Source organism: Impatiens glandulifera, chromosome 6, assembly GCF_907164915.1.
Source record: "Impatiens glandulifera chromosome 6, dImpGla2.1, whole genome shotgun sequence".
In the NCBI taxonomy this organism is placed as follows: Eukaryota; Viridiplantae; Streptophyta; class Magnoliopsida; order Ericales; family Balsaminaceae; genus Impatiens; species Impatiens glandulifera.
Window position 1 is genome coordinate 1,772,640 of NC_061867.1, and position 71,708 is coordinate 1,844,347.

Consider the following 71,708-nt stretch of genomic DNA (forward strand, 5'->3'; position numbering starts at 1 on the left):
TCTTTTCACCACAATTCGAAAGGCATATTGGGCCATACACACAATAAACCCAATTATCACATATCCTCCAAAAAAATTATTTCTTTTCAGAAAAAAAAAAACTTCCCCAAGCAGGCTCAACTGATGATGATTCTGATTTGATATTGTGGTTATGACAGCTTTTCCTTGGTATTATCATCTGCATGATGTCACTACATATGTACTTTGCTCCTCCAAACATGCTCTTGGATTTACCTTCTACAGAGAAACCAACTTCTGAGAGTGCTCTAAAAGAAATTCATGTTGAAAGAAGGACCAATCCTTGAGCCATTACTCTTTCCAAATGTAAATTACCACCTCTCAGCCGATTGTTCTATCGATGTTGAGGTATATACTATAATCATTGTTTGTTACTACCAAATCATTTAATTTTTCCAATTTCTCATTCATAGAAGTTTAAATGTTTGGCTAGACACATTCTATCTTGCATCGGTTACACGTGATCATAAGGTCCCTTATTTTGCCCCCTATTGCAGCCTAATGATGTAGTTTAAGGTTGAATATTTTTGTTACCAGATCAGGGTTTATTCCCTGGAGGTGGTGGGTATAGGATCCCACCACCACCACCATCCTCTAGTTTAATCAAGGGAATCGAACATAAGACTTGATGAAACTCTCTTTCGTCAAGATTCTTACCTTTTTTTTAAAATCAGAGTTTATTTTTTTGAAGAAAGCTAGCATGAACATCCACTTTAATCACTATGTTCTTAGTGGGAATCGAACTTCAAACCTGAAAATGTGTTAGATTGGTTACGGGTAGTTGGGCGTTAGAAGGTGTGGTGTCTGGAAGGATACGACGTAACGTGTATAAGTTAGGAACAGTTAAGAAATGGGCAATTGAGAGCCATGAACTTGGTCTTGGTATATTAAATGTGGTAATGAATAATTGAGATAGAGCCATAATAATGGTGACTCACTTGGGAGGGTAACACTACAGTACGTTTTTGTGACTTGTTGCATTTCGAAATGTCAATTAAATTGTTTAGAAAGCAACTTTGGATAATAATTAATGAGATGGCTGCTAATTTAACGTTAGAATAATAATCTCATTTGTAATAATGGTTCTTGGGCCATGCTTAGAAATACATATTTATCTCTTGCCCTTTCATGTACATCAATCCACTGCTTAGTTCAAGTCGGGTATAAAAGATAGAAGATTTTAGATTCAATTTTTACTAAAAACGCCTTGAAAGGGGATTTAATTGTGTGGGTCGTAACTTTCTAAAATTCAAACAAAATATCTCAATTTAGACTGAGATTGCTCTGGGGTAAACCCAGATAGAGGTGAGAAATACTAACCGAAAATATCGTACTGCAAAATATCAAAAATATCAATTTTTTGGTATACCGAAAAAGTGGTACCGATAATTATCGATACGATATTTATAAATTAAAATATATATATATATATATATATATATATATATATATATATATATATATATATATATATATACTTATAAATAATTAAGTTTTAATTTCTATTTTAAAATTAGATTAACCTAGTACTAAAATCAAATTGTAATAAATGAATAAACATCTATCTTAGTAAATTTATTTTCTTTTCTGAATAAATCAGTGGCAACCCTACAAATATTTACTTTTTTTTATTATTTAAAATATAATTAAATTTTAATATTATTCGATAGGAACAATATAAGTATAATATATTGTCAACAATATATATTATATATATATATATATTTACCGGACAAAAATAAAATTTTAAAAAAAAATATATTTTTTTTTATAAAATATTAGCAGTGAATTATTATTTATAATGTTATGAATTTAAGTAATGATAGTCGGCTATATGGAAAACTTATAAAAAACAAACATTATATTCTAGAAAGAGAATGAGACAGCCCAAAGGTGGCATTTTATGTCAAGATCTTACAGAATTTGTGGTTAAAAATATAAGTGCACGTTACATCTTAAAATATTTACAAAATTTATCTTGGTGTAAAGAATTGTTTAACCATTTTTTATTATTATTATTGTTATAATATAAGGTTAGTAGTTAATGAAGTTACTATATATAGTCTATAGATTATGAAAGAATATTTTCATATATTATTAATAAGATTTCTTATATTTTAATGTTTATGCCTATTACTATAATCTCTATTAGGTTAAGTTTTGTTAATGTTTAAATAAAATTAGAATTGAAAATTGAAAATTTTAATATTGTTGTTTGTTTGTACTAATAAATTATAATTGTAATTAATTAAATTGTATAGATTGTTTTCTATTCCCATTATTTTCCCTTAAATATTCAGTTTTATTTAACTATTCTCATGCATTCCATTTTAACTATAAATGTTGAATAATTCATATTTGTCACATATATATAAACATCAATAACTTATATTAAAATATGCTATAAAATTTATTACAAATAATGAATTATGAAAGCATTTGTTTCTATTTTTAAATGAAACTATTTGAGAAATTAGTTAGTTATTAATAACTATTTTAATCAAAGTAATAAATTAAAAGCAACCTAAATTTGTTAATTAATTTTAAAACCTTAGTTGAAATAGCAATAAATAATTCTTTCAATATTTTCCATGAATTCTTGTTTATTCTAAGAAATATGTGTGACGTGTTTATACTTAGCTTTATTCTTTATTTTAGATTTTTTCTGTTAAATTTTTTCTCTTTATAAGAAAAATATTAAAGTTTGAAATTAAGATTACATGTTTTATATTTTTGTATAAGGAGTTAATTTTTATTAATTTAAATAAAATTATGTATAAATATTATTTTATAAATAATATAAAATTAAATTTAAAAAATTAAAATAACTAAACGAGAATCTAAATATTAAATAATTTAACAAATTTATAAAAATTAAAATTACAAAAAAAAATATTTGAATAATCTGGAAAAAAAATTATAGTGTGACACTAAATACGAAGAAACCTATAATGTGCTATCGAAATAATCTTTAAAAAAAATTTGAGCGACAATAAAATTTATCATTTTCCATGGGTTAGTAAGCATCGCCGAAAAATGAAAATATTATGTCATTTGATAACTAACGATCTACGTATATACACAGTTAAAATAATGAAAACTTCGTACAAATTAATGAAGAATACACGTAAAATGTCTCCAAATAAAATATTAGCCTTTAAAACCTCTTTATTAAACAAAAGAGAAAAAACTCCAAATCTGATACTAAACAAAGGATGTACATATACTCAACAAACATCACTCAAACAATTTAGTATATAAATAAAAAATGACCCACCAAAAATTGAGAGTATTATTCGAATTATAAAAATTTAGAACGAAAAATCTCATCAAACTAAACAAAATGTCAGACCGTACAAAATTTAACACCAACTAAAATCTAAGTTGTGAAAAAAAAAAACGAGACACTTTCCTATCGATGTTAAACAAGATGTCCGACCGTACAAAATTTAACACCAACTAAAATCTAAGTTGTGAAAAAAAAACGAAACGCCCTCCGATCGATGTTAAACAAGATGTCAGATCCTACAATATTTAACACCAACTAAAATCTAAGTTGTGAAAAGAAAAACGAGACACCCTCCGATCGATGTTAAACAAGATATCAAAAAAACGAGACGCCCTTCGATCGATGTTCAACAAGTCCTAGACGGGCCAAAACAAAATGACTTTTAACCCTTTTTTTTTAGACAATTTTTATAGAGTGAAATAAGAAATAAACTTAATTAATTCATTAACCTTGCCTTGTAAAACAAATTAAACCCTAAACCTAAATAACCACCAACTTTATATTCCCTCTTTAAATTCATATTCCCTCCCCCGCCTTCAAGTATAAATTGGCATCATCAATTCGATCCTCTCTTCATATTCCAAACCCCAATAGAAAGAGAGAGAAAGAAAGAATGGGATCTCTAGCGCAGAGCAATACGATTCAAATCAATGGAATATCAAACAATCGAGAAGTTCAATCGAAGAAGGAGAAGTGCGCTTGCTTTCAAATGCCTCTCCACTATCCAAGATACACCAAAGCAAATTACGAAACGATGCCGGAATGGAAGTTAGATTGCCTTCTAACCGAGTACGGATTGCCGGTTACCGGAAATCTCGATCAGAAAAGGAAATTCGCCATGGGAGCTTTCCTCTGGCATTACTGATGAATCAATCATCGATCATAGATCCGTAAGATTTCTAATCATTATTATTACTATGATATGATATTAATTAGAGATCTGATTAGTATCGATCTATCGTTAGTTCATTCTCTATATATAGATCCGTAAGATTATAATAAAGATCTGATAGATTATGCTTGATTGATGCAATGATGCTACGTACGATTGAATCTGTCTGTTGTTCATCGATCGATCGATAGATCTGTTTCGATATAATATTAAGAAAATTTTAAGTTTATTGTATTGTATCAATGCCAATATCATCAATGAAGATTTCAATTCCAATTCCTGCATTTAGTGAACAAGATGCGTGATCATGTTCATAAGAATATCGTGAACTCATAATTCAGTTGCATGAATAACTTTCTCTTCCTCGGTTTTCGATCCAAATTGTTCGTTTTTTTATTTAATTGAAGAATGAATACGAATTTTTAATATATTATAAAAAATATGAAAAAAATATAATTTAATCCATGCCTCTCGAGAATTCTCTTAACTCAACGGGACGAGAATAGTAGTAAAAAATAATCTCTCAAATAGAACAAGTCGGGACGGCGAGTTATCCCGATCATACTCATTGTCACCCCGAAATATTTTTAAATGAAAAAAATCACTTTGAATCACAATCACACTCAAATTGAATATAAAGCCTCTATCTATTATGTTCAAATTTATATTTGCTTCAATTAAAGGTTTTTGGGTTTATCTTGTAAAGATTTATGTTTGAAATAAGTAAAAAAAAATATTTTAGTACAACCACAAAAAATGACATTAAATAAAAAAATAAAATTGAATAATAAGAAAAATATGTACTAATAAATTTTCGAGCTCTTAATTTTTTTAGAAAACGATCAACTTTCTTAATTTTCTGAACGAATATCAGAAATCGTAATAATAATATTATTATGAATTATACAATTCAGACGACTATATTGAAATAAATAATATTGAAAATGATTTTTTTTTTTTTTTTTTTTTTTTTTTTGCTAAGATTGAAAATAAATTATTCAAATAATAAAAAAAAGCTCTAATATTATTCATATTCATTTCATTATATAATTCTTCAACAACCCTAAATCCTAATATAGATTAAAATAAATATATTTACTTTTACTTTTTTTCTTACCTTTTTTTTCATTTCCAAATTTATTCTACAATTAGTATTTATAAGAAAAAATTTATATATAAGTTATGTTTGAAATATTTTAAAGTCTTATTAAATAAATAATCATAATTTTATTGACAAATCCATAAAACTATTAAGAATGTCTTATGTCTCCTTATCAAGAGAAATGGCATTTTTAGAAGCATATTATTTATTTTTTCTTATAATGGTAAAAGCTAAAGGTGAGAAAAAATTAATAGAAAGGAAACTATAGAAATGGAATAAGGTAGAAACGTGAAAGTAAGAGATATTTTTAAATTTTCAACTTTTATTAAAAATAAGGTAAGATGCGTAAAATATAGCCTAGGTTATATATTACTTACCAAGTTTATATATGTTTTAATTTTTTTTAAATAAAATAGTTATATTAATTGATTATGGTAATGTGAAAAAGAATTTGTGTAAGTAAAATTATATATAATTAGTAACAAGAATTCAAGAAAGGAACAAAATTGAAGACAAATGGAGTAACCCATAACTGAACCTGTCATGCATGCATCTTTGTGACATTAATTATAAGAATAAGACATTTGTCGTGTTAACAAAGGCAATAACAAAATGCTCCAATTCAATAACATTTATTGTACTAGATTTGAAATAATGGAAAAACGGTTAAACTGCATTGTCTCGTTGTGACTTTTATAATATTCGTTTTAAAATATCCGTATAATCGATTTAAAAGTTATCAGATTTTATATTAAAAATGACTTGTTTTTTATAATATATGAACTATTTGAAAGAAAAATAAAAATTTTTCTAGAACATGAAAACATGATGCAACAATTTCACAATCAATGTGAGATCCAATAGAATGAAAAGAAGAAAAAAAACAGGACAAGAATTGACATTAATTTATAATTCCAACTATGATGAAATTCCTGTGCAATTCTTTATCATTCATGGTAGGCCAGACAACATTTTTCAAATCAAGGAGAAGAACATTAGATGTCTAATGGGGTTACACAATCGATGCTACAAAAGCGAAGAAACCAAAACACTATTTATTTGTAGCCGTAGATGAATCTTTTTCTAGTCCTTGATGATGTTTTTCGTCGTCTATAGTGAATCTCTTCACTTTCTGCAAACACAACCAACAATAAACAAAACATCAAAACCATAATAAACTTCCAATCAAATCCGCATATTGACAGACATACAATAGCGGTTCTACCCATAAGGCTATCTGAGTTGTAGTCCGGGTGACCCAAAATATTTTGTATATATATATAACTAAGTGATCTAGGTAGATTTTATCTGGTTCATTATATTATTATCATTGTAGCCCAGAAAGATTTTGTGAAAAAAAATTAACCCGATTAGATTTCCAATCCTAGTTCCACTCTTGTATACATACAATGACAACAGTTTAAGGGTTATTCCCCAAATTAAGGAATCAAATAACCTAAATTCCCCAAATGAACTAGGTTTCCATGGGGGTTTCTCAATCAATCTATTTGAGTAGAATGTAGCCTCAACTCCTTCTTTCCTTGTACATATAATAGTAGCCATTTTTAAGCATGAACAATATAAAGGAACGCGATTTCAATAACTACTATAACATTAATGATTCAGCATGCTAAATCTATCAAAACAGGCCTTAAGAGTAAAAGATATTGTCATTGTTCTTCTCATTTTCAAATGATAACTTTAGTGATAAAGTTTCACATAACCCTATCAATAAAACACAAGATTAACTAACACTTTGGTTCTACTATTGTTCTTTAATAAAAACAGAAGAACTGAATCGAATTCAACTATAACCAATAACAATCAATTAACAACAACAAATAGAGCAAAGATCAAGCTTTTCATGAGGAAAACAAATCAAATACAAACAAGTTCAATCCTAATACATCATCATATGAACATCAAAATGAAATCAAAAACAACAAAGACATCCAAAAACATCATGGAAAGAGCACTAATTCATAATGCAGGTGCAATGCCTGAACCCGGGTACCATTACCCGAACAAACAAACCATTGAGCTACAACCCAAGATCAAAGGTACCCATGAAGTGGTTTTAAATCTAATTAGTTTACCTAATTCCAACAATCAACATAGTCCAATTTCAAAACCCAGAATGTAAAATCTCGGATAAGAACAGAACAGAACAAAACAGAATAAGGTAAAATCTGAGAATCTAATAAAGAAACAATGCAGCAATGTTTATAAAAATAAAAAAGTAAGAAGTAGAAGTATAATGAAGACCTTGGCTTGAACACAATGGCGCAAAGCGTGAAGCAGAGAGATGCATTTAGATTCATCAAAGGGTGATTGAGTAACACAATTGAGCAGGTCCAGCGATTCTTGAGCGCAAACAGGTTTGGAATTGGAATTATCCATGGCGATCGGCGATCGGCGATTGGAGATTGGCGATTATTATGATTAGGGTTTTTGAATCTTTCTAGAGACGACGGGGAGTTTCTAAATCCCGCTTTTCAAACCTAACGTGGATTTGTTAAAACCATTGGCTTTAGGACTTGTTTGATTCCAATAATATTTCTTTTTATTCTCACTCTCTTTCAGAACGCCGAGTTCTACTTCTCCTATATGGTTCCACTAACTCATGCGGGTTGCACATAACACGTAAATACACCATTAGTCTAATGTTCGGGATAAAAATATCCGAATCATTTTTATTAATTTATTATTATTATTATTTTAGACATATATTTTTTTATTTTTCTCTTATTCACATGTGGCCGATCACATTGAATTTGTAGTTTTGTTTTCGATATATTTTCGGTATCAACTCTTTTTAGAAGTGAATCGAAACTGGTTCAGTTTTGTGAGATAAATGGGTTTAAGAAAGCTGGTCCATTTTGTTGGATTTGGGCTTTATTACTAATGGGCCTTTTAAGGTTACGATTTTATGAGGACATGGAGTTACAGCGGGTTGGATTTGAGGTTTTGAATAAATTTTTGTTTTAATTTATTTATTTATGGAACATTGTATCTTTTTGGATAAAAATTTATAAAAATACATTACCAAACAAATTCTTAGAGCTGGTTCGGTTTATATTATTTAAATAGTAACTCAATTAAACATATTTTTTCTCGTCTATAAATTAACCACTTATCTTACATTTATTAATTAATTAACCAAAATACTTAAATATTATAACTCTCAAAATCAATGTTAATATTTTATTTAAATAACTCAGATTTTTCAACTCCAAATCTTATAGACAAAAAGTTGTATTACTTCTATCTATTCTAACTTCTTTTGGGCAATTTATAAGGAGGATTTTGAATTATTGTAAAATCCTTAAAATTATTTGTGAGTATATATAATTAAACTATTTTTTAAATGATTAATATAAAAGAATATAAATGAGAATAATTTAAACTTAACAATAAAAGCGTTACAAAAAATGAAAATGAATCTTTACAAATAAAAAAAAAAACACAGCCAAAAAATGTTCACCAATGGACAAAGCCTTTAAATTTTTTTGAGATGACTTGAAATTTTTTTTGAAAAATTATGAATGAAACTGGTGTTAGCGTATGTTTGGCTTATTTTTAAGAATTGGAAAAATAAATAGTTAATTAAACTAAAAAAAAATTTAAAATTGATAAGAATATGTCACATCTTTAGCATAAAATAAATGTTTTTTTAGAGTGGGATTAAGTTCATTATGAGGTATTAATGAGTTCTCCCACCACCTTGAATGGTTACCCAATGAAATCTCTCTAATTGTTATAATAATATAATTATGTTTTAAACGAATTGAACTTAAACGTTTAATGAACGATTCTATGATATTTTTCAAGTTATATGGTCCCTAAAAAATAAACGAAATAAAAGTTCACGACTCAAACTAGCTGGGTTCAACGTCTCTATCCTTATTTTCTAATGACTAAGTATATATTCCAACATAATCAACTGAAAATAATCATTTTTATAATAAAGTCCAAATCAAAACCAAATTATAAGAAATGTAAGACATGACTCGGACACTTAAAAGAATATTTTAAGACATTATCTTATTTAAATATTAATAAGATCTTTGATTTACATTTTTTTTCTTTTATTCAAACTCATAATCAAATCCAAATATGTGTGATTCGGAAATATATTATTTGAATAAAATTTTAAAAAAGGCACCAATATCCCCTGGTACAAAAGCAGCAGATATAGTGTGATAATAATACATTATTAAAAATAATAATAATAATATCATTGAATTCATGTAACGTACATAAATAAGTCACGAAATAAAGAAAGAAAGACGTTACCTTGCGGCGGCATTGTCGGTTGTACATTGCGGCTCTCTTATAACTGCCCTTGTCGGCCAAACTCTTGTTTGATTTCATTTAGGATTTTTGAGTTTTTTTTCTTTTCTAAAGTTTTACTTAATTTTTTAAATTATTAAATAAAAAGTAAAAAAACTAGAGAAATAAAGAGTATTTTGATAAAAATAAATAAAACTCAGTTTTTTCCAACTAAAAAACCCAAACAAAACTTAAAAACCATTTTCTCAATCAAGTTTTAAGTGTATTTCATTAAGTTTATTTAAGGTTATAATCCCCGTATGAACGTCTGCGTAATAATCGGTTACATTAACTTTATGTAATAATCTCACGCAAAAAATTATAATTAAACACACTTATGCGTTTAAACTCATTTTTTTTCTCTCTACCTCCTTCCTCTCCTCTCCTTAATCTCATCGTTTTTCTCTCGTATCATTTTTAAATATATTTTATTCATTCTCTCTCACCTATTTCATTCTTTTCTAATTATTTTATTTATTCTCTATTATCTTTTTAATCACTTTCTAATCATTTTATTCATTCTCCTATATATATATATATATATATATATATATATATATATATATATATATATATATATATATATATATAATCTATTCTATATATGTATAATATTTTTATATATTTATATAAATTTATTATAATAAAAAACATATATTTAAATATTTATTTATTATTTATAACATATTTATCTTAATATATAAAATAATTAAACAAAATATGAAATATAAATAAATTATAATTTTTTTTATAATTATAGTTTCAGAAATCAAACTAACCTTATTTAATTATCTAAAATTATATACTACTTGAGAACCGAAATAATATAATAAGGGTACTGAAGGAGAAAAATATATATAATTACTTTTATTATTCATATCATTTATTTTAAAATATATTATTTTTTAATTTAAGTAATTTATTAGTATTTAAAATTATATATTAACAAAATTTTATAAAAATTAAAATATGAATATAATTTATTTTTAAATATATACTATTTTTTATTGTTTTATTAATATTTAAAATTAAATTAATAAATATATATATAATATTAATTATTAAATAATATTATAAATATAAAAAATAAATAAGCTGGAAATAAACTGAATGAAACTAGTCCTAAACCTTTTAATGTTTTTATTGTTATACAATTATATGATTTGTTAAAAGAGAGTTTTTATTGTTATACAATTATATGATTTGTTAAAAGAATATCTCTTTGATATGTTTAAAGAAAATTGATTTAAAAAAATATACTTTGAATGAAAATAAATTACAAACTTAGACTTTGCTTAGGTTTGATTATTTATTTAAATAACATAAATTAATTAAAAATCATTTTAATATTTTATCAAAATCAATTAATTTATTAACAAAATACTAAATATTTTTTATTTTAAATTATTATTTATAATTTTATTATTATATATTAATATATTTTTAAAAAATTACCAAAAAAATATTTTTATCCTCAAATCATCATAAATATTATTGATTTTTCTCAGTCTAATCTTTGTAAAAAAACTCAAATCAGAAGAGGCCTTAAATAAAATCTCTCCTTAAAATAGATGGAAATTTTGTTTAAGATATAGTTATAATATTAAGCCGTGTTTATTTTGTCTAATTTTTAATGATAATTTGTTTTACAAACATAGATTATTATATTAATTTTATTTTTAATTCATTAATATAGTTTTGTTTTTAGACTTCTAATTTTGAAACATATATTTATTATCTTAATATAATTCATATTCTACTATATTTATTTTGACAATTTATTATAATTTTATTTATATATGGTTTATTAATTATTTTATTATATTATATATTTATTATTTTTTTAATTTAATTTATTATATTATATATATTTATTGTTAATTTTTGAACGATTAAACTGATCAAACTAATCTTATAGCTCGATGAACATTTAATTGCCAACCAACCTATACAAATTTTGAATTGTGATTAATTTTACAGTAAAAAAATTAATCTTATAGCTCGATGAACATTTAATCGCCAACCAACCTGTACAAATTTTGAATTGTGATTAATTTTATAGTAAAAAAACTAACGGAGACGCGTATTTATAATTATATTATTAACTCAGATTGATAAAAAAAATAATTAAATAATTAATCCAGGTGGTATTAGTGACCCTTTACGTGTCAGTTTGGGGGCTTTTAAATATGGGTTATATTTCAAAATAAAGTGGACCGAATAAAACTTTAATTTAAAGGTATAATACTCAAACAGTTTTGCCTTTGTAAAGTAATAGATTTTGGTGCATGTTTGAAAAAACAATTAATTAAATAAATTGTAATGTTGGAGTGCCATGACCGTGGGGACCTCAATCTGTCGAGCCTCCTTTTATCTTTTTCTCAGACCAGCGAGATTTGGGCTGCACACCCTGGCCACCTCTGAACATAGCGGCTGCAGCCTGCTCAACTGTTGTTCGTGCTATGGGACCACCGTCGCATATTATTCGGCTTATAAATTTGACGTTTACGTAAAATAATTTTAACTCGAAATTATAATTAAAAATATTATACGTTTAAACACAATTTTCTTTACATTTCATTCATAAACCGCTTAAAATAAAAATAAAAATATAAATTTTTTTTTTCTCCTCTTTTTTTATTTTTTATAATTTACTTTTTAAACTTTTATATAATTTTATTTAATTATTAAATAATTAAATATATTTATTAAATTTAATTATTCATATAAAACTATAATAATAAAATATATATATTAAGGATGTAAACAAAAAAATTATGAAAAGAAGAAGTAATTTCACCTTATTTTATTAAACAAAATAAAGAATGCAGGTATATTTGAGTTAATTGGGTAAGATATTTAATATTTGTTCTGAATCGAATATTTTATTAATTTTAATTTAAATATAATTTTTATTTGATTTTCGAGTTGGGATTTTAACTCGAAAATAAATCAAAACTCGATTTTTTTATTATATATTATATAATTTATTATATGATATATTAAAAAATTGAATTCTTTTTAATTTTGAACCGAAAATCAAATTTGAATTTGGTGTATAAATTATTTCTAAATTATTTGTTTTATAAATTTAAAAACAAGTAATATATATATTTATATATATTAATAAATAAATTAAATAATATAAGGAATGAAATAGTAAAATCATATTTAATTAGATTCAGATAATTAAAAAAAAATCCTTTATAGGAGGGGACACATTGGAAAGTGTGTCTCTCATGACAGCATTTATTTATAGGGGACCTAAAAAGATTTGAATATTTTATATTTATGGGCTAGAAATGAAATATTTTGTCAAAAAAAGAGAGAAAAAGACCCTCAAATTTGTCTGTACCTGTCAAATTGAACACATACAATATTCTTACTAACTTTTTGGCCCCACCCAACTTGCAAGACCTTTATTTTTCTCTATTCTTCACTTTCCTCAAATCTTTGTCCTCCCTGTCCAGTATCCACTAGAGATTTACGTTTCAAATATGCCTAGTTGCATTGATATAGACATTTCTATAATTCTATTCAATTTTAAGATAGACGAAATCGGTACAAAAACACGAGTATTTTCTCTATTATCAACCGTACAAAATATAACGAGATTAATCATTTGTGAGAAATAATGAAAATATAATACAAAATTTAGCGTTAACGAAGTTATAAATTCTCAAAAGATGAATGAGTTAACTGACCGTTTCTATCGATTTTTCAGAAGAGCTAGATCTTTCTTATCGTCATAATAATATCATTGTGAAGTAAACGCATCGATCGACCGCGATCACTGATTGTGTTACGATTACTTTCAAACAAAATAGTCAAAAAAATAATCGGGGATATGACTTATCGACTCAATACAACCGAGTTCGCAGTTTCTATCCAAACAAGCGACGATCGACTCACGCACACGTGCGTCAATGTCAATCATGGAACTTCCAAAGTATGTTCTAAATCGCAATCATTCATTTGAAATACAAAATCAAGTTAAGTGTCAGTCTCCATCTCTTCGAAACAAATTCTGCAATACATTTATGCACTCACCATTCATCAAGATCACTTCATCCAAAAAATGAAAATTTTGAAATAATTTAGAATCTTAGAAATAATATGGAAAAATCTTCGCAAATAAGAGAAAAATCATCTTAATTGAATCCACATTTTATCAACCTAACCTAAGATATCACATAAAAAAACATTTTGCGCTCTACAAATTAAGAGAAAATCATATAAGGTAAAGTTTCGTTAAATACTTCCTTGTATCTAATTATATACTTGCGAAAACTTAAAACATATTAATTTAAGATAATGAAATTAACCTATTAAAACGACAAAAACTATATTTCTTTCAAGAACAAAAATTAAAATTTATACTTTGGTTGGCTTGTTACATGACCAATTAATTGACAAGTCATTAGATGACAAATTAAAATGCATTTATTGTTTCATGTTTTATTGGCTCTTTTGAAATAATAATATGTTTTAAAATACTACATTATTGTCCACTGTCTGGCTTTTCTATGGCAACATGAGCCACTATATTCATGCATTTACAAGCTAAACTAATAAATAAGTCCTTCAACTATTGTGTTTTTTCTTTCCCCCCCCTAAACTTTACTAATTAGAAGATATTATTGTTTGCTTTTTTTGTTAGTTATTGAAGCCAACAGCAGGGCAGTAATTTGTCCGAATCTATCCGACTATATATATGTCAAAATCAGGACCACTATCATCATATATAGTAAGATTTCATATTCTTATAAATTGTCCTAAAATTTTTATGTTTTGTTGATATGGGTTAATTTATAAATAACCTAACAAAAGAAATAGAGGGTATTTCGTTTTTCGATTACTTGAATTGAGAAAAAAATGTAAGATTGAATTATAGGTTATTTGAGATTTATCTCAACCAAACAAGTCTTAAATAGATGAAAACCAAACAATCCTGTCTGTCTTTAGTTTTTTGATGTTTGGTAGAACCAAGAAACCAAAATATGGACCAAAGCACATCTGCAAATGAGCCTTTTTTTCAGTCACCTTTCCCTTTAATTCAGCCAACTTGCTTGGTTATTTCAAAATTATAATTTAACTCAATTTGTGGTTTTCAAATTCTTTTCGAAATATGATAACAAAAATGATAGGCGACGAAAATAATACGATAAGAAAGTTGGCGTGAGTTAGTGAATTAACGATATAAAAACTCTTTATTTATTAAAATTTTATATTATTAATGTCTCCTATAATTTATTTTTTTAATTAGTATAATTTAACATTATATAGTAAATAATTGAAAAACAAATAAATAAATAAATGAAGAGTTGAATAGTGTTATTAATAACACATTAATTAGTTTTTAGTGGCCTTGGCGTGATTTAAACATCATACTCATTCAATTTTATTCCTTCACCTAATTAAAAGAAAAAAAAATGCATAACAATTAAATGAACAATTACACGTGCCTTTTAACACATGTGATTATGCATATTTTTATTGCATTACTCAACCTTTCTAATTCCACATTAAGAAAATAATAATAATAAATTTATTTTTTATTATTCTAAAAAATATGAACATTATTTCACAAAAGTAATATTGAGAAAAATGTAACCAAACAATATTGATGTCAAGGCCTTTTTTGATCTTTTAGAATTTTGAGTTTTTTTTTTTAATAAAAACTCAATAATTACTTCATTTATATCGAGAAAATTTAGTTTAAAAAAATAAATGTCACGAGTTTGATTTTAGAAGAATTAAATCGGGGCAATAATTTTGTGTAATGTTATTTCTTCTTAATTAAAAAATATATATTTACTGAAAAAAAATATTATTTTTTTCTAATAAACACCCAAAAATTGTTTTTTTTTCAAATAAAAATAACTAAACAAGATTTTTTTATAGAAAAACCATGAAATAATTTTTATTTATTTAATTATAACTATGTAACTTCAACTTAATAAGTTTTAATTTCACTAGAATGAAAATAATTTTTTATTAATTATTTAACAATTCTATTTTAATCAATTGAAATAAAAAGGAATAAATAAGTTTCACCATTGAATAAACAAGAGATAATTAATATTAATTCATAAACCAGATTCCTGCTCATAACGACATCGTATCATTACAAATAGTTTCTTTTATATATATATATATATTATCCTAATTAATTTCTCACATAATTCATCCCAAAAGAAAATACTAAATTTCTCACATAGCTAAAACAGGATCCGACCCGAATATATCATCAATATCTTGAAGCTGCCTGTAATCATCCACCAAATCCAAACCCAAACCCGACTCCATCTCCCCACCCGAATAAACAAGAAACGGTTCTTGAATATCTTCAAATAACCCAGATCCAAGACATAAATAATCCGTTTCAACATACGGGTCGGGTACAACCGGGTATGGTAATTCAAATATATTTTCCGATAAAGTATCCAAGGGCGGGAAATATCCATTCATTTCATCGTTCTCCCGGTTCGCCGGCGACATAGCTCCGGGAAGAAGGTACAAATCATTCTTCTCTTTCGCCGGAGATACAACTCCGGGAAGAGTTATAAGAACAGATCTCGGCGACGAAACGTGGTTAATTAATGATTCATCGCCGGAAATGTACCCGTCGGCGGTGACCGGAAGCGGTTTTGATAAGAAATTAGTAAGCGCGTGAGGTCCACGAAGACGAACGGCGGCATTATCGTAAACCATAGCTGCTTCTTCAGCTGTATTATATGTACCTAACCAAACCCTAACTCGACGAAATGGATCTCTAATCTCAGCCGCCCATTTTCCCCATGGCCGTTGTCTCACGCCGCGAAACTTCCTTCCTTGACTCGCCGTTGTTCGATTCACCGGAATTTTAACCGTCGTCGCCTTGTTACGGCGAGTAACCGCCGCCGTCGTCGTCTGAGTAATAACAACCTGATTTGTAAATCTCTTGATTCTGTTTCTAGAGAAACCGTTATCTTCGTCGCCAGATGAATCTGTAGCGTCGGCGTCGGTTACTGATATACGTATAACCTTCTTCTGTTGAGTGAAATCGGCTGGTTTGGACTTCATAATCGGTTGATTTTGGTTTCAGAATGTCATTATTCAGATGGATAGATAGATCGAGAAATGGAATGGAATGGAATTTCTTGGAGAAGAAGAAAGAGTTCGTATAGATTGAAGAGATTGGCCGGACGAACGATTTACCTTTTTTCCGGTAGACAGGGGATTAAGGAAAGTTTGTGATTCTTGCTTGTTTTAGGTTAATTCTCTGTGTAGTTTATCCCTGGAATGACAAATGGAGGATTTCAGAGCTTGAACGAGGAGAGAGAGTAGAGAGAGAAAAGTCTGTAATGGAGTGTACAGAGTAGTACAGAAGCGGTTGGGAGTGGAGGGCCAAGGAAGAAGGAAAGGGGGGACAGCGGTTATATATATTTAACAAACTCTAGAGAGAGAAGAGAAAGAAAGAGAGTATCTTTTTTCTAATTATGGTTTCTAAAATTTTATGGATATACATTACAAATCAATTAATAATTAACCTAATAAATGGAAACAACTTAATTTAGTCAGAAATGTCACATGTAAGAAAATTTAATATAGTGTTTTTTTTAGCAGAATTAAATATAGAAAGAGGTTAAATATTAAGTAAATTTTGTCCCATAATAAAGTTTTGCATTTTATAAGATGTAAGTCGTCTGAATAAAACGTTATGCGTTGACAAAATATGGATAGTTTTCATATGGGACATTGCTATAAGTTGTTCGTCATATTGATTTCATATAATTTTTGTTAGAGAATTTTTTTTTGTGAGTTAAAGATTTGTTCTTCATTTGAATGAAGTGTTATTCATAATGGAATTTAACACATGATATATGCATTAAAAAAATGTTATATTATAGTTATTTAATGTGCTACGAAAATGTTGAATTGATAACTTATTTTTGTACTGTCGAGAGATGACTAGTATATAGTCTTTTGTGAAATATTACTAGATTAATTAGATGATGCCTGATCTTTGGGTAGCGGTTGGAAAATTTGGATTGATACGACTGATAACAATTCTATATATTTAGGTTATCATTCTAATTATTTTTTGGTGAACTATTTGAACGAAGAAAAATTGTCAAATTTGCAATAATTAAGGTCGTTTTCATGCGTATCAATCATAATACTATTATTATGACGATTTTTTAAATTCATGATAGTCAATGAAGTCTTTTGAAAAAAAATCGTTTTTATCGAGAATTTAAGAACTCGATAACCTATTAAGTATTGTTTTTTTTGTTTTTTTTTCACGTCATGATTTATGGTTATGTTTAATTTATTATTTTTTTCATTTTTAATAAAATAGACCTCTTAAAAAAATTAAAATTAAAAATAATAATGTTAAATAATAATATTTCAATAAAATAAAATAAAATTATAGTAAACAAAATCATCCATAATCACATGTTTTCATTTTTAATTATTTAAAGCTGGTTATATATGATTTATTTAAATTTAGTTTATTTCAAAAATTGTTAATGGACGGTAATTATTTTTAATAAATGTTTTTAAAAGTATTAATATAATTATAAAATAATTTATTTATTTTTAATAAATAAAGAGTATTTTAGTTAATAAATGATTTTTTTTGTTAATATAAAAGTTAATGAAATGATATTTGATGGTAGTTAAAATATCAAAAATACTTTATAGTTTGTTTCGGGTTGAGGTTATATTTGAAAAACTTACATAAAGGAAAAAAAAAATTGTTGATAATTTTGATGAGATAATAATTAATTTATTAAAAATATTAATTATATATATAAAGAAAATAAAAAATAATAATTTAAAATAGAAAGTATTTAAATATTTTGGTTAATGAATTAAATGATGTGATTAATAAAAATGGAGTAAATTGATATTTGATTTTGTTTTGAGTTATTAAAATAACTAGCATGTACCCCGTGCATTTGCACGAGTAATACTATAAAAAACCGTTAAAAAAATATTACGGTAAAAATTTTATGGGCGGGTCAACCTACAATCCGACCCAAATATCCATTTACTCTCACATATATCCAAATTAACCACAACTCTCGACCCGGCAATCCGGACACTTTAAAAATTAAGCATCATTATATATATATATATATATATATATATATATATATATATATATATATATATATATATATATATATATATATATATATATATATAGATTAGTTAATTAAAAAATTGAACTTATATTGTTAAAATGTCACGCGTTTATCAAATTTTGGGTTGAATTTAAAATATAAAGTGTTATTAGTCTAGTTAGTTAAAAGGTTGTATTGCAAGTTCGAACCATACCTATAGCATTTTTAATTTTATTTTTAACCGTTTTAAGTTTATGGGCGGGTCAACCCATAATCCGACCCAAATATCCATTTACTCTCACATATATATCCAAATTAACCACAGCTCTCGACCCAACAATCCGGACACTTTAAAAATTAAAAATCATTATATATATAGATTAAAACAGAATCTTAAACTACTCTAATTTACTATTTTTACCTTCAAACCAAATTTATGGTATGATTTAAGATTTACATTCATCATTTTAATAGTTTATATTCTTCATTTAAAATATGTTAACATTGATTTTATTGAGAGAATCTAAATTCATTAACCATCTTTTTATTTTTATTTTTATTTTTTAGCTTTTTATTAACATTTATTCTGGTTGTAATTTTTTTTAATAATTATATCTATCGTTTTTTTTAGATGTGTTCAAAGTCACTTTGGACTTTGTTTTGTAATGTATTTATAATTAAGTTTATATATTTATACTAGATAATGAATGTATAAGATGATTTAAACATTTTGATGGTTTATGAGTTGTTTTATTTTAAAATGAGATACAATGTTGTATAATTTTAAACACTCATAATTTTTAGTACATAATTTCTTATTGGGTTCTTAATTAATAAACTAATTAATTACAAATCTACCAACTAACCTGAGGATAAATAGAATATTAATTACAAATATTAATTATATTTTAATAGGGCCTATTAGAATTTAGAATCCCCTTTAAAGTGCAAAATTGTCTCATACAAATTTGCGTGTCCAAACTCAAGTTGTTGGTATTTCATAATCATAATTATGAGCCTAACCCACCTTCAAAATAATTAATCAAATCAATTTATATTTTTTACAAATTCATTTTTATAAAATCAAAATTTCTTAATCTTTTTAAAAAAAAAATGTTTTACTCTTTTTTACACGTCCATAAACAAAATACAAAATAAAATAAATATTGAAATAAAATATTATTATTTTGTTTGAAATGAAGTACAAAATATTAAAAAAAAAACTTGTATTTATCAATTTTATAAATAATTGAAAAAAGAAGTAGTACAAAATCACCCATGGAGATGAGATAAAACAATTGAATAAGCAACCTCATCATAATACAATAACATATATCTGTTGATCTCAAACTTTCGCGTCGGACTGAAAAAAAATCATAGAATTTATTTGTTCAATAAATGAACAATTCAATTTTCATTAAAAAAATATTGACATAAACGCAAGGGAATGAATATATAAATTATACTTTGATTCACTTGAAAAAAGTTTGTGACGTACTTATAAAAAAAAATAAAAAAAAAAATAAAAGTTATAGATAAAACAAATAAACAAACGTAATTTCTTATATTAAAATAAATTAAAAAATGATTAAAAATTTATGTGATCGAGTCACATTTTTACCATTATTTTTTTTACGGGTTGGGCTGAAGTCTATTTGAACCCTAACATAGATCCGCCCTTAAACTAAGGGCAATAGAAAATTTATTTGGGTAACTCAAATAACAACGATAAGTACCAAAAGTCACGTGTTTAATTTTTATTTAAAACGTCTTAAGATGAAGTGATGATCATTATAAAAAAAAAAAGTCATGTTAAATTCCAACGTAAAAAAATGTAACTAATAAATACCTTATTTACGGAGACAAAGTTCCAACTCCAACACAAAGGACGGAGAAAAGGTTGTCGAAGAGACGTTGAGAAATCTCAAAATGTGGGATAATATTAAATTAACAACCTCTCTTCAAGAAAAAAGAATTATAATTATATTGAAATTATTTGAAATATAAGGGTGGTGTACAAATTTCAAAGTTGGCTCATACCTCCATATAGAAAATGGTTGGAGCAATTACACTACAAGTGAGATAATGCATGGGAGAAAGCATAGCCATTATTTTATTAATAATATTTTTGTTTTTTTCTAGAAAATATTAATGTTGGACTATTTTAATTAGATCAACCAAACAAAATACATAATGTTTCTTAAGTAACATTTTCAATATTAAATTTGTTCATCTAATATTATGTTATAAAGTGGGGGGAGATTCTTATTAGTCCATCCATCTTTGACCACAACTAGACCAAAACATATATGTTATCAAAATACAAAAACAAGACAAAAAAAAAACAACATATGACCCATTGTTTGGTTAACTAACACACACTTGTTAATATACTTCCAAGTTTCTAATGTCATCTCAATACTCAAACTTTATTAAACTTTTTTTCTTATATTTTGTTTATCACTCGATTTCTTCGATTTGACTAATCTCAATAAGATCGAACATTAGATATCATATTGGTAAAACTCTTAATTCAATTCGAAACTTCTTCGTATCTAAGTTAACAAATTGTGGGTATATATTATTTAATCTATGTTTATTAATATAAAACAAGCCTAAAAGTGTATCTATCATGAAATTAATCTATAGTGAAACAAGAACCCTTAAGTTGAGGGTCTTCGTTGACAGAGAAAATAAATAAATAAAAACTTGGAAAAATAGCAACAAAAAAGAATGGGGGTTAGGTTGTCTTTGTCCACAAATCTACAACACATCTCTCTTTATACACAAATACAGGTACAAGTACAGTACTTAGCATTTAATTTTATGGTTTTCTTTCACTTAAATACATTATCTTTTTTTATATATATAATAAATAATACAAATTTCTAAATATTAAAATTTTAATGGAAATAGTTACAGCACAACTCTTTTTCAGGTAAATTTAAAGACGACTCATTTTAAATTCAATATCAACGAATGATGAAGGAAGGAGAGTAAATCGAACCAACTAATTAAACGGTGTTGACAAATTTTCTACTCAAAATTCTGAGTGACAGTAAAATTTATCTTTTTTCGAGGGTTGATATAACGCCGAAAAATACTGTGTCATATAATAATTGATTTATATGGTCATAGAATAGAAGATACATGTAAAAAGGTTTCAAGAAAGATAAATTCAAAAAACTCTTAACTGAAAAAAAATTCAACACAAGTATAAGGAGATGAGATCCTCTGTTACTAAAGTGTATTTGTGTTTTCTCACAAGAAGGGTAATGAGAGGGCACATGTGAATCTCATGTGGGATATGAGTTAGGGATAACAGGAAATGCATTACCATTTTTGTTGTGCCGTTCAATTTTGGAATTATTTACTATTATTCCCACTCCGTTAGGTCCGCAAAACATATTTTTTAAAATAATAAATAAAAACATTTGATAAAATTATATAAAAAGATTTATTAATATTATATATTATAATATATTGAAAATTTATATTATTATAAAAATAATATTAAAACTTTTATAAAATATAAAAAATAAATAGATATATTGATAATGTTATATATTTAATTGTGTTTATTAATGTTTGTGACAAAATTGTGGTGAGATCGCGGCGGGACGGAGAAATACCATCCCTGCCCCATCCCTAGTCTAACCGCGAAATAACCGCTCCTAACGGGTAAATTTTCGGATCGAAAACCGCGGGACGGATTATAATTATTATCCATAATATAAGTACTAAACGACCCACCAAAGATTTAGAATATTATTCGAATTAAAAAAAAAAATCAAAATGTTAGTTAAATTCAATTGTACTAAATAAAATATCGCATCAAACCAAACACAACTCAAATTTCACTCTCGAAAGATAAACAAAAACAACCTGAAGTCTCAGACTAGAAAATTGATATGAGTGTAATAAAAGAAATAAAAGAGATGACTTTTCAATTTTATTTTTTAGAGAAGAAATGATTTTATAATATAATATCAATTAATGAAATATTTCAAATTTGAGAATATCTTTTTACATAGATAATTATTAATTCATTAGAATATTTTAAGTTAAACTTATTTCATATCATTTTAGAAATATTTTAAAAAATAATAAAAATTAAAATTTCCAAAAGATATATGAAATTATTGACCCATGATTTTAAGATGGAAAATATATTTATGTAATTAAATATTAAGTGTGTATTAATTTTCAAACTTAATAAATTAAGACACTAATTAACGAGTCATGTGGCGAGTCGACAAGGGGACAAACCGCCACAACTATATACAGTTTAGTGGGGAAATAATGTTCATAAATCATAATAGACTTGTCCTAATTATCTTAAACTCAACTTATAATATTGATTAAAATAAAGTTAATCTATTAAAGTAGAGATTAGTTCAAAACTATACTTGATGATCTAATCGATTTAGTACTAAGTTTGCGATTTACACCAAACTTAACATTAGTTTATGTTCAGAAAATATCAATAATATTTTTTTCATTTTTGTTTTATCTAATGAAAATATTAATTTGCTCAATAAAACAAAAAAAAATATATGAAAAAATTTATTAAATGAAAAATATAAACATATATCAATGAGTAAGTCAAAATATATATTGAATTATAGTTTCTCTTTTTTTTCTAGTAAATATTTGTTAGCCTCTTAGACTTTTTTTAGTATAGGAAGGTATTTTTTCTTTCTTTCAAATTACTCAGATTTGAGTTGATTTTAGGTTTTGTTCAATCCGACATTCTATTTAATCAGATCGATTTTTTCGTCTTGAATTTTATAGTCGAAATAATATTTTTAATCGTTGATGAGTCGTTTGCTGCTTATATTTTCCGATTGTTGGTGATCTTTTTTGAAACAATGTACGTTATATTTTTAGGAGTAAAAGAGATTAAATAATCGAATTTAAAGTTGTTTTTCATTTTTTTAACAAAAAGTTATTGGATTTAATTTTTCATATGGAGGATTTCATACATATTATCTCATGATTTGTATGATTTTTTTTCCTCTTTCGATCATATATGTATATGGTTCATTTTCACTTGGCATGATCTTTTTCAGCATTGCTTATCAACCCTGGCTAATGATAATTTTAATTTATACTCAGAATATTTGGTAGAGATTCTTTGATAACGTTTCATTGGTTCGTTCAACTTATTTTATTTTAACACTAATCATTCAAGAACTCAAATGAGTTCAATTTTGAAGAAACACTCAACGAATTGTATGATCGTTAGATCTTTCCGTTGAGAGTTTTATTTTTGTAAATTATTTATGATTTATCTTGATTGTGGGTAGATGTTATCTTATTTTATTTACTAATTAATTTTCCATAGGTAAGTTTTATTTGAATAAATGAAGTCACTAAAACTTCATTGTCTAATTAAATCAAAACAAAATTGAGGGGATTAATTACATTTTGAGAATAGTTTGAAGGGTTTATTTACAGATTTTCACAATATTTAGTAATAAAACATGTAGAAATACTTAAGGGGACATTTAATTTAAATTGGATTCCTTAATTTCGGGAAACTTAATATTGTTTTAGGCCAACTAATCTGTCATTAAATAGTGTTTTGTCTAATTAATCAGTACTTCCAGAAGCCAAATTTAATGTTTGCAAGCCTATTTGATAGGCTTATTCTTGGCCGTTCATGGCAGCCCGAGACATTATTTAAAAACTCGTTTAATATTCATAGTGTTTTCGATTATATGCATAAGTGAATATGATCATCGAAAGTACGTCAATTTTTTTTTTTTTTCATAGTTCATCAACCATTAATAGAATAGTAATCCCCACTAATCCGCTATATCTAATGTCTCAATTTAAACTTCCTGGTGAATCTCAGTCAAGCTAGAAAGTAGACTACAAATACCTAGGGTTGTAATTTATAAATGATCCGAGCAAAGAGGAACGGTTTCAGTCTCGAGCTCGGTTTGAGCTAACTCTAGCTCAACACTCATATGTATTTAGTTGGACTCATGACTGCTCGAGCTCGACTCGATTAATGATCGTTTATAATATAGAAAAAGGTTTCACGTTAAGTGAGGAGACTTCACATCTTTTTGGTTATTAAATATTAAATGAGTTTTTAAATAAATATGTTCACAAGCTCATTAACGAGTTTATAAACAAACATAACCGACGAGACGAATATCTAAAAGTTATAGCTTGACTCGTTTAAATTTTTAAGTTTTTAAACGAGTTCGAACGAGCTTTTTATCGAGCCGAGATTCCACTAACTCACGGACAATTGTGTTCATTATATATCCATATAAATACCCAAAAATCCGACAAAATGTAGTTTAAAGTATAAAAAAGTTTTTTGTAAATGCATATAGTTTCAAAGGGAAATTTGACGAAATGATCCTTAATGATTCACTTATTTGACTTTTTGACCAGCGCTTAAAATAAAAGCCGTTTGTGACATCTTTTTCTTTTTTTGAACGTTTTTGTCTTTGTCGCGAGACGTCCTCAATCGCAAGACGCAACCGTCGCGAGACGCAACCGTCATTCGCGAGACGCAACCGGCTTTCGCGAGACGCAACCGGCTTTCGCGAGTTGCAACCGACACTCGCGAGACGCAACCGGCATTCGTCAGACAAAATTTTATTTATTTATTTTTTCTAAGAAAATAAAATAAAATTTTCACACGGTATCCGGTTGCGTCTCGAAACGGGAGCATTTTCGTCCAAAAAAAAGTGTCATCAACACATTTATTTTATGCGCACTAAAAAGTCAAATAAGCTGATGTTTTTCATCAAATTTCCCGTTTCAAAAGGTTATATTACATATAACAGGAGAACAAATATTAATAGTATTTTTAGGCACAATAACAAGATGTCAGATAAAATTCATTTTTCATCCCTATATATTACCAAACATAGCCAACCAATGGCAGATCTTTATTGGGCTGGGCCAATGGGTGGGTTGTTTAGGATTTGAATTAATTTTCATCTTTTTTATCCAAAGACATAATGGGGTCAATTTGAATTGGCCCATATCCATATAGAGAAATATGATGTTTTCAAATAAAGTCTAAACCCTAGAATGTTGTAAAGATGTAGTGATGTGGTCCATGTCAATTCTAAGCCAACCAATCAACCAAAGATGATGAATCAATTTCAAGCCCCCCTTTTTCACCACAAGAAAGGCAAAACCAAAACTATTGTTAGGACCATCTTTTGAGCCAAAAATTCAAATTTCAAATAATGGTATCCTTCCTTTTACTGGCACAAATTTCAAATTGAACTCCACTTTAAAGGCATATTTGGATACATTCATCCCATCAATAAATAGTCAATAGCAACAAATAGATAGTAAAATAATGTAATAACAACTAATCAAACTATGCCTAGATTGGTTAAAACAAAGAAAAGACATGAGACTTAAGTTCACCAAGTAAGTGAAAAAAGTGAAAAAAAATACACAACTTAAGGAAAATCAAGCTTCTTCTCCGGCTGAATTCTCCGAACATTCTCAACCATAGAAACAACCTCGATCATTTTAGGTCTCTGATCGGGAATCCTAGTCACGCATGCCAACGCTATCTGCAACATCTCAACCATTTCCTCTTCGATATTAGCATACTTCAACAATTCGATGTCAAACACTTCGGCCGTCCACTCTTCTCGAACAACCGAGTGAACCCATCGGACCAAATGCACAATCTCATCCCCACCTTTGGCATGAACTGGAGACTTGCCCGTGAGGAGCTCCAAAAGCAAAACTCCAAAACTATACACATCCGATGGCTGCAATGCTTTGCGCGTGTCAGTCACTTCGGGTGCACGATAACCTGATGCCCGGGCTATGGATTGTGCTAGTTGGCCCATTATCGCGGAAAGGCCCACGTCGGAAACACAACCGTATTGTTCGGAATTGAGGAAGATGTTTGAGGATTTTACGTTTCCATGGACGAGCTTGTTGGCGTGGATCTGAGCAATGCCTCGGGCTGCACCTGTTGCAACTCTCCATCGGGTTTCCCAATCTAGAGGTACTCTGTCGTCCTCACCGCGTTTTCCTATGATAAATTAAGATGAAAAAATTAAGGCCTTATTCTATCTCGATGATCATATAATTCAAATTATAAATTAAAATATCAAAAATTGTTATATGTTTATACCTAACTATATTCTATATGGTTCAATCTCAACTAACTCAAAATTTATTCATTTACTAAAATTCTCTATATTAAGAAAATAGTTATATTATTATATTCTTAATGTTTTTTCAATAATACTAATTAAGATTTGAAAATAACTCATAATTGATCCAAGATTTCAAATAACCTAAAAAACAAACAATAACTCAATTTTCAATAACCTAAAAATAAGCCTTCATGATCCAATTCAATCAAAATTCGAAAAACCAAAGTTTTTTTTTTGTCGAAAAATCACGAAAACAAAAGAACAATTCGATTTCATACCGTGTAACATGGCAGCCACACTCCCATCTTCGCCATAATAATCATAAACCAAAAGTTTCTCGTCTTTCGAATAATAATAAGCTCTCAATTCAACAACATTCTCGTGCCTAATACTTCCAACCAATTCCATATGTTGTTCGAATTCCCTTTTCCCAACTCCAATCTCCTTCAACCTCTTGACCACAACCGCGTTTGCATCCTCTAGAATAGCTTTATAAGCCATACCAAAAGTCCCCTTACCTAATACCTCAGCAGAAGCCCTCAACAAATCTTCCAAATCAAATGCATAATTACAACCTTCAAAGAAGAACAAACGGTTGTTCGCATCAACTGTTCGAGAAATCACCTTCTCAGGCGACATATTTCCTTTCTCAATCATCATCTTCCCTGAGAAAACATCGTTTCCTCTCCTTCTCAAGTAACAAACAATCAGAAGAAAACCAAACCCAATTAATCCAAGAGTAGATGAAACAATTATAATCCAGAGTAAACCCGATTGACTAAGTTTCCGATTTGTTGGTTTTCTTTCTCCGGGAAGGGCAGATAAGTTTCCTGATGTTAAGTTGTTTCCAGTGAACGCCGCAGGTGGGAATTTAACAAGAGAAACCGGCACAATGCCGGTGAACTGATTGTTAGATAAATCTAATTGCTGTAAATTAAGTGAATAAATCTCAGGAATCTGACCGGAAAGGGAATTATTAGCTAGATTCAAAGATGTAATCTGGGTTAGATTCGAAATTGAAAGAGGAACAAACCCATTAAACCCATTATTCGATAGATTAATAGCTGTTAAATTCTTCCAAATCGAGAAATCATTAGGTAAAGGACCTGAAAACTTGTTGAACTGAAGATATAGATATGATAAGTTGTTGAGTTTGTAAAGATCTAAAGGAAAACTACCAGAAATACCATTAGATCGAAGACTCAAGATCTGTAACGCCGACAATCGACCAAGAGTGTTAGCCGGAATCGGACCGTGACATCCAATAGCTGGAAGACGAACGGCGACAACACGTGACCCATCTTGACTGCATGTGATTCCGGTCCAACTGTTACAAACGGTGGTGTTTTGGTTCCAGTTGAGAGAACGGGAATGAGGAAGTTGGTTTATGAAATCTAGTAATGCTTGTTTGTCTCCATCGATTAGTGAAGTTCCTTCTAGAAAGGAAATGAGGGTTAGGAAGAAGAAGAAGATTGAAAGAAGGTGAAGAGAATCCATTGAAGATCCAACAATGGAGGTGGGTTTTAGTGGTTGAGACTGGACATTGCTATGTTTTTGAAGATGGAATCAAATTCCGAATTTCAAAGATGGGTTTGTCTGAAAATGGAGCGTAGATGAGTTTAAAATCGAACTTTTTTCTTGTTCTTTGAAATTCGATCTCTTTATTGCTTTTGTGTAGCTGTTTTCTCTGAGAAAGTTGAGGTTTTTCCCGAGAAGAGAGAAAGGAAGAGAGAGAATTATACAGTGGTCGCCGCTGCTGTTTCTTCTTCTTCTTCCTCGAGAGGAGAGCTGGGCTGAGGTCAAAAGTTCAAACTGGATAGAGTAACTCGGAATGAATTGACTCACTATCAAATATTTTATTTTCTAAAGATTGTTTAATTTATATAATTTATTTATAAAAAAAATTATTTGTCGGGTAGATAATAAGTTAACTACGAAAAAATATAGTTTTTTATAACTTTAACGAATCTCAAATTGTGGGATTTGAAATACGATGATTCCAAGTCTGAATTAACCCTGATAAAGAGCGATTATTTTATCTATAACAATTTTAAAAATAGATTTTGTTTCGTTTTTGTGATAGGGTGTTGTGAAAATGAAACATAATTTTTATGTTAATATAAACATACTATATTAAAAACTGCGAACTCTCGAATAGATTGAGTCGATGGTTACTATTCTGATTATTATATGGTGGATTATTTGGTTTGAAAGAAACTATATGACGTTCTGTGATCGTGGTTGGTTAATGTGTTTACTTTACAATGTTATTATTATTATGATTTAAAAGAATTTTTTTTTTTAAAACTCCGGTGAAAAGGTCGATCATCTTCTTGAGGATTTTCGAGTTCGTTAATGTTATACTTTATATTATGTTTGTTCGTTGATAAATATTTTTTGTTTATTATTTTTCTTAAATGATTAATCTTTTTATGTTTTTTTTTTGTGTGTTTGGTGATAAGGTGAACACTCGTGTTTTTGTATTGTTTTTATCGTTATGATTAAACGATTCTTATTTATATTATATTTTACGTATTTTAAAAAGATTACAAGTAACTATTTAAATTTGAATGAAGGAAATAATCCACATAAATGACACTAATATGTGGTAAAAAAGACTTAATTTTAAAAAGAAATTTATTTTTTAATATTCCCAAATTAACATAAACTCAATACATTTTATAAAATAATGAAACACGTTTAATATTTATAATGACATGGATTAAAAAGAATGTTTCTCATCCCATTATTAATGTAGATGGAAATTTAGATATTTAATAACTTTTCTCATAAGAAGACAAAGAAGGGTAAATATGAAAAAAAAAATGAAAGACACTAATGAAGGTTAAAATTAATTACATCAAATTATAATGATTGTGATTTAGGGGTAATCATATTGATGCTTTGATATTATTACAAATTTACAATCAACTTTATGATGATGATGAGCCCATTATATATATACACCCATCATATGGCATTGAATACTAGCTACTACAATTAAATTGTATAGTTTTAAATGACACATTTATAATCATGAAATAGAAAATGGGCCCATCACATTTATGATTCTGTAATAAGTCACTCAATCTTAGTGGGACTAATAAATGAGAAAGACAAAGTTGAGGGAGGTTGTTTGGATGGGTGTTTTTTAAAAAAATAATGATGGTGAGATTTTGGGAAGATTTTTATTTTATATAAAAAAATTAATGTATAATGATAAAATAAAAATAATAATTTAAAATAAAAATTATTTTAATATTTTTTATTAAAAAAATTGAGTAATGTAATAGATAATAATTTAAACCGAATTAGACTTAATTATGATACAAGACCTCTAATATAATTATTTAGGAAAATAATGATTTTAAGAATGTGAAATATTTTTTTTTATAAAAGACCTCCAAATATAAATATATAATGATACAATAAAAACAATAATTTATAAACTTTAGTATTTTGATATAATGATACAATAAAATAATAATTTATAAATTTGATTAATAAATTGAATGATTATTTTTAACGGAACAAGATTCATTTATTGAATTATATTAACAACAATCAGAGTGGCGCAGCGGAAGCGTGGTGGGCCCATAACCCACAGGTCCCAGGATCGAAACCTGGCTCTGATAATTTTATTTTTTCTAATTTTTATTTTTCACTTTAAATAAAATGACAAATATGCATTAATTCATAGTAACAAACTTTAATTCTTAGATTTTGATAAAATATACAAAATTTAAGAGATAATTCATAAGAACCCAAATCGAAAAAACACCAAGTCTTAGCTCTTGATATTCCTAATTCTGAACTGGACCAACCAACAATTCGAAATAACAGTTATAAATCAATTAGTTTGATACAATTTTTATAGTAAAAAGAGCAAATGTTGTAGACTAAAACGATAATCTTCCTTTCTATCCAACTACGACAACCGACTTTGTCTTCTTTCGCTTAAAATTGAGCTTCTTTGATTCTGCAGTTCCTTGGTCAGATTGTGTTAATAATAATAAACTGGTATTTCTTGTCTCCTCGGTTTCTTCTTCAGCTGCCTGACGGTTTTTGTTGTTGTTGTTATTGTTGAGTTGTTCCTCTCTGAGAGATAAGACTTGATTTTCGAGCCTGAGTTTGTCGGATTGGTCTATTAGTTGATTCATTTCGGATTTGAGAGAAATGTTTTCCATTTTGAGGGATTCATATGTCTCCATTAGTTCCTCTGTTTCCGACTGCTTTCTTAGCCTTGACCTTCTAGCCGATTCCCTGTTTGCTTGTTTCCTCTTCTCTCTTTTACTCTGTCGAGACTCCACCAAAAACTGACTCCCATCTACTACTCTTGCATTGTTATTATTATTATTATTACCAACTTCTTCTTCTTCCGGAAAAGAACTGGTCGCCTGTGTGTATTGAATAAATAAATTAACCAATTTCGCAATCAACAAACTGAACGAAATATTTTATGATGTTCTTGTTCCATAATCAATCACATCATTCAAATCATCATCAAGTTGAATACTAAGGCCTTGTTCAAACTTGGCTTGTTTGATCTGGGGTTATTTGGAAAAAAAATCTATATTATGAAATCACAATCTTATTTGATGAAAATGTGAATTATTTGGGTAATGGATTATTTTGAAAAAAAATCCAAATAAGCTCCTATTGAAATTGATGTTATTTGGGTAAGAGGAATGGAGTATAAATATATATATATATATATAAAAAAATAGAGGGCTTTACGGATCATGATTTGAATGATTGTGCCTTTTTTAGGTTAAACACAAATAACCCAGTCCGGACAAGGCCTAAAATATCCTTACCTTATTTTGTATGACAATTTAAAATCAGAAACACAAATCATATTTGAGTAATTTTAACCCAAATAATTCACATTTTGATCAGCTAAGGTTTTTCTTTACAGCAAATCAGATTATTTAAAACAGGTGAGACTTACAGGTGTGTTATTATCACTGTCATTACTGGAAGCATCATCAATACCATGTTCTCTTCTACTGAATAATTAAGCGAATTCAATTCAATAATAACAAACATTGGGAAATCGTGATAATAATAATAACAACAAACAGACCTGTGAGCAGAACCTTGACCGTCAAACTCAACTTTGTCATTTGAAGCTCTTCTCTTCTTTATTGTCTGGGGGGTTTTATCGCCACAATCAGATGGTTTATTATTATTCGTCTGTTGTTGTTGTTGTCCATCAACTGCTACCTGCTTAATTAATTAAACTCGCATACTCAATCAACTTTACAGGAGGGAATTAATGCATCTTTTGTTTGGAAAAAAACTTACAAGAGGAACTGCAGGATGGGCATAAACAATTCCATGAGGAGAGTACATACTTGAATAAGGCATTCCATAATGTGCCATCATTGCCTTCAATTACACAAATGGCTCAAATAGATATTTACAGACTAGGACAAAGACAAGATCCATGTATCATGCAAGAATCTTTGGTAGCAATAATAGAAATAATGAAGTATGAAAAGATGTTATTGTTTCATTGTCTGTAACTATTTTGTCACAATCATTGAAAATTACCAAAGTAAAAAGTGAAAGTGATTTTGTTTGAATTTGGTATGATAAGTGTAAATGAACTTTTTTTAGTGTAAAATGTGTGGAAATTTGTAAAAGTTTTAGATTGTGCTGCATGATTCATTTTTTATAACACATTTTAAGTTTTAACCAAATGGATTTTTTGGGAATTTTGTCAGTGTGACAAAAATCTGATACCAAAAAGGCCTATTATATGGCAATGTGTTTAAGAATGTGCTATTGATGAAAGTGAAATATAGAGAAAAGTAGCTTACACGTTCTAAAATGAATTACTTCGACATGACTGATGATTGGCTAGTTGATTTAAAGAAGAAAACTGCTAAACATAATTCTTTATGAAATGTAACTATTCGAAGTTGTTTCATTTTCATGTGTTACAAAAACCTGTTTTTTCTTTGCTAATTTTAACAAAGGAAATTTAATTTTCTCGGAAAAAAAAAGGTCATGATCTTACCTGTGGTGGTGGAGCCCACATATGAGGATGATAAGGACTATGACCAGGCATGACTGCACAGTTCATATAAGGTGGTGGCGGTGGCTGCATCGGGATTCCAGGCCCATAATATGCCTGTAAACCAAAAAATAAAAACAGACAGTTAAGTACAAAAAAAACTAAAACAAACTTTTGATATTCCAAGCTTAAATTATGAAAGGCGAAAAACCTGAACATTTGCCCATTCAGGATTAAGAGGGCTATTCGATTGTTCCTGCCAAATCAAATGGATTATTATGATTAGGTTATAATATGCTAGATAGAACTTAGTTAGAATCCACCACCAAGATGAAACATTTTACTTTCATTCTAGAAATACCAACCAACCAACATACAAACAAACCAACCTAATCTAAAATGGACATTGTTTTCATTTGATTGTGCATACATTAACATATATAGACTGACAGGAGAATCTAACCTGTGTTGTAGATGAAGATGGTTTATCAGATTTATTCGGAGATCCAATTTCTTCGTCACTTCCCATAGTTACCTCTCTATCCACCTAAAATAAAAAGCAACCTCACATGAACACATTCTCTTCCAAAATCAACGAATTAACAAGTGGTCTATGCAATACGCAGACCACTCAAGCATCTCCAAAACAGTTTCATCACGATTACAAGATGATACAGCGCCACATGTCTTCCACATCACAAGGAGATTGAACTCATTCATTAATACATCAATAATACAATCATGTTACTAATTATCCCTCATTATCGTTATCTATACAATAGTTTAATTCATTCAAATCAATATAGATCAACAAATGAAGCAAATAAGGCCTTTCAAGCTGATTTAAAAACGCAGAAACAATACAACAATCGAATACAGATCAATAATGTAATCATGTTACTAATTATCAATTCAATAAACAGGTTAATTCATTCATTCAAATCAATATAGATCAACAAATCAAGCACAATCGAATGAATCCAATCAACTAAAACGGAGATAATCATACCTTTGACCTTGAGATCCTATATCTCTATCTAGATTCCTTCAACGCAAATGCGTATAAGAATATAAAACCCTAGAACAGACAATAGATAAGTCAAATCACTTGTTGAAAATGGAAAACACAAAATCAAATCAATAATCAATCTGACGATGAATCACAGGGAACGGTTATTCTCACCGGAGACGAAGATTCTCGCCGGAGACGAAGAGAGAGCCACGTCAGGCGACGCGTGGTCGTGGTTGTTGACAGAGAAGGATGTATCTTTTTACATGTAGATCTAAAATTATTTTTCTACATATATTATTTCATTATTAATAAAAAATAAATAGAAAGTTTTAAATTTAGATAAGTAATATTAATTAATTATTTTTAGGTAGGTATAAATTTTATATATTTAATTGAGGTGTCCATAATGGATGTATACGTGGCAGAGTTTGAGTAGTGGTTTGGCTGTGGCTAGCCAGCTCATGAACCTAGTTGTGAGGGATGACTTGGTAAAATATTATAAATAAATTTAAAAATATTAGTTTTCTTTTTCAATCAGTTAGGTGGTTATTTAAAAATAATATAAATTATTATAAATATATATTAAATAAAATATATTTATATTTTAATTATTGTTAACTCTATATTAAAAAAAGTAATAATAATTTATGAGAATTAAGATAATCATGCCTTGAACATTTAATTTCAACCGATTGATTGTTTTATCAGTATAATCATTTATTCGTTGAATAAACAAATTTAATTCAAAAACATTCTTAAAAATAAAATTATAATAAATTAGGGAAAAATTATGTTCATAATAAATATAATTAATTTTTTTTTTACCATTTTCTAAATGAATTATTAAATATAATTAAATTTTCTCTTCTAGTCTAGCTGTAACCAAATGTGGTTATTCTCGTCATAAACTCTTGAGTTCGAGCACCCAAATGTGGTTATTCTCGTCATAAACTCTTGAGTTCGAGCACTGACAAAGTCTTGAGTTCGAACCCGTCAGACGTCAAATTATGCACTTAGTTAAATGACGCCAAATTCTGCATTTAGTTAAATGAGTAGGTGTGTTTACGAGTTACATACTTAATTCGTTGTCCCACTTTTTTTAAAATATAATTAAATTATTAATAATAAATTATTATTATTTCAAAATCTGAATTTATAATAAATAACATCAAGTATTTATTTAAGAGACCTTGGGCTTTATTTTTCAACAGATAATTCACTAACACCAGATCAAGTAATACAGACTTCTAACTGATTTAAGATTTAAGTGGATAGTCAAAAAAAAAAAAAAAAAAAAAAAAGTTCAAACTAGATTTGAGTTCTAATTTTTTCAACAAATTATTATTGAAACTTGTAAGCAAAATTTTGATAACCAGGGTTATATATATATAATTCAAACTTACAGAATAAAAAAAAGGATCTTTTAGCAATTCAAACATTAAATCCAGTATCCAAATAAGCTAGCTAATTGAAATGGGAATGCTGCTGACAAACCTAGTCAACATTAAGAAGGAAAGAATTGGAGCTCTTCATTTTATATAGTATGAAAACCGCGTCAAATATGGACATGAAGTATACACTAGATCGATCGACCGACCTGAGAACTAACCCAAACTGATACTTTGACCCTTTATTGATCAAACCAGACCAACCCGAGCCTGCCTCAACTTGTGACAATGACAAATCCAATAATGTCAGTTTGTATTTTAATGTATACAAATATATGCTGCAAAAAATCCCAGCTCTGTTTTTGTTTCTCTTCCGTGACAAAACTACACAGCTGCACAAACTGCTCCTGAAACGCAAAAATCCCCCCACAATCAATACATTTTGAATTCTCAAACGTGATCATCTACATGGGAGAGACAGAAAGTGTACCTGGGGACCATGAGGAGCAACAATACTTTGACTCATCTACATGGTTTACATCAAGTCCGATGAACCAGGATCCTACGCTGACATCATCATGGGCATATGTCCGCAACTGTAATCTGTTTGTTTATGACTACACATGTCACTTACTTGTTTATGTGATAGCCTGTGCTACAACTAAATTACCTGTTTATTGAAATAAACTGGGCCAGAGCTCGTGTTACAGCATACATCTCACCCGAAGCATGTCTAAAGTAACTGAGAAAAGAAAAAAGATGGTATCAATTTGTGAGAATAAAAAAGAAAAAAACTTAAGAAATCAGAAAAAGGAGCAGTTACGTTTTTTTGTCCCCAAATTTCCACCATTCTGGTTCAAACCACTTGTCGGTCCTGAAAATTTACATTAATAATAAATGTGAGGATTCCATGTTCATAGAAATAGCAAATAAACTAAACATTTCTTTGATATAGAGAGACTCACGGCTCAGAAAAAACTTCGCCCGATTTCATACAACCTATGTAAGCTCGAGGCTTATCCAAATGTGCAGCAAGTGTAGCGCCTAGAGCATCTGTAGGCCAAAAGATAACCATGATGAATATTTAATCCATTGAATTTACTTAATAGATAAAAGTAACCAGGTAAGGTTCATTTTTCTGTAATAATTTTGTTTTCTTACATGTCTGGCAACTGGCAAAGAAACAATGGTTCCTATATTAGTAGATTAAGACGAAAATTTCATGAAACTATGACCAATATTTATTAAAAATCTTGTCCATAGCCAATTCAAATAAAATCACCAACTTAAAGCAAAAGTAGTAACAATAGAAAATGTTGATAACCAAACCCTAATTATAACCAACCAAGCTAAAGTGAAAAAATTCATCCCTAAGAGAGCAAATGTCTCCGATTAAATTCCCACTAAAATTGCCCGGATTGATCTGGGGTCATGACTCTAAGGGTAATGCTAGCTTTGTCCAAGGAATAAATCATGTTTTCAAGAAAAAAATAAACTAAAAAAAACCTAATTATTCAAGTTGACTGCAGCTGCATTACATCACAACCAGAATCCCTTTCCATGACCTTAGTGAGTTTACTTGTTCATATGAGAAAATAAATTAAGAAAAGAAAATCAGCAATTTGACAGTACAAAAAAACTCTAAGGCCTGGTTTGATGAAGGATTATTTATATGAATTTAATCAAAGAACCCATTTTTTTTAATAAAATTTTAAATACAAAAGAATTTTAGTAATTTAACTAAAATAATCTACTTATACATCAAACAACCTCTAATAGACATAACTCAGAAACACACAATATTTAGTTAATCATGGAAGACATACCAATATTTACATAAACATCATCGTTAACCTTAACAAAGAACTCAGCATCCCAGTGCTCCACTGCTTGAGCAAAGAACAGTTTCATCTTCTTTGGTTCCTCCTGTGGATTCTCTATGTGATCATTCTGGTAAGATGAAAAAGGTAGGTGTTAATTACACAACCTGTATCAGAGTTTATAAACAGATTTGGGCAATGACAGAAAGTTGTTCATTGTTTCTATGTAGGACCTTACAATAGGATAACAGTTACTGATAATAATAACGAAAACTAAAAAAATAACTTACAAGGATCATGAAGTCGTTTGTCTGCCTGCTCTCATTGTCAATGTCGCTGTCATTAGTGTCGCCTTTATTTACACTGAATAAATAAAATAAAATTAACCTACATAAATAAAACAATCATACAATCCAATTTAAGCTGATTAAATTAAGGACCTCCTTCCTATAACGAATCGTACAATGATTCCTTTTTCATCCTGATTCTTTAATGCTGCACCTGCAAATATCAGTCTCAACATTAATAATAATGTAACTTATATTTGTACATACTATATTATCATACTTTATCTAAAAGAAAAGATAGCCAAGAAACATATAATAGATATAAGTTGTTTTAGTAAATATACAGGTAAAATACATCCAGACTGATCACGTTTCTATAACTATGATATATTTCCACACAAAACATTAGGTTGTGAGTCATTTACATAATTAAACAGAATTATGCAAATCTAGCTATCTATTCATTTTAGGGTGGATGGAAGACCTCTATTCTCGGTTTTAATAGGAGTTCATACAAGTGCTGTTTCTATTTACTATTATCTATGTATAATCAAGTTATATTTCCTGATGAGTGATGACTTTAATTTCAATATCCACATGGAAGCTTGTCAATAGGACTCCATTATTCTCTTCTATATATTCCCTCTCCCCAAGTTAAATTCCTTCAATAAAAATATTGCAGTACATAATTATGTATTTGTCCTTATTTCTGTATTTTCCTTTTCCCAATTATCGCCCTATGCCACAATAGTCATTTAATTCAACTATAAAATTCAAGTCAGTTACATGAATAATGTATTACCAGAATGCATCCAAGCCTTGCGAATTGCATCTCTGTTCTTCTGGCGACCAAAACTAGAAATAACTCCTATAAGGGCGAGAGGTCTTTTCTTGTCTTGAGTCCCACTGTTTTCTGATAACTGTTTAGAAACAAAACCTTCCTGTCCTGCTTTACTCAGATCCCCCTGAAGTGCTGTCAGCTTTTTCAGTTGTTCTCTGGAAAACAATGTGACCATCACTAGTCCCCCAAATCCATCTTATAAATGAAATGCCAAAAAAAACATAAATATGCAATTAGAAGCTCAAAGTGGATACAGAAGCATAAAAAACCAACACACCTGCATGCTATAATTTTTAGAGTATCATCGATTGATATGGCAGATTTCCCCTGGAAAAAGAGGGTGAAAATTCGTTAATGGTTCTTTTCCAATATACATCAATGGTACTCTAAGTCTTGTGCAAAATAAAAAGAAAGGATAATTGTCCAAATTGCATATATAACAGAGCCACATGTTACATAATTGTGTTATCATAAACCAAGGAACGGGAATTTGGTTTGCCAATCTTACATTTTTCTTGACTAGATATGCACCCATTTGGAAACACTTTATGGGTCTAGAATCTAGATCCATATGAGAAACCGCCAATAAATTTCTGAATATGAGTCTAACTAAGTTCTATTTTCAAACTTGATCACATTTGGATACTTGACAAAAAGAGGTGTTCTCAATTAAATTTAATTATGGTTTCTCATCTAGATCTGGATCCAGATCCATTAGAGTTCAATAACTCTAGACCAACACCATGGGGCTAAATGGGAAGTCATTTTGTATAAAAAAAATTAAGTGCTTAACTGGAACTATACATGTTTGTAAGATGTTTATTATCAGCTCTTGAAACAGCATACATGACAAAAGAAGATGAACCCCACATTAATATCTCAAAAACCACAAATTCCTATTTCTTTTTTTATTCTTTCTTTTTGTTGGATTTTGTTACTCTTTTCATTAATATTACATTCTTTTTTCGTTATGCTCATAAGCACCAAGTGGAAAACAATTCTCCTTGGTGGACAATGTGGAAGGAGCACAACAAAAGAACATTTGAACGAAAGAGCTTCGGAAAAGAGGATGGGACTATTTCTCTGTAATGGTTAGAAACTACTTTAAATATAAAAAGACCCCAAAATAACCGATGACATTTTCCATAATAGGGATATAACTTTCTATATTTCTTATCATTGTCATGTAATGTTGAAAGCTCCTTGCGTTTCCCTTTTTCGATATTAATGAAACAATGACCTTCTCCAAAAGGATACGAAACTAAGTTCAAATCAAACTAAAAACAGCATAACTGACCTAAATGAAGGTATAATGTTAACAAGGAAAGAAAATGGAGCATAAATGACAAGATAAGATAATCTACCACAAAATTCATATTTCTCTACTATAATATATGAAAATGAACTCAATAGCAACTGCACGTATGAAGTTAAATTCAAAACAAGTTAATTAAAGCAAATGACGATTACACAAATTTCATAAACAGTACCTGACCAGTTCGCCTATCGAGTTCTTTAATCATATAAACCCTGTTCTGCGAATCAAACCATAACCTGTGAATTACAACACAAATAAACATCAAATTACAAAGGAAATATAGAATTTCTTCATCCGTCCATTGAAACAGATCAAAATTGAAGGATCGAACAAACAAAGCAAATGTATACGTTGAGAGCTTGACCTGCCAGCGACGTATAAAGAAGCCATGGCGGCAAACATAGAGAAAACGAGCAATGAAATTTGAGATCGGAAAAAAGGACCAGTGAGACGGTTACTTGATGGCCGGCTATGCATGTTGAGTACTGTATGATCGATCCTACAGAAGATGATGTATATACGATTAAGAGAGCGGAGAAGTTTGAGATGATTGCTACCGGCGATCGGAGATCGGTAATCGGCGACGGGAATCAACGGCGAGTTTACAGATCTGAGATTAACTGACTGTTTGAGATCAAAAATACAAAAGAAATTTCATCAGGATTGTTATTGTTAGTTGTTAGAGTAACAACAGATTTCAGATTTCTTAAAACATTCAACTGGGCCGGACCCAATAAGTAACGTATCAGGCCATTATTAGAGCTTAGTTAAGTGCCTGTCTTTATCACTCTGTTTTTTTTTTCTTTTCTTACAATTATTTTTAAAAATAAATAATTATTATAGTTATATACAAAATCAAATTAAAAAAATAAACATAAATCAAATCAAATAAACTAAATAAATTCAACAACAATTTTTTTTTAAAATGGTTTAGGGTGTTGACACAAACTCATGACAACGACGATATGAATTTATGCGGTGGTATCTAGACATGAATTTTTACTTCTAATCTCTTTAGAATAATTTTAAAAATTTATAATATCGAGTTAAGAATTATAAAAAATCAAAATAAATAATCAAATGGTACCAGAAAAGTTTATAAAGAATATTTTGAGTTTTAATAAAAATTATCTTTGATGAATGGTTGGAGGGTAGGGTTAGCCCTTCTATGCATAAATAATTGATATATATAATAAGAGATTCATGGAAGGGTGTCTCTAACTAACAATTTAGTTTCAAGGACTCCAATAAAAAAAAAATTAAAATTCCATAATTTTATCTCATTTACTTTTAAGAAAATAATGAACATAATCCTAAGAAATGACCAAAAGACAATTAAAGTGTATGAGCAATAAACCTCTCATCGTTAGGCTAAAAAAATTATTCATATTATAAAAATTCAGGATAAAAAATTCGATATTAATAAACAATATATAGCAATATAGCATCGAACAAAACACAATATCTACTCTAATCTAAATGGTAAAAAAACGAATTAGCCATATATGTTAAAAAAATTATAGAATGTGTCAAGAAAAAAAATCAATTTCCAACTTTAAAATAAAAAATATTGTTAAGAGAGAAAGTGTATAAAATATGAGAAAATGATAGAGAATGATAGAGAGAATTTACAAGAAGAAAACCTGACACAAAATTAATCCAGAAATTTTTTTTCTCTTTTCACTCACATTTTGTGATGCATTCCCAATTTTCATCTCTTTATTATCCCTCTTCAAACAATAATTTGGTTATATTGTTTTATTTTGCATTATATATATATATATTTTTATAATATTATGTTTCATTTTTTGTTAGTGCAACTAATTTCCGTAACTCAAACTTAGAACCTAGAAAGACTGAGTATATCCAAATTTGTTTATATATTTTTTTTTATGCTAGGCTAGAAGAGATGATTGCATTATTAGTTTACAATATATATTTCTTAATAAAATTATAAAAGAATCACATTAATAATATAAACTTATACACGGGATTGTATTAAATTTTTCGATTTTCACCGAAAACATTTTTGAATGGAAATAAGAATTACAGTGAGGTGTGTGTGGTGTGTTAATGTTACTTTTTCTTAATTAAAAAAATTGTAGGATCATATTATCTCATTTATTACACATGTTATATCTAAATGTTTACTAACTAGAAAGCAAAAACCTAATTTTTTTTTTTTGTCATTCTGATTAATTTTTTTTCTTTCTAATTTATTTATTTTATAAAAAAAAGTCATCAAAATATATAAATGAGAGAGAAATTAATAAAAATATATTAAGAAAAATGAAAGTTATTTTAAGGCGGGCAAGCAATGGAACTGACGGTTGAGAAAGGAGAGCTTTGAGAGAAAGAGAGAGAGAGATTTGAAGGTCCATCTTCATCTTCTTCTTCTTCTTCAAACAAACAAACAACTGTGTTCAAGAGAATTGGCATGTGGTTTCTCTCACGTTCAGTTTTCCATGAGATCTGTTTCCATCCGAAAAAGCAATTTCTTGTAAGTCTACTTTTTCAATCTCTCCTTCTAATTCATCTCTAATCAATCCATCAATCATTCATACATGCCTGCTATATCAAACAATTTCATCTCGTTCATCATCATCATCATTTCCAGTAGAATCATTCTTATTTTTCTATGTATTGAGCCGATTGCACGTTCCGTGGTGTTGGATAACGCATTATCCGTTAGATTTCTGAAATGCTCGTTGAGATTACGGATCTCGTTCATGATTCAGCATCTCTATTGATTGAACTTGTTGTTTTTCGTATCTAATTAGATCCTGTTATGCATGAAAACGTGTCTACGTTTATGTAACTTTCCAGAAGATATTTCTGAAATGCTCGTTGTTGAGATTACGGATCTCGTTCATGATTCATCATCTCCATTGATTGAAAAACTTGTTGTTATCAGTATGTAATTAGATCCTGTTATGCATGAAAACGTGTCTCAGTTTATGTAACTTTCCAGCAGAATCATTCATATTTTGTATGTCTTGAGCCAATTGTCTCCGTGGTGTTGGATAACGTATTATCCGTGAGACTTCTGAAATGCTCGTTGAGATTATGGATCTCGTTCATGATTTAACATCTACATTGATTGAACTTGTTGTTATTCGTATGTAATTAGATCCTCTTATGCATGAAAACTTGTATCCGTTTATGTAACTTTCCAGCAGAATCATTCATATTTTGTATATCTTGAACCAATTGCACATTTCGCTGTGTTTGAGAACGCATAATCCACAAGATTTCTTCCCTCCTTTTAAGATGGTTGATATCGGATTATTATGACTTTTACTGTCCTTATTCTGAAATGCTGCTCATGATTTAGCATCTCCATTGAACTTTTGTTATTCACATGTATTTAGATCCTGTTATGCATGATCAAGTCTCTCGACAGATATGAGTTTGACAAATGAAACTCATTATGCTAGCTTTACATTTGCTTAGAAAATGGCCAAGGTTCTATTGTTTGTTAACGAAAGATTGTAAAGTTTCAGAGAAGATGAAGAAGAATTATTCAAAGGATAGTATTGAACTCTTTGTTATTAAACTATTCATAGAAAGAAACCAAAGATCTCATATTCGATTCTCACGTTTAATTGGGGTTCATGATTGTGTGGTCTCGTACTGTTATTAAAGTGAATGAATTATGGCTTGTGTGTTTTCAAACAGCACAAAAATGGGGTTATCCTTCACCAAACTTTTCAGTCGGCTTTTTGCCAAGAAGGAGATGAGAATACTAATGGTGGGTCTCGATGCGGCTGGTAAGACCACCATTTTGTACAAGCTCAAGCTGGGAGAAATCGTGACAACCATTCCTACAATCGGTATTTACTTCTTAATGTTTGCAGATTCTAATAAAACTCGAGAATTTACTCTACATGTTGATGTATGTAAATACTTCTAATGTTTATCTTGTATTTGTTTTGTATGTTTTAACCAGGATTCAATGTTGAGACAGTTGAATACAAAAACATTAGCTTTACAGTTTGGGATGTTGGTGGTCAAGACAAGGTATGAAAAAACAATTGTCACAAAAATCTAGTTCTGCCTTATGGAAGCTTATTTGGTTGGTGTTTTATCTTTCAGATCCGACCCTTATGGAGACATTACTTCCAAAATACTCAAGGACTTATTTTCGTTGTGGATAGTAATGACCGAGATCGTGTAATTGAAGCAAGGGATGAACTTCATAGGATGCTGAATGAGGTATGGTCGTGTAATTAGATCCATAAATGTTTTCTCATTCAAACTTGTATCCAAACACCTCATTCTTTTGCTATGATCATACTTGATGTATGGACAGGACGAGCTGAGGGATGCTGTGCTGCTTGTATTTGCGAATAAGCAAGATCTTCCAAATGCCATGAATGCTGCTGAGATTACCGACAAACTTGGCCTTCACTCTCTTCGCCAACGTCATTGGTAAGGTTCAATTGCATCAAAAAACATAAAACTAAAAAAATGGCGAGAATGCTAAAAATTGAAGTGAAACAAACTCTTGCAGGTATATCCAGAGCGCTTGTGCTACATCGGGAGAAGGACTATACGAAGGGTTGGACTGGCTTTCGAATAACATTGCATCCAAGGTAAGATTCTATTAACTCATTGATGACGTTTTGTTTGTTTCTAAACACATTTACTTTTGTCTAATTGTTCTTTGTTTCTACTTTGTGGCAGTAGTAATCGGTCTAACAAGTGGATCATGTCACGAAATAAACTCGGGTTCTTGAACTGTTGCTGTCCACATGGAGATGTCGTAAGTTTGAATTTGATTTCCGTTTATTGTTAAGAGTACTCTCTAATGTTGTTTTTGCTTGATTAATTGTCTATGTTCTTTTTTCATTATGTTTTGCTAAAAATTACCTATGTTTCTTAGTAGTCTAACAACATTTATTTATGTAAAACATTACTTGTTTATTTCAGCATTCAAAACATTTGTACCATAGTTACTACTCATTCATAACTATTTACTAAGTATTTTTTGTACCAACCGATTCAATCCAAACTGTAAACATCTAATTTATCGAATATAAGATTTTGATATAAAAAAAATCAACATATTATGGTCAAATAAAGTTTATTCAAATATTCAATCTGTTTAATATATATCAAGTTTATGTAACTTTCCACATCCATTATCAATTCAATAATCAGTGACATAATTTAAATCAAATTACCCTTATTTTATCATCAAAATCAAATAGAAAAAGTACATAAAAACCCACCTTATTAGACTTTCTGCATTTCCATCTTCTGGCTGAACCACGAACCATCATGCAACAACAATTTCACCAAATAGCCACTTACGAATCTACAATAGCAAAACAATTAGATGTTCAAGTTCATCTATTCGATTAATCCATTCAAAATCGGTTCATTACAATAATAATAACAATGTACCTCAGGAAGTTTCCTGCGAAATACAACATCCAATCTCGCATCAAGGGTGTTCTCAAACACAATTTTCCCATCTCGAGAAGCCAACACAACACCACCCGAGCTGAAAAGAATTGAGTTTGGGTTTGAGTTCTAAGTTTAAGTTTATTCATATATAACCACAAAAGAGACAATGTATTACCAAGAAAGAGCATGAACATTAACATGGGAAGGAGCAGGAGGAAGATGAACATTGTCAACAATGATCTCACTCGGATCCACATCAACTTTCTCTGCATATTCTTCTATCGACGAGTCCAAAACATGATCCAAATTATGCAAATCCTCCTTACGACATCGCAATAACACTGCAGGCTCCTTTAGCCTCACTAAACTCTACGCAATTATACAAATTGTTACATCACATAACATTCCAATGTTGAATGAAGATAAAATGATCAATTTCGATACCTGAACAATAAGTTCTTTCAGAAGCTTCCTATATGTATGATGATCTTGGCTCACGAACAAAAGTTCCTTTGCTGCTGCATCTTTCATATAGTTAACAACATCATCCTGCGCCTGCAGAACCTTAATTCTCGAAGCATTAAGCTGCATCGAGTATTCTCTGAAATAAATAGATTCATCTTCAATCTCTCAATTAACTATCAAGTATAAAGAACAAAATTCATAATCTCTATAGTATTCGATAAGATCAAATCATATTCTCATTTACATACATTTTCTTGCGGATTTCAACTTGTTTCTCTTTGCGTTCATACTCTTGTCTGATCTTCTTCTTCTCAGATTCTACCAATTGTAACTTCTCAATGTTGAATTCCTACAAATTAACCGTTTCATTTCACTTCCGATGATTAAACTTTTCAAAAATCTTAGTTGATCCGGTAATTGATTAGGAAATTTACCTCTTCGGCGGAAAGATGGATCTCGTTGGATTTCTCTTCCGCTTCTTGGCGGATGAATCTGACCATCTGATGGATCTGCCTGGTGACATCTGCGTCGTTCATTGTCGATTCGTTCGATGAAGAACAATGTAGATCTAGAAAGAGAAGGAAGGAGTCTCAAGAATCAAATCTTGTTGGATCTTAAAGAGTAGATAATGGCGTATTCATATGCTCTCGCGAAGTTGCCGGAGTTATGAGATTTTGAAAATCTTGCTGAATTGTTTATTAGCTGGTTTTTAACTTTTTGTTCCTTTTCAAATAATTACTATTCAAATTGCATTATATTAATAAAGTTTAAAATAGTGTTATAATAATAAAAAATTAAATTAAATACAAATAAAATTGATATTTAGAAAACAAAATGAATTAAATATCCGTTTATACAATTTTATTAAATAATTATTTTTTATTTTAGATAATATGGTATAACTGTGTAACACGTGGTTTCTCGATACTGAACGGGCGGGACGGGAATGGTAGTAAAAAAAATCTCCGAAATAGAATGAGACGGGGATGGTAAACACATTCTCCGTCCCATTTTCATTCCTAATGACAATTATAATTTTGTCAGTAGTTTTCAATTTCAATGTTAAGGACAAATTTTTCTCGGTCGAGGAATATGTTATGTTCCTGTTCCGAATAATAATAAACACAATTAAATATGTAATATCATTAATATATTTATTTATTTTTTATATGTAAAATAATTTTAAATTTATTTCATTTTAATATATAAATTTTTATATATATTATAATATATATAATATTAAAAAATTCGTTTATATAATATTGTTAAATATTTTTTTTTAACCTGATAAATTGGTGTTGTGAAAATTCTCCAATACCGAACCTGATGAGAATTGATAGTAAAAATATCTCTTCCGGTAAAATGGGGCCTATTCATGACCATTAACTCCATATAAAAGAATTCTAAACATAATAAAATTAAATAGTTCAAAGACATAAATAATGATAAGTTTTTTTTTAATAATATTTAGAATAGAAGAGAAAAATAATAATTTTACACTAAATTTGTAGAGTTGATTGTTTATTAAATTATTGAATAATAGAGTTTTAATTAATTTGATCTAATATAAAATAATATTTCTCTTTTTTATTAAGTTAAGCTTATTTTGATTTATTATAAATGTTAATTTATTATTATTTTAATAATAATACTTAACAAGTTTACTTAATAAGACTTAGTCTATTTGAAATTATTATTATTTTGGTTTGAATTTGAATTCAAATTTTGATAAAACTTGTCAATATATATATTTTTAAAATATTTATTATCTCAAACATATTATCTAAATTTAAATAAGATAATATTTTAAAAAATAATATAATTTTCAAAACATATACATCAAATATTATATTTAGATATATATATTTATTAAAGTTTTTAATTCAAACTTATATTTCAAATTCATGTTATAAAAAATTTTCCTATTAAAAACGTTTGAAATTAGAGTTAACCAAAAATAAATTATAGTTAAAACGTGTAAATGAGGCTGAAATCTAAACAAATTCAAACCTAATTAATTAATTAAAAAAAAAAAAGCCAAAAAAAAAATTGAAAAAAAAGTATTAGAACCTAGAATCATTATTAATTGCAAAAGATATATCCATCCCATGATTTAACAAAGTAATCATTAAAGGCACCACCATACCTTTGCCTTTTTGTTTTTTTAACAAACCAAACACACATAATTAAATAGAATCATTAAAGGAAATTCTAGGTGACTTCCCATTGTCGGCTTATAAGTTATAACAACAACAACCACCAAAAAACCTTAAATTTCGGTTCTGTTCAAAAACTATAATTTGAATAAACAAGACAACTAGAAAATACAAACAAAATGCACTTACAACTGAACTTTTGATTTCGAACCTTTAATCCTCGACATCTGCCTGCCCCTCGATCTCGCCTCCATGAGCTTTGCTTTCAAGGTGTTCTCTTTCAATTCCGGAGGCAATTTCGAACTCGACACCGATATCTCATTATCTCGAGATGGAAGTGTCGGTTTCCACTCTCTGACTGGACTGGCCCGCATCCTCCAATCAGGTTTTGTCGTTTCTGGCGTAAACTGTTGACTTCTTATCAAATCCCCAATTACGTGAGTTGACTTTGACCCCTCGCCTTCTTCGATTTCCGGATTCTTCACAATTCTAATAGGTAATTTCTGATTGAGTTCAAAACAATGTGAATCACTTCCAATGGATTCGTCATCGATTGCAGCTTGAGGAGCACTGATAGCAGCATTCAGAGGGAACGATTCGAGAGATGATCTACGCAGATTTTGCACCTTTTGATCTTTCCTAGATTGAAGAAAGGTCTCGATTTCAGGCCTCAGTTTTTCAACAGTTAACTGTCGTTGTTGTTGCTCTCCGAGTTTCATCTGCATTCGTTCATCTATCCACGATTCTGATATGTGAAGAATCGAGCGATCGCGATTACGGTTCTTATCAGATTTATGTCTCAAAGAGTGAACCTCTTGGTCGTAATCCCTTATACCCAAAGCAAACTCGTCGCATAGTTCTTCCAACAGAATTCTCGATCTCCTCTCGTTTTCTATATCTTTAGTAACATTCAAAATCGAACTTTTCATTTTCCTGTGAAGAGTCTCCGACCGTTTCCTTAATCTCCTTTCGTCCTCCAATTCCTGCCTCACATTAACTCGATCCTGCTCCTTGTCCTTCCTCGCTAACTTGTCTTCTTCAATCCGATTCCTCAATCCATCAATCTCGTTCTTATCCAATTGTTGTTCTTTCACCAATTCTTTGATCTTGGTTACAGCATGATCAAGCTCCTTCTTCAATGTCTTCACTAAAGACATATTAGCTGCATGCTGTTCTTCCAAACTCCAAATTCGATTCAATACTTTCAAAAGTTCTGTTGATGTTTTCAAGCTATAACCGACTTTGAGATCCAAAGAACTACTAGGAGTTGCAGCTGGATTATAAGGCGTAACCTAGAACATATAGCAAATGAATCAAAAACACAAAAACAGTGAATGATAAACAAATTACAAATCTGATTCAACCATTTCAATTACCTCCATTATAACAAATGAATCAAAAACACAAAAACATGGGAAGATAAACAAATTACAAATCTAATCATCCATTTCAATGACCTCCATTATAGCAAATGAATCAAAAACACAAAAACATGACATGATAAAACAAACTACAAATCAAATTCAGCCATTTCAATTACCTCCATTGAACTACTACAAAAACTAGCAGGAGAAACAGGTTGAATAGCAATTGCACGATTACTCCTTTCAACAGATCGATGATGTTGTATCAAAGAAGCAGCTATATGTCTCTTCAAAGTACTTGCACTTCCCTGCATCAAAATGAACATAAAAAATAGAAAAAACAAAGATCTAAAGTAAAACCCACAGACAAGAACAACTTACAAGATCGGGGGAAGAAGGGGATGATAAGGGTTTATCCTGACGGCGGCGGTGGTTGTGTAGACGGCGGAGTCTTGGAAGATGGCCGTTATCGGCGGCGGCGGCGGAGTTGTTCATGTTAGAAAGAGGGAATCGATATTGATTGAGTTCCCAAAGAGATGCAGCTAGTTTTCTAGCGGAAATAGAAGGATGATGATGAACTGGGAGAATGAAATTGTGAGTGGCGCCACAAGAAACAGTACCGTCGGCGGCGACGGCGACGGCGGCGGCGGTTTCTTGGAATCTCCAATAGGGTAAAATTGGAGTTCTTTGTCCCCCTCTTTTAGCAACTAAGAATCCTTCATTCCTCCTCCTTAACTTTAATCCTAAAATTTCTCCTTTTTCTTCACCTTTTTCCATACCCAAGTAGCCCACAAGAACCTTTTTTCTCTCTCTGTGTTTGAAAAGGGCTTAGAAAAAGTGGAAAACAGAGAAACCCACCTTTATTTCTCTCTCTCTCTTTCTCTTCTCAAGATAAAACAGTGGTGATGATGAGGTTTAGAGAAGGGTCGTTGTTTTGGAGAAGAGAAACGTAAGAGCGAATTGAATTCCATGGTTTGTGAGCTGGTCCTGCAGCTATGGTAGGGAATCGAACGATGTCCAGAAAGAACAACACTGTAAATTGGAAAGAGGACCGACTAGAGAGAGAGTGTGTATGAAGCTGGTTGGTGATGATGACAGATGTCAAGGTTACAATTTTGGCATTAGGTGATTTACATGCATAATAAATCAAATTCATTGTTGGGCTTTGTTTGATTTGGTAAATAATTATTAGTACAAATAAAAAAAATCTTATAATTTGTTACTTGGACCTTGATTAAATTGGGGTTTTTGAAAAAATCTAGAAAAGGAAAAAAGTAATGATTGAAAATGATTTTGAGGAGGTGATGGTGATTTTTTGTAAAAATATTTAAAAGATATTGATATATATGAATAAAATAAAAATTAATAATTTAAAATTAAGAGTATTTTAGTATTTTAATCGATGAAATTAATGATATGATTGTTGAGAAGTGATTGATTAAAAAATTGATTTTGAATAAATTTTTTAAAAAACCCAAAAACAATACATGCTTGATATTTGTTATGAATGTCAAGTATTGGAACTATTTTGGAAATGATTGATATTGAATTGAATGAGTAATGCATGTAGTAATTGATTGTCGTGATATTTTTAGATAAAAGTTGCAAGATTGATTAGATTGTATCGATAATTTTTTTTTTTTTTATTGCTTTTTGGTAGTCTAGTAAAGAATCGCAAGACTTTTAGTGATTGCGTTCGACAAATACATTTAGTTTACAGCGCTATTATTATTATTATTATTATTACAATAATAATAGAGATTTTTTCTGAAAAATCGGTGGAGGTGGTTTTGAGTTCATTGATTTTCTTAAGAATTTTTGAGCTCGTTAATGTTAAATTTTATATTATGTTTTTTCGTTAGTATCGAACATTTTCGCTTTATATTTTATTATTATTCATAAATGGTTAATCTTGTTATGATTCGGGTGTATTTGTGACAAGACAAACACTCGTGTTTTTATATTATTTTATCATTACGATATTGTATGTACTCTTTAAAAAAATATTTTTTAATTAACTTTATAGTTAAATATATATATAATTAATATTATTTTAAAATAAATTTTTATTATTTTAATTAAATCTCAATTATAAATATATAATTGTAAAATATTTTAAGTAAATTCTTAATTTTTAATGGATTAATTTTAACTTTTCTTATATTCAAAATATATACTTTATATAATTAAAATATTTTATTTTATTTTTATAAAATTTAAATACTAGTAAAAATTAATTCAACCAATTAAATAAACAAAATAGTTTTTAAAAAAAATACTCAATTAAAGAATAGTGGAACATTTAAAATAAGGATATTTTGAACAATTAACCTAGAGAACTTAATATTGGATAGTTTGATTTTACAAAATAAAAATAAATAAATAAACAGATTACTTAAAAAATAACTCAATTTCATAAACCAAATTTTGGTATAAATTATGCTAGAGATGGAATAAGAAAGAAGGAATAGCTATGATAGTTGCCTATTATTTTGTTTTACAATTTGGATTAAATCACACTCAAATGTAATTAATTCAAAATTTCAAAGAATAACTTGTTCTTGATGGTTCTAACAATTACCCATTTGTTGTTTTATAAGATTTTTTTTTTTTGTATAGCTCACTAAAACAAGGAATAGCTATGATAAATGATTTCTCAAGACAAATGTATAGCTCACTAAAATAAGTGATAAGATAAACTTTTAAAATAAAAAAATCACAAGGGTGGAGATTCAAACAAAAATAATATTATAATTACAATGCACAAATTAAGCGAAAATGTAATTAAACAACTAACTTCACTTGCTATTTTTTGTTTTTCTTGTTTAAAACTCTTGGATATTCAATTTTCTAACGAATAGATGCTGAAATTTGTAAATTTTGGGAACTAATAATAATTTTGAATTTGTTGTGATATCTATGAAGATTAGGCCTACTAAAATCGTATTTTAAAACCATGCTAAATGTACATAAAATAAGATATATTTAAAAAAAAATATAATGTTTTCAAAGAAATAGTTTAAGTTTTTAAAAAGGAAAATGGTTCAACAACAGACCAGCCCAATGGCCTGTTATCTAAACCCAATAATGTCAAAGCGTCAAAGGTTTACCTGTTGGGCTTTAAAGAACCAATTTTGGAGTTTGACCCTATTAATAAACTTTAAGATCCTGTTTGTTGTGGCTTAATTGAGTTTATTTTTTTGAATTAAGGAAAACTAATATGACACTCATACTCATGGCACCGTTTCAACACAAATCGCTTATTTCTGAACAATTAGTTATTCTAGAGTTTCCTTTTATTTTTGTGCAGATTTCCTTTTTATATGTATGGTCTTTAACCCTAATCTCCAACACTGTAATCGCATCCTCGAGCTATTAGATTTGATGAAAATTTTGTCAAAGGTGAAATAACTTAAAATGTTGTGTTTTTCTTTCCTTTGCTACATTTAAGATTAATTTGACCAAGAATTGGGACAAGTAAAAAAAATAAGTGTATAACTTTTGATTCGGATTATAACATCTTTCCATGTGGAGACTAGATGCCATTTTTTTTTAACCCGGGTTTATTCTTTAGATGGTTAGCATGACTCCCAAAATAATGACTTCCTTTAAATAAGGATCAATTTTTTTGTTTAAAGTAAAATCCTTGTCATTTGAATTATCTGAAAACTTTAATTTTAGATGATGATGATGTTAAAGTTGTTCATTAACAATCCATCCCCATAATATATAGACAAGTTGAAAGTTTCAATTACTCACAATTCATTAATATTTTAATTCTAAACCGTTTAAGAATCAACGGTTCATATAAACGATTTCATTCTACACCATCTCGGGTTCTTAGTATCATAATAAACATCTAACTCGCTTTACTCGAAATATTACTTTCAGTTAGTGACGTTATACCATTAATAGAATTGTGTAGATGAGCACACTTTAAAATAATTGAAGTAACCTCCTCCTTTTAATTTTCGTCAAATCCCACTATCTCCACTTACATATATATAATGCTTTAGATTAAAAAGAATGTATTTTCAGATATGGTATGTTGTTATTTATAACCAAGTAAATTTATATTAAAAATTTAACTATGCTAGGTGTCATAACTAGGTCACATGCAATTAAAAATTAAGCTAGATTGTTGGAAAAGCTTATATCTCAATTAAAAAGTATTTTAAGAGCTTTATTGTGTGGATGTGACAAGCCTTAATTTTTTTTTTATACCTCATGGGATTATTTAATATAGATTAATAGGTAAATAATTATTTTGATTATGTATATTTTTTATTTGTATATTATTGTATAATCTAAATTTGAATAATAAAAAGTTTTAAAGTTAGTGTCAATGTTGAATTTGGATTTACAATGACGTATGTGCATACATAATGTTTGTTTTTATAACATATAAATTTCTATTTATAAAAATGAAGTCAATTATATACTGAAATTAACAAACACAAGTGTGTGAAAATAGGTATACAAGTTTTCATAATAATCTTGTTGGCACATGTTAATGTTGATTTGGTTGTTTGATGATATTTGGCAGAAGTTCTTTCGTTTGTAATTATTAAATTTTGAGTTGACAATTTCAAACCCGACCCGAAAACACAACCCGAACTGAATACGAAAAAATCATGTTTGTGTCACGTATTTTTTAGTTTGGGTCGAAATTAGGGTGACCTCTTAAAATGACACAAAGTAGATCCGTTAACCCGTTTATAATTTTCTTTTATTAATTTTTTTTGTTTGTCTTTTCATACTCATTTGAAATGAAACGGATTTGTGATTTAACATAAAAAAATTTTTGTACTAATCTCATTTTAATTTAAAAAAGAAATTATATATTATTTACAAATCATGTTAAAATCATATTAGGTTCGAATCAATTACAAATCAAATCGAAGTTATAAATTTTGAAACAAATTACTAAATAAAATAAGTCAGGTTCATGTTAATGTTTTAGTATCATTAACATGAATTGTCCCCAACTAATTAAAATATTCTTTTATATTTAAAATTAAAATTAAAATTTAATAAAAATAAATTATAAATATTTTAATATTTTAATTGATATAATAAGATAAAATAATAGTATTGTACATAATGTTTTTTTTTAAACTCAATAATTAAAAAACCTCAAATCAAATAAGCTCTTAGTTGTAATTAATTTACTAGTCTTAATTGACTATTGAACAATAAAATCATGATCACATTCATAAGTAACATTTGATTCGATTCAATTCAACTATTCCCATCAATTCGTTCATCCGTTCATTAATACCCAAAAAGATGAAAAATAAATATTTACATTTCTAAACACAAAATAAAACAACTGTGGATTTTAAGATTGTTTGGTTTGGAATTTTTTAAAATAAATTTAAATTAATTAAATCTCATTTCACTCCTTTTTATTCTATCACATCATTTTATTTACTAACAATAAATTAAAAAAATTATTTTAACAATATATTACTATCATTTAAGTTATTTTACAAAAAATTAATATATTTTTAATTTTTTTTTTTTATAACAAATAATAAATAATCCACATATTACTACAGTAACACTGTGTCAGACAAGACTTAAGACGTGTATAGAACGTGTATAAGTGATTCTTTAGTTGACTTTTGATTCATGAGATGGAGACATGAGAGGAGATATTTCATGTGGAAGATGTCCCAGATGCACAGTTAGTTTTCTGTAACTTGATTCTCTACTGTTTCAAGTATGATGGTCGTGTCAGATATGACTTGTTTGAATTTATAAAGAATTGTAAAATGTTGTTTTATTTTTGTAAAATTACTTAAATATATTAATAATATAATGGAAAATAATATAAAAATAAAATAAACAACATTACAAATATTTAAATATTTTAGTTGATATATTGAGTGATATTTATTTTATAAAAAAATTAATTAGTTTTTTTTAATTTTCTAAAAAACCTTAATGGTGGTAAGCCTATCATTTTTTAAATATATAAGAATATACTTAACCTATTATTAAATATATTAATAATAGTATCAATACAAATAATGAATCTAGCTATATATTGATTAAAATATTTCAAGTTTCTTATTATTTTAATTTATTGGGTTGACATTAATAATGTAGTTTTTTTATTACAATTCAAAACATTATCCTAACTTAGGATATTTAAAATAATAGGGTTATAATTGTTTGAATATGTTGTCATTTTTCAAGTATAAGTTTGAATAGGATAAGATCAACTTATTAACTATGATTAGCTCGATCTTGAAGAGTTTATTTTGATATATTTTAATTGATTTTTTAAATAATTTATTAATTTTATTAATATATTTTAAATATTTTCATTCAATTACTCAACTTTTTTTTATATATTTAATATAAATTAAATTATTTAATTATTCTTATTTACATATTTAAAGAGTTAAATTAAATTATTTAATAATTCACTAAAATTATTATTGCATCTCAATTTAAAAAAAAAAACAATAGTTTAATTTATATGAGACCTTTAATTTTTTATCTCTAAAACTATTTTTATTTAAAATAATTTAATAAATTTTTATTTAAATAACTCTAATTATATAAAGCGCTTACAATTACAAGTTTTGAAAAACAAATTTAATGATTTGATTAGTTTTTATAAATGATTCATTTATATATAAAAAAAATTATGAGAATTGTTTAAATAAAATAATATTAAAAAAAGTTAACCATACACCATAAAAATAAAAATAAATCACTTTCCCAAATAAATTATCAAACTCTTTCAATATTAAATTAATATTATGTGACACCATCGCACACACTTGCATTATATATAATGCAATGTCATATGATCATGTTATATATATTATATATATATATATATATATATATATATATAATATTCACTTAAAATCTGGATAATTTCAATTTAATTAAATAATTTCAATTTAATCAAACCTCATTTTAATGTATTATCTCTAATTAAATCCTTTAATTTATTAATTAAAATATTTTTTTAATTTTTTTTTATTATATAGTAATAACTTTTAAATATTAAAAAAAATTATACCTACTCAAAATTAACACCATCAATTATATTTTTTAAATAATTCATAAATTATTTTAAAAAACATTATCAACTTAGCCTTAGAGAGAGAAAAATAATGATTAATGATAATTTTGAGGAGGTAAAAATGTTTTTGTATTGATGTATATAAATTTAATAAAAATAATAATAATTTAAAATAGAGATTATTTTAATATTTTTATTAATGAATATTAATTTGATGGATGAAAATATATAAGTGATGAGAGAGAATGAAGTGATGTTTAATTTTTTTGAATTATTTGAATAACCCAAAACCAAACATGGTTATTTAAAAATATTTTATTTTATTTTGATTATATAAAAATGAATTATTTCAGTAAAAAATTTATAAGGGTATAAATATATAATTAAAAATAAATATTAAAAAATTATATTAAAATTTTTAACTAATTTATTTGAATGAAAATTATAAAATTTATGATAATTTATTTAATATAATTATAAAAGAACAATGCTCCAGCTTTACCTGATAAAGATTTCTAAGGACTAGTTTGATTCAGCTTATTCTTAGCTTATTGACGCTAACTTATTTAGTTTATTTTCATGTACGTCTCAGCTTATTTAATAGTTAAGCTTGAGTATGTTTGATCCAGCTTATATGTCTAACTTATTTATTTTTTTATATTTATAATATATTATTTAATAATTAATATTATTTAATAATTAATATTATATATTAATAAATTATTTAAATTAAAAAATATTATATATTTGAAAATAAATTATATTAATATATTATTTTTATAAATTTTTGTTAATATATTATTTTAAATATTAATAAATAACTTAAATTTAAAAAATAATATATTTTTAAATAAATGATATGAATGTATATTATTTTTATAAATATATAATTTCAAATATATTTAATATAAATATGATATAAAAAATATATAAGTATAAATAAAAAATATATTTAAATGTATATTTTTTTTATTATAATAATTTTATATAAATATATAAAAATATTATAAATATATGGAATAAATGAGAAAGAATGAATAAAATGATTAGAGAGAAATTAAATTAATGAGAGAGAATAAATAAAATGATTAGAAATGAATGAAATAAATGAAAGAGAATAAATAAAAAAATATTTAAAATTGATGAGAGAGAAAAACGCTAAGATTATAATCTTAAATGCTGAAGAGGGAGGTAGAGAAAAATTTGAGTTTAAACGCAAAAGTGTTTTTGATTCTAATTTTTTGCGTGAGCTTATTACGCAAAGTTACTGTAGCAGCTTATTACGCAGACGCCAATAAGTTGCTTATTAACGCCGAATCAAACGTGCTCTAAATCATACAAGTACTACATTCCATCTGGACTATTTGGAGCATATTGGACAATGTTTATTTTTTCTCCTTTCTTATTTTTTTTAACTAACTTAAAAAAAATGTAAGTTTTTTTTAAATGTTATAAATACTCGAACATATAACATGCAATTGAGAATGTAAACTCATTTGATCTAAAACACATTTAAGGTTTCAATAGGGTAAAATATTGTTGGATTATATGTAATTTTTAATTTTTATTCTTATACCATTTAAAGAGTGTATTATAAAGATTAAAATGATAATAATGATAGTATAAGTGAGTGTAAATTTGAGGGATTAAGAAAATGATCAAAATTTTGAAGGGATGCGTGAGAATTTGAGAGATTAAGAAAATGATGGTTCGAATTGAATCCAATTACATAAAATAAGGCTATAATATGATCGATAATGACGAATTAGTTGGAGAAAAATGTCCAAAGTGAGGGTAGATGTTGGTCGATAATGAGATAGAACAAAATGTCTAATGTGTAGGTAGAAGTTAGTCGCAAATGTAGCAAAATGTTAACTTTTGAGTTTTGATGTTGATTTTTTTTATTTGCTCATTTTCATATATGTTTTATTGGTATAATTGTACAATATTTAAATGTCTATTTAATAGTTTATCATTTATAACGATAACTTTATTTGAAAATAATTTTAATTTAAAAAAAAAAGATATGATCTTATTTATTAATTATAAAATATCCTTGTAAAACTTTAATATAAATTATAGGTGTTTGTAGTTATGTTGATTTCTTATTATTTTATTCTTTATTTTTTTATATATAAATTTTAACATATTTAATTAAACTTTACAATGTAAGGGATCTATGCTAATAGAAGTTAATAAAACCTAATTAAATAATTAAAATAAAATAATTTTAAATATTATATATTAAAATAACACACATATTTTATCTTTACTTAATCTTATAAATATATTATATATAATTAAAATTTAACATACTAAATTAAATAATTCAATTAAATATACATTATATAAATATTAAAATAAAGTTATATGAATAAATTTAATTATAAAAATAAAATATAAAATTTATTTTATTATTTATATAATATATTTTATTTTAATTTATAATATTTATTTGAATTATTTAACGAGAAGTGTACATATAAAATTCTTAATTAAGTAATTGGAATTGTATGTTTAATTTTAATTATATTTAATATATTTATAAAATTAAGTAAAACTAAAACTAAATAATTTAAATATATATATACATATTATATAAATATTAAAATAAAATATATAAAGATTAATTAAGTTGTATGAATAAAAATTAATTTATGTATTGTTCATATAAAATTAAAATTACTAGTTTATAATAAAATTAAATATATTATATTTGTAAAATTAAGTAATGATAAAAATAAATAATTCAAATAAATATATAATATATCAAAGGTATAAAGATAAAAAAAGTTGTATAACTAAAATAAAATGTATAAATAAAATTTTATTTAATGTATTTTATTTTAACTTGTATGTAATATATTTTATTTTAGTTTATAATATTTATTTGAATTATTTAATTTAGTGTGTTTAATTTTTAATTATATATATTATAAAATTAAATAAAGATAAAATACCTGTATTTTTATGTAATATATTTTATTTTATTATTTATATAATATATAAAATATAAATTTATTAATTATTTAATTAAGTATTATTAATTTTGATTATATATTTTATCTTTATAAAATAGAGTATTAATACAAATATATATATATATATATATATATATATATATATATATATATAAAATATTTCAAGGTTCTTATTATTTTAAATATATTTTAATTTATTGGGTTGACATCAATAATGTAAATTTTTATTAGAAATTCAAAACATTATCCTAACTTAGGATATTTAAAATAATAAAAAAAGGCTTATAATTGGTGGATTATGTTGTCATTGTTAAGTATAAGTTTGAATAAGATAAGCTCAACTTATTAACTATCATTAGCTAAATGGTTTTATTTTGATCTTTTTTCAATTGATTTTTTTAATAATTTATTAATTTTATATTAACTAGCTAATATTTGCATTACAAAAATTAATCATATAAATTACTAAACATTAATACGTTATATTATAATTTAAAAATATATATATTTTTGATTTAAAATTAATAATCAAGATCACATGTTTACAAAAATATTTAATAATTATTCAATTAAATTAACAAATATTATATGATAAAAATTGAACACATAATTGAATAATTATATAATACATAAATAAATATTTTATTTCATTTTGGATGAATTTATATTATTAATTATTTAATATTTTAATTAATTATTTAAAATTAACATAAAAATAGACCCACAAAAAAAAATTTGATTGATAAATGGATATTAAAAAATAGTCATTAAACTTATATGGTTATATTTCATAAGTTAAAAATGTCAAAATTTAAAAATGGTAAACATTTATTTATCTCATTTTACATGTGTTTATCATTTTTTTTTGTCAAATCTTTTAATTGATTTTTTCAAATTAATAAGGAAAATATTCATATTAAAATATTATAAAATGTATTAAATTTAAGTATATTTACATATTTTATCTTTGAAGGATTTACATTATTAATGACATTCCAATCACCAACCCCTCATTCGAATTTTCACCTATTTTATCATATCTTATCTATCTCTCAATAATTTTTTCATTATTAAACAAATATTAATTTTATAAATTACTATTATTAAAATTTAAATGATATATTAGATAATATATTAGGTTATAATTTAATTTATATTTTAAATTTATTTTAAATAATATAATTAATATACATTTTTTAAATAAAATAATTTCTTAATTTAATTTATATTAAAATAATTTATATAATATAATAAAATAAATGTTATATATAAATATTAATATTAATTTTTATTAATATAAAATAAAATATATGTATATGGTAATTTTAGTATTTTAATTGATAAAATGATTGAGATTGTCTATAATTTCTTTTAAATTATATTATAATATTTTTGTTTTATTAAATTGAAAAAATATTAACTTAAATTAATTAATAAATTTATTTAGAATACTTGTTTAGAGATAGTTTATATATAAAAAAAGGTTAAAATAAATTTCTTTATAAATATTTAATTTAGACGATGTATATTTATAAATTAATTAATATTTATTATTTAAATATATTAATTTTATTTGTTAGTATAATTATTTATTTATTTGAATTATTTAAAATTTAAATGTTATAATAAATAATAGGATATTGGATTTATGTTATGTTTTAATTTTTATTTAAATTAATTAATAAAAATAATATTAAATTTAATTAGAATGTAGTTTTAGTATTTAAATGAATGAATTAGATGATTGATATAATATTTAAATTTTAGGATAAAAATTGAGTTTTATTTCAATAACTCATTCATCAAACAAGTCCTTAGTTTGATACTCAAATTCACTATAATCATTATGGCATCAAAATTTATAAAAACAATTAAATTGATGAGACCTTTATTTTTTTTCTCTTTAAAACTATTTCATTTAAAATAATTTAGTAAATTGTTATTTCAATAACTCCAATTATATAGAGTTTACAATTACAATTTTTTTTTAAACAAATTTATGATTTGAGTAATCAATTTTTTTATTTTTTATAAATGTTACATTTATACAAAAAAATAAATAAAAATTATAAGAATAATTTAAACAAAATAATACAAAAATAATATAAAAAAATAAAATAACCATTCTAACATAACAATAAAAATAAAACACTGTTCCAAATAAATGATCAAACTTCTTAACTATAAAATTAATATTATGTGCTATTTTTATTAGATACCGACATCATCACACATAAATATTCTCTTAAAATATTCTCTTAAAATCTGGATAACTTCAATTTAATTAAAGAATTTTAACATAATCAAATCCCATTTTAATTTATTAATTAAAACATCTTTTAACATTTTTTTATCATTATATATTAATAACTTTTTAAATATTTAAAAAAAAACTCTACCTACTAAAAATTAACACCATCAGTCATATTTTTTTTAAATAATTCATAAATTATTTTAAAAACACTATCGAACCTAATTAGTTATTTAGTTAGTTAAAAATAAGGTTATTTAAAAATAATTTAATTTATTTTAGATTATATAAAAATGAATTATTTTAGTTAAAAAATATGAGGGCATAAATATATAATTAAAAATAAATATTAAAAAACTATATTAAAAATTTTAAACAATTGAATGAAAATTATAAAATTTATGATAATTTATTTAAAATAATCTAAAATAATTATAAAAAAATAATGCAGCTTGATTGGTAAACTTTGCTTTACATGGTAGAGATTTCTAAGCCATACAGGATACATTCCATCTAAAAAGTGGACTATTTAGAGCATATTGGACAATGATTCTTTTCTCTCCTTTCTTATTTTTTTTTAACTAAATTAAAATAAAATGTAACTTTTTTTTTAATAAATGTTATAAATACTCAAACATATAACATGGAATTGAAAATGTAAACTCATTTGAGATCTAAAACTCATTTAAAGTTCCAAGAGGGTAAAATATTGTTGGACTATATGTAATTTTTATTTTTTTTCATTCCTTATAACATTTATTTAAAAATAAATTAGCTTAATTAGTTAATTTTATTCTTTATAAATTAGTGTGGTATATCATATATGTAAATGATTTCAAATTCTAAGAGAAACATATTTTGTATTTTTCTTTTAGTAGAATTCAAATAGCCTCATATTTTTATATGGACTCTATTCTATTAATGATTTTTTCAAAATAAATGGAAGCCACGTAATATTTGTCACTTCATAAAATGAATTGCTTAAAAATTAAAGTGTAACGAACCATGATACTTTCTTTTAATTATTTGTGTGCATTGGTTTAGGGTTATAATACAAATCTTTACTTGAATGAACAAAATATTAAATTTTTTAAAGGTAAAGACTACTTTTGGGTTGCTAAAAAATATTTTTATAATTTATTGGATGATGATGTGTTAATAACTTGTTTGATAAGGGGATTTCTTAAAAATAGGAGGGTACCAACAATATTTGATGACATTAGTATTTGAAAATGTTAAGAGAATAAGGTAATAATATGTTGGGTTAATTGTTGGAATAATTTGATGAAAAACATAATTAATGTTGGATAATGACTATATCAAATATCAAACAAGCTATTTTAAATAAAAAAAATTAAAAAAATAATAATTATATTAATTCAAATAAGGAGCTACATTATAAAAAAAAAATTAAAACAACTAAATAAAAATATAAATGTTAAATAATATGACATATATATTTATAATAATTAAAATTATAGGAAAAAATATTCAATAATCTTGTAAATTTGTTAAAGTGGCTTCTATATAGAAATAATGGGAGGGTCTTCAACTGAAAATTTTGTTTTACTGACTATTGATTAAAAAAAATAAAAAATAATTATAGATCCGGTAACTTGATCTTTTTTGTTATTAAAAAGGGACGAACACATACTCCAGAAATGATCATTAAGACAATCGAGTAACAAATTATCTACCAACTATTGAAAATATTATTCAGATAATAAAAATTCGTAATATAAAATTCAATTAAGCTAAACAAGATCTCGAATAAAAAAAATAACATCAATTAAAATCTGAGTTATAGAAAGAAGAATAAAAAAAAGTTATCCAAACATGTTAATCTCTCAGAAAAAAAATGTATATTTTTTTTTTGTGTTGATCCTTATTAATTGGTTTGATCAATTTGAACAATAATTATATTAATAAAATATGAGTATAAAACTAGTGTAATTGATATTATACAATGTACATGCATGTAATCATAAAATTTATCAAAAGTGAATCTGTATCTTTATAATGGAACCGTGTAGAATTAGAATATTTAATTATCTTTATTATTGTAAGTCACAATATTCATGACTAAAATATTGTTTTTATCATAATTGTGTAAACCACATATAAAAGACACAATGACCCATCTGAATTTCATTTCAAAGATTAAATGTATAGTGTCGAAAGATACATTCACAAAATTGGAATAAATTAAACAAAAATAATGTATATAGATGTCACCATACAAATATAAGCACCCATACAATTCTTTTAAAAAAAAAAAAATAGTTCTATATAATGCGTACAACTATTAATGACATTGATATGTAATCGATTTGTTGTTAGAACATTTATTCCAACGTATTTGGCTACTAAACATTTAACATAATTGGTATATCAACATTGATTCTCACCCGATATACTATTCAATCATTTATTAAATATTAAATTATCAATCTTATAGTTTTTTAAAGATGGAAATTAAATTCCACCATGACTAATATGAACTTAATATAAAAATGCTAAATTCTAGATTATATAATAAATAAACACTAAGTCAAAAGACAATATTAGTACTTAATAATATATGGTTGTTAATTATAAGTGACTAATTATTGAGATTATGTTCTAATAAGATGGAAATAAAGGACACATTGACTTTTAATATGGCTTGTTTGATTGCGTCTCAAAATGTTTCAGCTTAGAGTCGGGTGTGTTCGATTTGAGCTCGATTTAAGTTATGTGTTATCCCAAATCAAACATGCCCCCATGAAAATGCTCCATATTAGTCCATAGTGCTTAAAGAAAGAAAGAAAGGGAAAACACATTTGTACAAAATTATCAAAGCATCAAAACATTAATATGATCATTAATTTTGAATTTCAACAAAAATATAATTGGCACTCATCATGTTAAAGGTGGAAGTCTAAACACTTCCCACTTTATATGTCAAAAGAAAAAAATTAAGGTTATTTTATAATAAATAAATTATTCAAGATTGTTTGTTGTTGGTTATTTGAAAAATTTTAGTGTGTTTTTTTATTAAAAGAAATAATGTTGGATAAAAAAGTAAGGTGCATATATTTATTTTTAATTTGTTGAATTATTAGAATGTATTTTTGTATTTAAAATTTAATTTTATAAAATAATAATAATATTTTAATATTTTAATTAATAAATTAATTAAATATATAATTTAAAAAATAATTATGAGATAATTGAATTTTTGGTAAAAATCTAGAAAAACCCACCTTGTATTGCAAAAATGATCAAAATTAAAATTAAATAAAACTAGTTAGTTTAAGACTGCATGCCTCTCATTCTCATGATATAACCAAATCAAAAAACTAGCAACTAGCCTTATTGTATTTATTTATTATTTTTTTAACAAAGGATGATGTAGAATAATCCCACATCAATAATATTCATTTCTTATGAATCGGTGAACTTTAATATTTTGATATATCATTTTATAAAATCTTATTAGTTAATATATTTTGTATGTGGAATAATATTAGTTATGTACCGACATTTTTTCTAACATTGTAAAAACATAAATAAAAAAAATAAAAGAAATAAAGTGGTTCAAAATGAACCAAGTCATGACTATATTTTTCATAAATGGTGTGCCCTACTATAAGCAATAAGAATAATATGATAAGACCTCATGGGAGTGTGAACATATATTTATTTTTTTAATTTCAGAAATTAACTTTGACTTTTCATATGAATCAATGAACATTAGGGTTTAGAATTTAAGATACTACACAAAGTTTATTTTGATGCTCATTTTTTCTTTTTTTTTATTATTAAAAACCTACTTATCTCTTTTTATTTATTATTTAAATAATTTTATTTTGTTTTTATAAAATTTAAAAATAAAAATATATTAAACAAATATTTTTTTTTCAAAAATACCAATAAAAATCCTAAATAACCCACCATCAAACAAGCTAAAAGATATTGATTGAAACCATTTTAAACTCATTAACCCTTCTAATAATGAAATGACTTCTAGGAGTTAATTTGTTTGATATTAGGTTTGAGTAAAATTTATTTAATTATATAAAGTGAGAATATTTTAATTGATAAATTGTGATTAAAAATAAATAATATATGTTGAGTAACATTTTAATAATAGAAAATAGAAACCGACATCAAACTAGCTCCTAGATGTGTTTGGAAACACTCTTCCACAATTATTTCACATTGGGTGGATACAAATGAAATGATTCATATGTAACTTTTTTTCTTTTAATCATTTCAAAAAATAAAATAAAAAATATGAAAAATGTATAATAAAACAAAATTTAGGTGGCTCTATGAGAAGAATGACCATATGATATGCATAAGTTGCATAGACAAAAAAAAAAGTAATTAAACAAAAATTGAATTGATAATATGAAATAAGAACAATCTACAAAAAATGAAAAATAATCCAATAATAATGTAACTAAAAAATAAACTCATGCAAATTTATAATTTAGTGTAAACAAGAATAATCATGATTTAAAAAAACTTATATATATAGTATATGATTATATTTAATATTTAAAATAAAGAATAATAATTACTAAAGAAATAAAAATACTATTTCATCATCAAACAATGATAAGATAGAAAATTAGCAAATATTATTATTGTGAATACTATTTTAAATAAGAAAATAAACAATAACATAATACATACCAAAAATATCATTATTAACATAAATATAGATATATTAGATTAGCTAGTCCTTTTGTACTAATATTCCAACACTCATATTTAAGGAAAGTTTGAAGTTTTAGGAAATGTATAATTTTGTTTTATATTATAATATTCTCAAAAAGTAAAAATACACAAATAATAATGTATCTAAATTAAACCAAAAATTAAGAATCTATCAAATATAATGACAATTAATTTTTGAAATTCTATGACTTAACCGCTTTTCTTTTTTAAAAATTAGTTTTTCAATTCAACTAGAATAAATGTTTATAAATATAAATAATAACAGTAAAAATTGAATAAAGCTGTGTTTTTACGATTCTTTGAATATTTTTTATGTGACACTTTCTCATAATTTCTTAAATTTTTTAATTTATTTCATTATTTATTTATTTAATTCTTAAAAAAATACATAACTTACATTTATCCTTTCGTTTTATCCATAATTTTCTCGTTATATTTTTATGTCAATTCTAGATTTTTTTCAAACCCACCCAAACTCAGATTTCTGAACTCGTCCAGTGAGTCTCATAAGTGGTGGGTAATACTAAAATCCTACATTAATAATAATAATAAAAATTTAAACAAATAAAAATAATTGTGTATGAAAATTCTCTAAAGGTCAATTTTAAAACTTCCACTAATATTTTCTAAGAAATTTTAAGAATTTATTTTAAATTTTCATTTAAATAAATTGAAAGTTCAAAATCAAATTACACATTCTACTATTATTATTATTAATAATAATAATAATAAAAATGCTTATTTATAAATAAAACAAAGAATCTAACAAAAAATCAACATAAAACACTTATAATGTTATGCAAGTATATTTAAAGTTAATTAAAAAAATTTAAATACATCAATATTATGCTATATATAAGTATAAGTGTTGTAACCCTTTCACTACAAATGCACTCACTTGTTCTTCCCCTCCTTGTCATTTTAAATATTCAAATTGCTTCTCTGAAGATCCAGTGAAATCGTTGCCCTAAATCTCAGGTAACTCTCTCTCTCTCTCTATCTCTTCATTTGCACCTTTTTGCTTACTCTGTTATGGCGAACAAACAAAAGGGTTCGATTCATACTAATGAAACATACAATAAAACTGTTTTATATGAAATTCTTGAAGTGGGTTTTTGAAATGGTGGGAAAAAGACTTCATTTTTATGATTTGGGTTTAGTAATTTGATGAATTCATTGTTGTTGGGTTGAAGAAAGGGTAGTATTGTCATATTAAAGTTGATAGCCATTAACATGCACAAACTTTAGAGGCAGAGGTGTCAATTCATGGATTCGGGTTGTCCAATACATAATGGCTACTATTTAATAATTCGTGTAAAAATATTTAACATAAACGGTAAAGAATGGAATTCAACTCTATTTAACTTGATTAATTTAATATAAGTCTCTATTTTAGATTAAAATAATATTAACATAAAAAAATGAGGTTAAATTATAAATTGAAAAAATAAAATTATAAACAAATTTTTACAAGTTGGGTTTAGTAATTTGCTGAATTCAAAGGAAGGGTATTATTGTCATATGAAAGTTGATGGACAATAACATGCACAAACTTTAGAGTTTAGCAATACTAACTAAGGTGAACATATTTACTATGTCAGGTCATTTTTTTTAATCATAAACATAATTTGGCTTATTTATTTGTAATTGATCTGAATTTGACATTCAAATTCAATCTGTTTCATTTAAATTCTCTTCATAAGTTTTTTTTTTAGATTATCAAGCTCTATAAACTCAAACACTTTTTTAGTATTAAAATCAGAAGTAGGACTGAGCTCACTTAACTGATCGGAACACAATCCGATTCAATCATATATCTAGTATATGTCTTTATTTCAGATTAAAATAACGTCAACACAAAATAACAATAAAGTTAAATAAAAAAAATTTCATATAGAAAATCTTATAAAAGAAATGAGTTAGCTAGTAAGAAAGGATAAACATAAATTTTTACTTTATGAAAATTGTAAACAAGTTGGTCAATATAGTCTAACTTTAACTTATTTTAGGTCAACTGGATTTTAATATATTTATTAATCAATTTAAATGGATAGACATCATTTCAACTCAAAGTCTTAAAGTAAAAAATAATTATCCTAATTTGATTATTTTGTGTTTGGATCATCTCGAATCAAAAATTGACCCACCTAACAAAACTTAACAAGTGTCATCGACTCATAAGTGCTTTCTATGAATCAAATTGTAAGAAGACAAAAATACCCTCATCCTCTACTTAAAACGGATTAACGAGTCTATTTTTAGTCATTACATTACATGTTGATCCGATTGGACCTATTTATTAATTAGGTTAAACAGGGCCGACTCAATTTTGACCGGTTTATTATTTATTAATAGGTTAAACAAGTTAATTTGAGAACTTGAACTCTTAACCTTAATTTTTTCGTATTGGATTATAAAAAGACAAAAATATCCTTATCCTCTACTTAAAAATCCAATTGTATTCTACTGTCACTAGTTATGACTTTTATGAAGACAAATTTGTTGACTACTAAACAAGTCAATAGTAAGCTTTAACGTTTCTCTAAAACAAAGATTATCTTTTTGCAGGATTCAAACTAGAGTTTGAATTCTACCTCTACTCAATAACAATGGCGACAAATACAACAATGAAGTGTTCATCTCCAATGAAAGCCGTATCGAATGGAATCTTTCAAAACGACAATCCCTTAGATTTTGCTCTTCCTCTCGCCATTCTTCAAATATGTCTTGTCGTTGTTCTAACCAGATTCCTCGCTTTCCTTTTGAAACCATTGCGACAGCCACGAGTAGTTGCAGAAACCATTGTAAGTTTTTTCAAAAAAAGAAATTGGGTTTATCTTCAATTTTAACGGATATAAAACATTCTTGTTCTTAGGGTGGTGTTTTGCTTGGTCCGTCGGCTTTTGGCCGGAGTTCGGCTTACCTACACAGGATGTTTCCGGCAAGAAGTCTTACGGTTCTCGACACACTAGCAAACCTCGGATTAATCTTCTTTTTATTCCTGGTTGGTCTTGAATTAGACTTGAAATCCATTCATAAAACGGGGAAGAAAGCAATGATGATTGCTGTCGCAGGAATCACTCTCCCGTTTGCGTTAGGAATCGGAACTTCGTTTATCCTACGATCAACGATCGATGAAGGTGTAAACGAAGCTCCGTTTCTCGTATTCATGGGTGTTTCTCTATCGATTACAGCTTTCCCTGTTCTCGCACGTATCTTAGCTGAACTCAAGCTTTTAACGACGGAAGTTGGTCGGTTGGCAATGTCGGCTGCGGCCGTTAATGACGTTGTTGCTTGGATTCTATTGGCACTCGCGATTGCGTTGTCGAGTAAAGGTCATTCTCCGGTTATATCGATTTGGGTTTTCTTATCGGTTATCGGGTTTGTCTTAATTTGCGCGTTTGTGATCCCTAAAACTTTCAATTGGATGGCTACTCGTTGCCCCGAAGGAGAACCTACTAATGAGTTTTACGTTTGCGTTACGTTTACGATTGTATTAGCGGCGGGATTTGTAACCGACGCTATTGGTATTCACGCACTTTTTGGTGCTTTCGTGGTTGGAATTCTCATTCCGAAAGAAGGGCCGTTTGCAGGAGCTTTAGTGGAGAAAGTTGAGGATTTAGTGTCGGGTTTGTTTCTTCCTTTGTATTTCGTATCGAGCGGTTTGAAAACAAACGTCACGACAATTCAAGGGGCGCAATCGTGGGGTCTTCTTGTTTTGGTTATTTCAACTGCTTGTTTGGGGAAGATTGTGGGTACAGTTGTTGTTTCTCTTTTGTGTAAACTGCCTTTTCAAGAAGCTGTCGCTTTAGGATTCTTGATGAATACTAAAGGATTGGTTGAACTCATTGTTCTTAACATTGGCAAAGACAGAGGAGTAAGTTCATTTTCAAATAATCTCAACTTCTCGAAGTAAATGAGTAAATTCATCTTCAATTCGTATTGTGTTTTGTTGTTTTTCAGGTGTTGAACGATCAGACATTCGCGATCATGGTACTAATGGCGTTATTCACAACATTCATAACAACTCCAATTGTCATCGCGGTTTACAAACCAGCAAAACAGAACGTCTTCCGTTCCCAACACAAACAGAGGACAATTGAGAGAAAACAAACCAACAAATCTCCGCTTCGAATTCTCGCTTGTTTCCACACCAATAGAAACATTCCATCTTTGCTTAACCTAATCGAAGCTTCTCGAGGAACTTCTGGAGGGCTTCACGTTTACGCAATGCATCTAATTGAATTAACAGAGAGATCTTCCGCCATTAGAATGGTTCAAAGAGCTGAAAAAAACGGACTCAATCAGATTATAGTGGCGTTTGAAGATTTCAATTTGCTGAGTAAAGTATCGATCAAATCCAAGACAGGGATTTCTAGAATGTCTAATATGTACGAGGATATATGTACTATGGCTGAAAACAAACGTGTATCGATTATAATCCTTCCGTTTCATAAACACCAAAGACTCGACGGGCAGTTTGAGATTACTCGATCTGAATATAAACAAATGAATTTGAATGCCCTAGAACATGGGCCGTGTTCTGTTGGGATATTTGTCGATAGGGGACTTGGAGGGAACAGTCATGTAACGGCTAGGAATGTAAATTCTGTTTTTACCGTTATATTCTTTGGTGGATCCGATGATCGTGAAGCCCTTTCTTATGGTGCTCGAATGGCAGAGCATCCTGGAATTACGTTGGTTGTGATTCGATTTGTTTACGTTGGGGAAGAACATGTTAAAGTTAATGTCGAGAAAACCGACATGAAAGAAAGATTGTCGGATGACGAATTGTTCTTATCGAGATTCAGGGATAATAGTTCGATTAAATTTGAGGAGAGGATTGTGAGTAGTGTTGATGAAATGGTGGAAGTTATTCAAGAAAGTAGCCGTTGTAATTTGTATTTGGTCGGGAGGACGCCGGAGGGACAATTGGCGGCGGGTTTGAAGGTGATGTCGGATTGTTCGGATTTGGGACCGGTCGGAGGTTTGTTGACTTCGCCGGAGTTTTCAACGACGGCGTCGGTTTTGGTGGTGCAGCAGTATGTTAATTGAACCGGGTTTAATTACTATGTTTTTACATTTTGTGTGGCTAAAATATGTATGTTATTGTGTGTTTTTTTTTAAGTATTAATGTTTCACTTGACTGTGAAATATTTATATTTATATTTTAATTATCCAATTTGTATTTTCTTTATTTGGGTATGGAGAATCTTTTGAATCTGAAAGTCGTAAACTGTGGGCAAAGGAAGGTTGACTTGGTTTCTTCCTTCCTTCTTCCTCCAACCTGGATTTGTGGGTCCAATTTGAATGTTTTTTTTTTTATATTTATAAATGTTTTAGTTGTTCAAGTATTCGAAGAGTTTATTCACATCATTATTGATTAATGGGTCGATATTAGGGATTTAAATGAGTCACAGTTGTTCGCAAATTGTTCGGTTTGACTTTATCGAAGATTGAGTCGAGCTCGTGCACACTTGTTTAATATTCGAATCGAGTTCATATAATATTTGCTCGATGACTTGTTGAGTTTTTCAAGCATGATAATAAATAATATATTTTTATTTTAATATTAAAACATAAAATTTAAAATAAGTATTTTTTCTTTAAAAATATTTGAAAATTTAATTTTAATTCAAGTTTTTGAGTTGAGTCGAGTTTGTAGATAAATAGTCTAGTCGAACTCGATTTAAAATTTATAAAC

At 27.1% G+C, this 71,708-nt stretch overlaps 9 protein-coding genes and 1 non-coding gene across 15 annotated transcripts in view; 4 read left to right on the forward strand and 6 right to left on the reverse strand.

Annotated features, from left to right (window-relative positions):
• LOC124942071 (CMP-sialic acid transporter 1-like) overlaps nt 1-454 on the forward strand; it is a 4,196-nt gene extending 3,742 nt beyond the window's left edge. Inside the window, exon 8 of the mRNA XM_047482483.1 lies at nt 159-454. Coding sequence (XP_047338439.1) covers nt 159-305 — 147 coding nt within the window. The 3' untranslated portion in view covers nt 306-454. The remainder of the gene's footprint in view (nt 1-158) is intronic.
• Nucleotides 455-15,735: 15,281 nt separating this feature from the next.
• LOC124942796 (ethylene-responsive transcription factor CRF2-like) lies at nt 15,736-17,060 on the reverse strand. Its single transcript, XM_047483351.1, has one exon. The coding sequence runs from the start codon at nt 16,696-16,698 to the stop codon at nt 15,847-15,849; it is 852 nt and encodes a 283-aa protein (XP_047339307.1). The 5' UTR covers nt 16,699-17,060; the 3' UTR covers nt 15,736-15,846.
• An 8,903-nt stretch (nt 17,061-25,963) lies between these two features.
• Nucleotides 25,964-28,713, reverse strand: LOC124941760 (probable inactive receptor kinase At4g23740). The gene is made up of 2 exons (XM_047482113.1): nt 27,190-28,713; nt 25,964-26,784 (listed from the first exon to the last, which is right to left on the reverse strand). Exons 1-2 carry the CDS (start codon nt 28,406-28,408, stop codon nt 26,195-26,197), a joined length of 1,809 nt encoding a protein of 602 aa, XP_047338069.1. The 5' UTR covers nt 28,409-28,713; the 3' UTR covers nt 25,964-26,194.
• A 1,761-nt stretch (nt 28,714-30,474) lies between these two features.
• TRNAM-CAU lies at nt 30,475-30,546 on the forward strand. Its single transcript has one exon. It is a non-coding gene; the product is annotated as a tRNA-Met (tRNA).
• A 65-nt stretch (nt 30,547-30,611) lies between these two features.
• Nucleotides 30,612-34,012, reverse strand: LOC124941937 (G-box-binding factor 2-like). 5 transcript variants are annotated; one of them, XM_047482324.1, is made up of 8 exons: nt 33,943-34,012; nt 33,397-33,480; nt 33,145-33,189; nt 32,937-33,050; nt 32,219-32,302; nt 31,998-32,137; nt 31,863-31,920; nt 30,612-31,317 (listed from the first exon to the last, which is right to left on the reverse strand). In XM_047482324.1, the coding sequence occupies exons 2-8, from the start codon at nt 33,460-33,462 to the stop codon at nt 30,832-30,834; spliced, it is 993 nt and encodes a 330-aa protein (XP_047338280.1). In that variant the 5' UTR covers nt 33,463-33,480; nt 33,943-34,012; the 3' UTR covers nt 30,612-30,831. The 5 variants fall into 5 exon arrangements, with proteins under 5 accessions (XP_047338280.1, XP_047338283.1, XP_047338281.1 ...); XM_047482327.1 differs by having other exon boundaries at nt 30,612-31,308; nt 31,863-31,917; nt 31,998-32,140; XM_047482325.1 differs by having other exon boundaries at nt 31,863-31,917; nt 31,998-32,140.
• A 1,807-nt stretch (nt 34,013-35,819) lies between these two features.
• LOC124941392 (hydroxyproline O-galactosyltransferase HPGT1) lies at nt 35,820-40,291 on the reverse strand. The gene is made up of 10 exons (XM_047481704.1): nt 39,964-40,291; nt 39,772-39,835; nt 38,559-38,608; nt 38,243-38,436; nt 37,594-37,654; nt 37,444-37,516; nt 37,160-37,283; nt 36,299-36,386; nt 36,004-36,207; nt 35,820-35,936 (listed from the first exon to the last, which is right to left on the reverse strand). Exons 1-9 carry the CDS (start codon nt 40,074-40,076, stop codon nt 36,153-36,155), a joined length of 822 nt encoding a protein of 273 aa, XP_047337660.1. The 5' UTR covers nt 40,077-40,291; the 3' UTR covers nt 35,820-35,936; nt 36,004-36,152.
• A 1,653-nt stretch (nt 40,292-41,944) lies between these two features.
• Nucleotides 41,945-44,582, forward strand: LOC124941393 (ADP-ribosylation factor-like). Of its 2 annotated transcripts, none has more exons than XM_047481705.1 (7): nt 41,945-42,099; nt 43,278-43,432; nt 43,549-43,619; nt 43,695-43,814; nt 43,912-44,030; nt 44,113-44,194; nt 44,286-44,582. In XM_047481705.1, the coding sequence occupies exons 1-7, from the start codon at nt 42,065-42,067 to the stop codon at nt 44,286-44,288; spliced, it is 585 nt and encodes a 194-aa protein (XP_047337661.1). In that variant the 5' UTR covers nt 41,945-42,064; the 3' UTR covers nt 44,289-44,582. The 2 variants fall into 2 exon arrangements, with proteins under 2 accessions (XP_047337661.1, XP_047337662.1); XM_047481706.1 differs by having other exon boundaries at nt 44,289-44,582.
• A 139-nt stretch (nt 44,583-44,721) lies between these two features.
• On the reverse strand, nt 44,722-46,139 carry LOC124942779 (V-type proton ATPase subunit E-like). Its single transcript, XM_047483335.1, has 6 exons — nt 45,911-46,139; nt 45,725-45,825; nt 45,456-45,612; nt 45,187-45,380; nt 45,009-45,108; nt 44,722-44,919 (listed from the first exon to the last, which is right to left on the reverse strand). Exons 1-6 carry the CDS (start codon nt 46,010-46,012, stop codon nt 44,881-44,883), a joined length of 693 nt encoding a protein of 230 aa, XP_047339291.1. The 5' UTR covers nt 46,013-46,139; the 3' UTR covers nt 44,722-44,880.
• A 1,625-nt stretch (nt 46,140-47,764) lies between these two features.
• LOC124942777 (uncharacterized protein At5g41620-like) lies at nt 47,765-50,059 on the reverse strand. The gene is made up of 3 exons (XM_047483333.1): nt 49,378-50,059; nt 49,173-49,304; nt 47,765-48,924 (listed from the first exon to the last, which is right to left on the reverse strand). The coding sequence occupies exons 1-3, from the start codon at nt 49,771-49,773 to the stop codon at nt 47,818-47,820; spliced, it is 1,635 nt and encodes a 544-aa protein (XP_047339289.1). The 5' UTR covers nt 49,774-50,059; the 3' UTR covers nt 47,765-47,817.
• Nucleotides 50,060-68,569: 18,510 nt separating this feature from the next.
• Nucleotides 68,570-71,236, forward strand: LOC124941172 (cation/H(+) antiporter 18-like). Its single transcript, XM_047481458.1, has 3 exons — nt 68,570-68,808; nt 68,880-69,881; nt 69,968-71,236. Exons 1-3 carry the CDS (start codon nt 68,614-68,616, stop codon nt 71,057-71,059), a joined length of 2,289 nt encoding a protein of 762 aa, XP_047337414.1. The 5' UTR covers nt 68,570-68,613; the 3' UTR covers nt 71,060-71,236.
• Nucleotides 71,237-71,708: the final 472 nt, after the last annotated feature.

What these genes read in the sequence shown, in the direction of transcription:
- LOC124941172 (XM_047481458.1), top strand. Translation starts at nt 68,614, where the DNA reads ATGGCGACAAATACAACAATGAAGTGTTCATCTCCAATGAAAGCCGTA. An exon ending in GAGTAGTTGCAGAAACCATT is followed by an intron (nt 68,809 to 68,879) that starts GTAAGTTTTTTC and finishes TCTTGTTCTTAG; the next exon opens with GGTGGTGTTTTGCTTGGTCC. An exon ending in ACATTGGCAAAGACAGAGGA is followed by an intron (nt 69,882 to 69,967) that starts GTAAGTTCATTT and finishes GTTGTTTTTCAG; the next exon opens with GTGTTGAACGATCAGACATT.
- LOC124942779 (XM_047483335.1), bottom strand. Translation starts at nt 46,012, where the DNA reads ATGAACGACGCAGATGTCACCAGGCAGATCCATCAGATGGTCAGATTC. An exon ending in GTTGAAATCCGCAAGAAAAT is followed by an intron (nt 45,613 to 45,724) that starts GTATGTAAATGA and finishes TATTTATTTCAG; the next exon opens with AGAATACTCGATGCAGCTTA. An exon ending in TGAAAGAACTTATTGTTCAG is followed by an intron (nt 45,381 to 45,455) that starts GTATCGAAATTG and finishes ATAATTGCGTAG; the next exon opens with AGTTTAGTGAGGCTAAAGGA.
- LOC124941393 (XM_047481705.1), top strand. Translation starts at nt 42,065, where the DNA reads ATGAGATCTGTTTCCATCCGAAAAAGCAATTTCTT. An exon ending in ATGTTGGTGGTCAAGACAAG is followed by an intron (nt 43,620 to 43,694) that starts GTATGAAAAAAC and finishes TTTATCTTTCAG; the next exon opens with ATCCGACCCTTATGGAGACA. An exon ending in TCTCTTCGCCAACGTCATTG is followed by an intron (nt 44,031 to 44,112) that starts GTAAGGTTCAAT and finishes AAACTCTTGCAG; the next exon opens with GTATATCCAGAGCGCTTGTG.
- LOC124942777 (XM_047483333.1), bottom strand. Translation starts at nt 49,773, where the DNA reads ATGGAAAAAGGTGAAGAAAAAGGAGAAATTTTAGGATTAAAGTTAAGG. An exon ending in CCCCTTCTTCCCCCGATCTT is followed by an intron (nt 49,305 to 49,377) that starts GTAAGTTGTTCT and finishes ATTTTGATGCAG; the next exon opens with GGAAGTGCAAGTACTTTGAA. An exon ending in TTTGTAGTAGTTCAATGGAG is followed by an intron (nt 48,925 to 49,172) that starts GTAATTGAAATG and finishes TATATGTTCTAG; the next exon opens with GTTACGCCTTATAATCCAGC.
- LOC124942796 (XM_047483351.1), bottom strand. Translation starts at nt 16,698, where the DNA reads ATGAAGTCCAAACCAGCCGATTTCACTCAACAGAAGAAGGTTATACGT.
- LOC124941937 (XM_047482323.1), bottom strand. Translation starts at nt 33,462, where the DNA reads ATGGGAAGTGACGAAGAAATTGGATCTCCGAATAAATCTGATAAACCA. An exon ending in CTGAATGGGCAAATGTTCAG is followed by an intron (nt 33,051 to 33,144) that starts GTTTTTCGCCTT and finishes TTTGGTTTACAG; the next exon opens with GCATATTATGGGCCTGGAAT. An exon ending in CCCATCCTGCAGTTCCTCTT is followed by an intron (nt 32,141 to 32,218) that starts GTAAGTTTTTTT and finishes TAATTAATTAAG; the next exon opens with CAGGTAGCAGTTGATGGACA.
- LOC124941760 (XM_047482113.1), bottom strand. Translation starts at nt 28,408, where the DNA reads ATGGATTCTCTTCACCTTCTTTCAATCTTCTTCTTCTTCCTAACCCTC. An exon ending in TGTGGCTGCCATGTTACACG is followed by an intron (nt 26,785 to 27,189) that starts GTATGAAATCGA and finishes AATTTATCATAG; the next exon opens with GAAAACGCGGTGAGGACGAC.
- LOC124941392 (XM_047481704.1), bottom strand. Translation starts at nt 40,076, where the DNA reads ATGCATAGCCGGCCATCAAGTAACCGTCTCACTGGTCCTTTTTTCCGA. An exon ending in TCTTTATACGTCGCTGGCAG is followed by an intron (nt 39,836 to 39,963) that starts GTCAAGCTCTCA and finishes TGTAATTCACAG; the next exon opens with GTTATGGTTTGATTCGCAGA. An exon ending in CGATTCGTTATAGGAAGGAG is followed by an intron (nt 37,517 to 37,593) that starts GTCCTTAATTTA and finishes TTATTTATTCAG; the next exon opens with TGTAAATAAAGGCGACACTA.